The 71772-nt window shown below is 42.4% G+C and overlaps 5 protein-coding genes across 6 annotated transcripts in view; 4 read left to right on the top strand and 1 right to left on the bottom strand.

Annotated features, from left to right (window-relative positions):
• The window catches only part of slc5a5 (solute carrier family 5 member 5), a 20865-nt gene extending 12289 nt beyond the window's left edge, over positions 1–8576 (top strand). The window contains exons 10-16 of the mRNA XM_083766607.1: positions 515–627; positions 2170–2240; positions 2816–2902; positions 4290–4501; positions 5470–5567; positions 6000–6076; positions 7910–8576. Of these exons, the coding sequence (XP_083622733.1) occupies positions 515–627; positions 2170–2240; positions 2816–2902; positions 4290–4501; positions 5470–5567; positions 6000–6076; positions 7910–8041 (790 nt within the window). The 3' untranslated portion in view covers positions 8042–8576. The remainder of the gene's footprint in view (positions 1–514; positions 628–2169; positions 2241–2815; positions 2903–4289; positions 4502–5469; positions 5568–5999; positions 6077–7909) is intronic.
• A 7376-nt stretch (positions 8577–15952) lies between these two features.
• On the top strand, positions 15953–23006 carry ccdc124 (coiled-coil domain containing 124). Its single transcript, XM_083767720.1, has 5 exons — positions 15953–16024; positions 16948–17139; positions 17949–18150; positions 18950–19055; positions 20030–23006. The coding sequence occupies exons 2-5, from the start codon at positions 16981–16983 to the stop codon at positions 20232–20234; spliced, it is 672 nt and encodes a 223-aa protein (XP_083623846.1). The 5' UTR covers positions 15953–16024; positions 16948–16980; the 3' UTR covers positions 20235–23006.
• Positions 23007–28965: 5959 nt separating this feature from the next.
• On the top strand, positions 28966–36773 carry kcnn1b (potassium intermediate/small conductance calcium-activated channel, subfamily N, member 1b; the record flags this gene model as incomplete). The annotated part of the gene is made up of 10 exons (XM_083766632.1): positions 28966–29061; positions 29964–30446; positions 30794–30889; positions 31196–31332; positions 32183–32470; positions 32975–33122; positions 33431–33541; positions 33949–34076; positions 35339–35408; positions 36435–36773. 10 exons carry the CDS (start codon positions 28966–28968, stop codon positions 36771–36773), a joined length of 1896 nt encoding a protein of 631 aa, XP_083622758.1.
• A 3375-nt stretch (positions 36774–40148) lies between these two features.
• On the bottom strand, positions 40149–43059 carry LOC310859863 (glycosyltransferase family 92 protein F13G3.3-like; the record flags this gene model as incomplete). The annotated part of the gene is made up of 2 exons (XM_083766630.1): positions 40149–41038; positions 42966–43059. The coding sequence occupies 2 exons, from the start codon at positions 43057–43059 to the stop codon at positions 40149–40151; spliced, it is 984 nt and encodes a 327-aa protein (XP_083622756.1).
• Positions 43060–52057: 8998 nt separating this feature from the next.
• Positions 52058–71382, top strand: uhrf1 (ubiquitin-like with PHD and ring finger domains 1). Of its 2 annotated transcripts, none has more exons than XM_083768142.1 (17): positions 52058–52195; positions 54603–54765; positions 57287–57547; positions 57724–57872; positions 61675–61890; positions 63745–63860; positions 64142–64328; positions 64529–64652; positions 65370–65477; positions 66317–66421; positions 66835–66941; positions 67949–68111; positions 68474–68611; positions 68713–68839; positions 69029–69180; positions 69774–69872; positions 70168–71382. In XM_083768142.1, the coding sequence occupies exons 2-17, from the start codon at positions 54613–54615 to the stop codon at positions 70312–70314; spliced, it is 2352 nt and encodes a 783-aa protein (XP_083624268.1). In that variant the 5' UTR covers positions 52058–52195; positions 54603–54612; the 3' UTR covers positions 70315–71382. The 2 variants fall into 2 exon arrangements, with proteins under 2 accessions (XP_083624268.1, XP_083624269.1); XM_083768143.1 differs by having other exon boundaries at positions 52063–52195; positions 54608–54765.
• The last annotated feature ends 390 nt before the right edge of the window (positions 71383–71772 follow it).

Below are 71772 nucleotides of genomic sequence, written 5' to 3'. Positions count from 1 at the left end.
TAGATCAAAGGTCATGTCTCACCTAGACACAGGATCTGACACAAATGTCGTTCTGATGGTCAAGATTCACTATATCCCCTGAGGAAGCAGGCATGCTCTATTTGCTCAATGCTAAAACTTTCAACACCTGCGCAGGAAACTGTGTGGGGTAGAAGAGGAAAGTTACATAGTGCTGTTTAAGGTGATTGTATCCACTATACAGTATCAATCTGTATATTCCTCCTACATAGTAAAGTCCCCTGTGTTAATCTAACTCTGAAAGTGTACAAATGGACACTTTAGACGTGTTGTGAGCTTGTAGAACAGCTTATTCCGGTGTGTGACACTGTGTGTAACCAAGTACAAATCAGGAGTAAGGGTTCAATTTGGTTACGTTACGTTTTGTACGTTAAAATGTGTTCCAGATTGCAGCTTCAAAACCTAAACGTGCAAGGGGTTCCACAGGTAGAGTGATTGTTCTGTGAACTTTGAAAGCTGTGAACCTAGTTTTTTGTTTGTTTTTTTTGTTTTTCAGCACGGCATCAACAAGCATCAATGCAATGGCAGCCGTTACCATGGAGGACCTTCTGAAGCCCAACTTTCCCAACTTATCCCAGAAGCGAATGATTCTCATCTCCAAAGGACTCTGTAGGTTAACATGAGTCTTCACTAGAGCTCAGGCTCATCAACATGCTGCCACTTGTGGTAGACATTTTTGTCAATTCTTCTATTTTTCCGGATTGAAGGTTTTCTTTTTGTCTTTTTGACTTTTTTTCCCCTCCTTTTTGTTTTTCATAACAGAAATAATTAATACTGTACCATACCAATTATACCAGTAAGATGCCTGAGGGCCCTAAAGGGCAAGGCCGCGTGCACGCATCCGCCTCGGTGACAGCAGACTGCTGGGCGAGCGCTGGCACTTTGGCATGGGGGGTCAGATCAACATATGGAATGAATTCTGTACTGGCCATATATGGAGCGTGGCTTGAGTGTACAGGGTTTGATGTGGTCAGATCAACATATGGAATGTCAGAACAGGTCAGCTCCGTATATGGACATCTAAGGGTGGCAGCGGGGGCAGTGTCTTGTACTGTTATGATTAATTGATTATCTTCTTAGCCATTATTCTATTGATTAGTGTTCAGCTCAGTAGCCTTGTGGTTAGAGTGTCTGCCCTGAGACTGGGAGGTCGGGGTTCAATCCCCGGCCCGGTCATACCAAAGACCCAGTGTCTCCCTGCCTGACACTCAGCATCAAGGGTTGGATTGGGGGTAAGTCCCTGCGACATACTAGCGTCATGTCCAGGGGATGTACTTACGCCACAGAAACAGGAGATAGGCTCCTGCCTCATGGCTAGTGCCTTGCGATAGGTGCTGGGTAATTAATCACACCACCTGCCAATTGTGTGACCCAAACTTTTGTGTTTCCCTGGTCAATTGGTGATGACGTCTGCGGTAAACGTATTCGTAAAATCAGTCCAGCGATCATTCCGGCCCCCCCTCGCCCGGAGAGAAAGACGTCCGTGTGCATCTCGTGAAAAAGTGGAGATAATTGACTAAATACACGTTTTGTGCCAGAACTTTCACATGGATATAAAACTAGAGGACCATAATTCACTCCACGTCTTTGGAATTATTTAATGGGTGAGTACAAACGGAGCATTTATCACATTTAGGCCGCCAATTTACAACCTGAATAGAAGTTAAGCAGACTGTTCTATGGCTCTGTATGTGAAATACTGTATGTAACAACAAGAGCCATTCTAGGGCTAGGCCCACTACCTGAGCTGGAGTTTGTAGCTGCACTAATAAACCCGGTGGTGTGGTCTGTGGTGGTATTCACCATAGATATTACAAAAATAGATGCCTCATTGGCCGCTGCAGTTCGTTGGAGTGATGTGTGTTGAAGGAGGGGCGCAAGAATTTACACTGAGGGAGGAAGTACGGCGGAAGTGTGGAAGGCACGTTACCACTCAAGTGATTACTGGCCAATTACAGTGCATCTTTTCTGGGACTTACAGACCCGAACATGATGCACGCTCATGCTTCCGCGGGGCTTCGCAAGGAATCTCGGGAAAGTTTTGCCCTCCCTTGAGCACATACGCTCCAGGGCCGTAAAGGGCATCTACCTTTATATGTCTATTATATAGTATTCACCTCCTGACTGTTCCATGTGTCCATGTCCTTGCAGCCTTGATGTATGGTGTTTGTTGCATCACCGTGGCTGCTCTCTCCTCCTTACTGGACTGGGGCGTTCTACAGGTATTCACTATATAAGGCACAATTCTGGCAGTTATTTTAAGCAGTAAATGGTAAAGCATTGGTTCTCAAAGTGGTACCCATGGGGTAGGTAGGCTACCCATGCATTTGGCTATTCAAAAATTGCAATTTTTTTTGTTTTTTGAAAAATATCGAAAATGTCTGGAATTTCTTTTAACATGTACATCTTCTCTTCTGGGGGGTCCCTGGTAGCATTTTCAGATGGGGGTCCGTTTTGAACGTTTGAGAACCGCTGTGGTAGTTTGTTAATATACGGTAGACTACTGTATACACTCGAACATGTCAGTAAAGATAATATGCAGGCATCACTAATAGCGGCACCTTCTTTATGGTAGTTTGGATATCGTTGCAATTATCTCTCCTGGGCTGTAGATCTGTTTGCTTACTAGCCTAACATGTTCATGTTAAATAGATATCTATAAATAAATAGGAATGCCAGAAGGGTTAATGTGGTCTTGCTCTGACTTCTGAGTTGATGAGTGTGTTGATGAGATGTGTCATCATGTATGAGATAAGTGACCTAACTAGTTGACTGGTGTGTGCTTTCCTCCTCACAGGGATCTTTCACAGTAATGGGTGTTGTTAGTGGACCGCTGCTGGGAGCTTTCATCCTGGGGATGTTTGTCCCAGCTACCAACAGGCCGGTGAGTGATGTGGCTGTACTTTATCTTGCATTTTATTTCAAGCAACCTGAACCTCTTGTGACGTGTACGTGCGGTGTGCGACAGTAAAGCAGGCTGCAATCGGCTCTGTGTTATCATAACTGCAGTCCCGCGTTTCCAGAAGGCGGCATGTACCCACTTTTCTGTTCCCCTTCAGTGGAAGTGCAGTGGTTCTGTGGGTCTTTTTGGGTGGGTCCCCAGATGATCCAATAATATAAGAAGAATTAGACCCCTCTGAAGTGAGTGGTGATCTTCATATAATTGGTCCTCACTAATGTTCATGATAAAATAGCACAATTTTTTTCTCTCTCATTTTAGTCTCATATGAGGGCCATGGGCACTGGGCAGTTCATAAACCCGTCCACCAGTGACATCATCGTTAGGCAGATTTATTTTAAACAATATTTTTTTAAACAACATTTAGATTTTTATTGTCATGAGAACGATGGCTTCCATTTTTGCATTGCAACCTTTCAGGAATAGAAAGCCTGCCGTTTCTATTAGCTTGGATTCCCCATCGATGATGTCACTGGTGGACGGGTGTCAGAACTGCCTATACAGACCTCCTATGAGACACAGACTGAGTAGAAGACATTTTCATCTTGAACATTAGTGAGGACCAATTATATGAAGATAGCTTGAAAAGTAGTGGCTCTTATCATCATACATCATCATACATCATCTCATTCCGGCCAATCACAATTTGCGTCCTCACCTTCGTCTTCAATGTTTGTGCTTACACAATGTTTGTGTTTACACAAACACTCAAAACTGGCCATTCATTGTCAATGACATTACATTTTTGTGTTTGCACAAACACTCAAAGCTGGCTATTCATTATTAATGGTATTCAATGTTTGTGTTACGATAATCCCTCAAAGCTGGACATAGGAGGGGCTAGCACCCCTCAAAAAAGCGAAATAGCCTCACAATGCCTCACGCCTCATAAGCTCACAACGCCTCACATTACAAGGCACTTGTAGTCTAGATTATCTATTTTCACAATAATTACCTGTGGAACTAGTCTAACAAACAACAAAATGTAATAATGCTTCTCCTACATTCAAAGTGCTTGTCAGTGTGGGGGGTCAAATATGGGGGTTCAGGTTGAGGTTGAGGTTGAGTTTGTTGTTGTAAAACTGATGGATGGATAGACCTGACCGTCTGACCTGACCAACGGTAGATACATGTATACTGTACATACTGTACATACAGTATAGTTTTGGGTGGTCCTCCTTGATATGAAAAGATTGAGCACCACTGATAGGAATAGCAACAAGGGGGATTTAAAAGACATTTTTAGAACGAGCCTGATAGGTTCATTGATCAAACCTAGTTCATCCTTGTGTCCCTCCTGCCTGACTTCTAGGGGGTGTTTGCAGGTGTAATAGCGGGGTTCGGCATCTCGGTGTGGCTGGCCATCGGCTCTACGCTTTATCCGCCAAGTGCAGAAACCATGGGAGTCCTGCCCAGCCCCACAGCCGAGTGTCCGGATAAGAATGGCACGCTGGACAACAGCACTGCCCATGTGCACACGCGGCTGGGTGTCTATATTGAGCAGCAGGACATGGGTGTCCATGGGTGAGTCATGTACTGACTGACATGCAGTGATGGAAGACCTACTCATACTGTTTTAGTTAAGTAAAAGTAGCAATACCCTAGTGTAGAACAAGTCCAAGTTCAGTATTCAAAAATGTGTTGTGCAAAGGTATTGGCATCAAAATGTACTTTAAAGTACCAAACCTATACCACTGGCTAGTGGCTACCAGTGAAATCATTGATGGGGAATCCAAGCTAATAGAAACGGCAGGCTTCCTATTCCTGGAAAGTTAACATGCTATAATGGAAGCCATTCTCCGGTTAATAAACATTGAAATATAATAATATTTTTGTATCTTGTTTGCCTAATGTCTAATCAATCAATCAATCAACTTTATTTGTTCAGACTCAGGGTCCAATAAACAACAGACAACATAAAACACTACATACAGAGAAGAAACACCCCTAACCCATAAAAACATCATTTGTACAATAAACATTCATACCAGTGCTTCCAAAAAGCACTGGTACCTAGTGCTACTGAAGCTGGGGTTACATAGCAGCATAATTATACAGTTTTGAGACTCATTGAGCCGACTTATACATTAAGTTTCTCAGTAAGGCATGAAAAGTGTATATATAATATACGCATGGAATCATTATAGGCAACCTGCAGTTTATACATACTTGCTTTCTTAAATTTAACCCACAAGGGTGATGATGACGTCGCTGGTAGGTGGGTTTCTGAACTGTTCACAGCCTCCCTCTGAGACACAGACCTATAGATAATGCCATATTATAATGAGCATTAGTGAGGACCAATTATATGAAGATAGGTTGAACATGGGAAGTGCAAGAGTAAAAGCAACAGTTCATTGTACTGTACATTGTGCATGCCAGTTAGTACTAGTTACTGAAATAGAAAGTAATGGAAAATGATAAATGATAAATGATTGATCACAAACTGATTCATAACATAATTATGTTATGTGTTCTTTTTCCTGAACCAGGGGTGTACACAACTTCTACTCCATGTCCTACCTCTACTTTGGGGCGGTGGCGACCGGTACAGTGATACTGGTCGGGGTCGTGGTGAGCTACGCAACAGGTGAGAATATTTCTCTGATTTGTATAGCCATGTTGCACCTGGCTGCAATACAGCTGTGGCACAACATTGCAGGCAATGACATTCTTGTTCTTGTTCTTAGATCCTCCTCAAAATTGAGGACAAAATAAAAGTGAACAGTGCAGTATAAGGCTGCGACAGTCACATTTCTTAGTGATAATTCTATGAAATGCTTTTTTTAATTATGGAGAAACTTATTTTTCGTTCATATTTGCATGTATTTATCATATATCAACGTATTGATGTGGAAATAAATTGGAAGTAAATAAAATAAAAGAAATAACACCAACTTTTCTGTCAGCTAAGAACCCATCAACCTTGACTAACTGTGACAGAAATCCTTACTCTTATCAAGCCTCAGATTTCCAAATCATTTCGTTTTTTATGTTTTTATTTATGTTTTGGTAATCACAGGGGCAACAAAGAGAAACACTATCAGACCTGGGCTGTTGTGGTGGGACCTTCACGAAGCAAAACTGGACATTCAGGAGGTATATGTAATAATACTAATACGAATAATAACAATATCAAATAATATGGTACCCACTAGTTTGCACTTAGTATGTGAAATTTGTCCTCTGCATTTACCCATCCTAATTATTATGAGCAGTGGGTGGTTAAGTGCCTTGTTCAGGGATACTTCGACATAAAAAATCAGGATCAGCATTGGATCTATGTATAATTCTGCCCACTTGTGGTGGCTCTACAGAAAGAGCAGTATGCAGAAACTCAATGTGGCTCATCGATATGGCATGACACTGAGGCTTAAAAGTGCCACGATGCAGCCAAGTGTTTGTCATTGTCCGTGTACCCACCTGCTCCGCTGTGCTGCGGAAGCTCATGTACAATGTATGTATAGTAGGCCGTCTGATTCTGCAAAGAGCATGATTTATATTCTGACTAACCCTGTATTGAGTTCGGTCAGGTTTGTCTCTAAACTGTGGAAACATTTATGATTTCATGTCAGCCTTTGTATGTTATTTTTTCTGTTGCTATGCTATTAATAAAGTTTGATTGATTGATTGATTGATTGATTGATTGATTGATTGATCGATTGATCGATCAGACCCAAATATAATAGACAGTAGCACAACATCTACTGTATACAGCCTGCTACAAAATATGATCCGAGCACTGTATGGACTAAAGCACCTGGAGTTACCTAGACTCTCCATGCACAAAGAATCCTGCACGCCACCCGAATCCATATGCACTACATCACTTCCCCACAACTGCCATATTTACTGTACAAATATTACTTTTGTCAGAATCCATATGCACTACATGGCTTCCCCACAACTGCCATATTTACTGTACAAATATTACTTTTGTCAGACACACTGTTATTGTGCAACATTTCGCTGTGATGCAAATTACATCACAAATTCCCCACTCCCTGCCCCCTCCCCTTTCCACTGCACACACACACACACACACACACACACGCACGCGCACAAACACACACAAGGCACAGCAGTACAGTACAACACAGTATGCTATAGTACATTACAGTACAGTACAGTACAGTACAGTACAGTACAGTACAGTACAGTACAGTACAGTACAGTACAGTACAGTACAGTACAGTACAGTCATATACACTAGGGCACAGTACTGTACAGTATGGGAAGGCACAGTAAAGTACTGTACAGTTCGCTATAGTACAGTATGGCACAGTACAGTACGGTACGGTTCGGTACAGTATTGTACAGTACAGTACAGTACAGTACAGTACAGTATGGTCCAGTACCATACAGTATGGCACAGTTCAGTATGATACCGCACGGCACAGTATGCAACAATATAGTACAGTACAGTACAGAGGACTACAGTACAGTCTACAGAGGAGAACAGTACAGTACAGTACAGTACAGTACAGTACAGTACAGTACAGTACAGTACAGTACAGTACAGTACAGTACAGTACAGTATAGTATAGTACAGTACAGTGGAGAACAGTACAGAACAGAACAGTACAGTATTCCCGCTAGGTTTCCACATTTGCTTGGATGTAAGCAACTTATATAGGTATATAGAAACATTGCCACTTGCCATGCTTGCTTTTATACGCAAATATAAGCAAAACAAAAAATAGGGCCACTCAGCCAGGTTGCCAAGTTTGCACTTTCCAAGCAACTGGGTAGGCTATATGAAAACATCATGTGTTGCTCTTCCAAGAAAAAAAAAGAAAACAATATCGCCCTCCCGCTATTGCCTTCTTCCTATTTGCGATGCGTGGTGCTAGGATGAGCGGGCCAAAGACCCGCAAAATTCTAGTTTTATTTAATTATCACTAAAATGTGTATTTCTGTTCTGTTTCGCAGGGAGAGCTTGGGGTGGACAGTACACAGACTGTACCTCTGAAGAAGAAGCAAAAAGTCAATGCAAATGAAAAGGAATCAAAGGATTTTGAGTCAGACCTACCGGAAACCTCCAAGTTAAGACGCTTATTGTAATCTACAGCCATCGCCTGAAAATTATTCACCAAATGTCTAGTGATGGTTATAGTCTGTGGTATATATTCCTGTACCAAGAAGTAAGTGCCATTTTAGAGTGAGATCAGGTACAAATTCTTTTCTCAGTAAAGTCTTCATAAAATGGTAGAATTGGAGACGTTCTTTCACCTTTTGCCAAGGGACATACAGTCTGTAATGAAATAATTGTGGATGTTATCTCGGGGTGCCTTCGTGATCAAAGGCTCTTGAAAAAAAGGAATGCATTATGGTATGTTCGTTCGGTTCCCATATCTACACGCACACACCTGTACTTCAAGCAGGTTCGTGGGTTCGTTTTTTTCACTTGCACATGGACTGCGGGGATGCACACTACAAAACCATGACAGATCATGCCTTTTGAGGATATCTATTAACAGACTCACTTATATTCACTCACACATTCATTGTTGATGAGACTGTACTCATTATATGCATTGTTGATAGACTGTACATATGGTATCCATATACCCATGGTTGAAGGCGGACTGACACTGTAGTATACATCAGTCTCATATTCACTGTTGATTAGTCTACTATCAATTAAAGCAGATACAGCCATCGACTATATTATGCATATTCACTGGTGATAGTTGTAAGTTATACTTGATATAGAATACAGCATTTAACTCAATCAGACTATTTGCAGTTGTCTAGTGTCAGACACTAAGCACAGCTTATTATATTTAAATTGTATCTTTATTCTTATCTATCTGTATCTTCAAACACCCCAAATGGGATACTCAACCACTTAAATGTAAGCCCTATTTCCAAAATATTCCCAATAGAAACTCAAACCAGCTCAAACAACGCAACACGTTGCTTGGAGATTTCCTCTATTTTTGGTATGTTTTGTTATCTTTATTTTTGCCTATTGTTTTTTCCTCAGGATTGGGGGACAATTATTTCAGCACGTAGCACACCCAGTGCAGGACTGCAAGCTTCAACAGAACAAAACACATATATATTTGGCAGCACTCAAAACAAGTATTATTTTTAATTGTGGCGTCTTCTACCCATCCTGTGTTTTATGCTTACGGCTGTTGCTGCTATGCCTATATTTCCCCATGAGGATCAATAATGGTTCATCTTTTATTATTATTTCTGCGTTATTGTATGCAGGATGGTAGAGTGAGACTAGAAAGTGAGGACAGAGATGGGGAATTACCGGCTACAACGTGGTTATATGCCCCCATGCAGCTGGCGGATGGAGCCAATAGAGGGTATGCGCGTGACATCATCATCAAACCTGGAAGTTACACAGGAATGCCTACTGAGTGGCAAAAAACGACATCTGGCCTTGATAGCCCATGCATCCAAACAGAAAAGTCCTATCTGATTGCATTAAACAACATAAGTTGAGTTTAACAAATAATGTTAAACTCACTTTGCCTGTTGCTTTGCCCCTCGATGTGCCATTCACTTTAAGCATGCGCATACCCTCTATAGAGTACCGAATTTGACTCCTGACGTCACTCGGTTCATCCCCTGGTTCACACCATGGAAGTACTTTTTCTATGGAAAATCAGAGCCATAGAGTAAGACAGAGTTACGACATTGAGGGTGCAGAAAACAGCCTGGTCACGTGGTTCATGTACTTGCACAAGCTCATAGACTCCAATGCATTCTGTAAACTTCCGGTTGTCCCCATTCAATAGAAGTTGGAACACAGTTCTTATTTGACGGGACCCAGGTAGGATGCGTAAATTACATCAGACTTGGTGCTCTATATTACAAGTGGTTCCAAAACTGGGGGGGGGGGGATCCCCAGATAATTAGCATAATATATATTATGTTATATTATATTAATTTCTCACTCAAGAGTAAACAAACCTACATTCACTGTACCTGCACATTTAAGTTACAATTTAATGACTTAAGACCTTTTTAACACCAAATTGGCAAATGTGAAAATAGCCAATCTACAAGCTCACACGCTTGTACTTCAGCTATTTTATAACACTAAATGTAATGCCTACAGCTCATGTCAGGGGGGGTAGTTCCCAGTTCAAATAAGATAATTTTGGGGGGAGTAGTAGCCTGAAGTTTGGGAACCCTTGGAAAATAAACCATGCGTGTTGAAGTGTGTGAATTTGACTACATGACGACTACTACTACTAGCATTACTTTTCCCTATTTCCCTGGTATATGTTGCATTAAAGATATCCTTTGGTTTAAATAAAAAGATGCATGTAAGGTGGCATTTTTAAATGTTATCAATGTCCATGTTACTATAATACTCCTATAGTTATAAATTCAACAAATGAGCAAATAACTAGAAAAAGAAATACCCCAGTGTTGATCCATTTTCGTGCCATTTATTGTACACATGTCCTTTGAAGTTTCACACACACACATTACACACATTCATACTAAGTTTTACAACTCAAATGATCAACATGGCACTCAAAACTTGCAGAATGTTGTTTAGAAGATAGACAGACCGGGGTCAAAACAGGAATGAATATCTGATGTGGAATTAAATGTACATTGTCTCATGATCCCCATGTTTGCTTGAGGGCCCCTGTTGTCTGTCTGGGACTGGGCCCCCTTTGTTGGTCTTTTTTTGTTGCCTAATTTATGCTCCAGTGTACGACGGTGTCGCGCGCCCAAAATAGCCCATCTACAGGCTCACGACGCGCGTCGTGAATGAACTTGTAGATCAGCAATTTTTTTGGCTATCTTTTGAGCGTTCTGAAGGATCACCAGCAGCACCACCATCTCATCAGCGTCACCAGTCGTCCGCGGCGGCCCTGTTCGAGTCCTCCTCGCCGGCCGCCACCGCGCAGTCCAGCCGCTGGACCCCCGGCAGAGCCTGGAGGTCTCTCTCGTTGAGCTTTTCCAGGAAGGACGACAGCAGCCGCTTGTTCAGGTGGTCCGTCAGGGTCCGCTCCTGCTCGGACGCCTCCTTTTGGACGTTCGAGTCCGTCTTCTCCTCGTCCTCCTCGCCGTCGGCCGGGTCTCGCTGGTTCTGGTTATTCGGTGGAGAAAGAGGAGGATCATCACCACGAGGGGCCGACTGGCTGCGGAAAGGCAAGCCGTTGGAGTGTTCACCCTCCCCGGCGTGCCGCTCGGACAAGCTCCCGGCCTCCTCCTCGCCGCCGGTGGTGGTGGTGTCCGCCGCGTCGGATAGATTCGCTGCCTCCATTCGTGCTGCCATTAGCGTCGTCTGCAGGGCGGCATTTTGCAGTTCTTTGAGCCGTTTGCTGTGCGCGCTGGCCGGGTTGAGGCGGTCGGCCTGGGCGGCGGCTTCGGTTCCAGGATGGACGGTTTTGTCAGGCTCGCTCCCTCGCTCCATAATGCTGCTTTGACGTCATGAAGACGCGCGACTTGACTGTGAAATGCCGCCCCTTGCGGTCGCCCCTGCTACTGCAGACCAGAGCCATTGATCGAATTATGACAGAGTTATGCCCGCAGCAGCCCCCCTCCACTCCTGTCCATCAGATTTTAGTTTTCTTTCATACCCTATCTTTTTTGCCTCAATTCTTAGTCTCAGTCGGATTAATGTGAATCGGTTTATTATTTTCTGATATACTCCATGGCATGATGGTGATGGAACTTGGAGTTTGCTGGTGAAAGCCAGTGGTTCTCTTTCCAAGAGACCCATTTCTTGGAGTTTTATTGATTGATTGATTGATTTGCAGAATTACAGTACATTTCAAGCACAAACTCAATACAAAGACTGTTAACTGTGAGTGGACGACCCAATTAAGCATTACACTTGTTTACAACATAGGGTCCACCATGTTCAATTCATCAAAACATTTAGAGACGTACAAATAGACGCTTCAATATAGTCAAAGAACAGAACAGGAATTCATCATAATGGAGGTAAAAAGGGAAAATAAACATATACAGTGAGGGAAAAGGGGGGGGGGGCGGTGGGGGGATTCAGATTTTACGGGGGCCAGTTTCGAATTGCAGCCGTCCGTAGGTGCCCTTTGAGAGCGGTTTTGAAGGAGTCAAGGGATTCACATGTCTTAATGACTGTTGGTAGGGCGTTCCACATTTTGGTGGCATAGGAGCGAAACTAATTTAGTCCCTTGTTTGTGCCGAATCTGGGTTGTACATGGTTTGTTGCACTCCCTCTGGTGTTGTGGGTGTGGACTTCGTTAACATTAAGGAAGTATTTAGACAGGTCAGAAGCATGGCTGATTGATTGATTGATCTTCTATAGAGCTAGCAATTCTAAGGTATGGTATCACCATGTGGTTTGGAAACCTAACTGTAAAATACAAATCTGACATCCTTAGATTAGCCAAAATGGCAGGGAAGATCATGGGTATCATGTCTACACCTCCGATCACCCCCTAGGTCATCTTTGAGCAGGCTACCATTGGACATATGTACCATGTACTATACCCGGAGTATCGGCTAATGCCATCAGGTAGGAGGTACGAGGTCCATACGTGCAAATATAATAGGTACAAGCATTCCTTTGTCCCTCTGTCAATCACACTCCTTAACAGAGTCCTTGCAGAGGGTAGACAGGGTAGGGGTCGAAGGTTATGAGGTGATGTTCTTCCTCTTTTGCACTAGGTATGTTGGTGTGTGGTTTTCTAATGTTGTACGGGTCACTTTGTATTGTATTGTATCTGTATGCTGCAGTGCGGGTCCTGGGGTTCCAAGACAATTTTCTCCCTTGGGAGACAAAATAAAGAAACCTTGAACCTTGATTGATTGAAGTATTTATTAACAGTTTGCAGAATTACAGTACATTTCAAGCACAACTAAATACAAAAACTGTGGACTGTGGATGACACCATAAAGCATTAGGCCTACACTTGTTTATAGGGTCCACCATTTTCAATTCATCATATAATTTAGAGACATACAAATATACACTTCTAGGGCGTTCCACATTTTGGTGGCATAGGACAGGAGTGAAAATAATTTAATCCCTTGTTTGTGCCGAATCTGGGTTGCACATGGTTTGTTGCATTTGCATGCATAGTCGAAGAAACCTTGTATGAGGGCTCCTGCAAGGGTCTTCAGGGTTTTTTTGTTGACCAGTGAGGAGATCCTGTATAGGAATCTTGTTCTTTGGTTTACTTTTTTGATTACGTTGGTGCAGGCCATTTTATCACTGGAAAGATTTGCCTCCAGAATGGAACCTTCTAACCTGACTCCGCCAGATTGCGGCAGTACTGAGTTCACAAGTTCCCTCCTCCTGCCTGCATCTGGGATCTCTCAGGCAGAATCGATGAACAGCATCGGGACAAAAATCTGATATCTGCATAATAATTTTGATTCTAGTCTTGCTGGGTTATTTTTACGTTTGCGCTGTGGCACAGCTTCAATATGTCATAAGTCTCACGTTGATCGCGCCTCTAGCGGCCCCATACAGCCGCATATCGCTCAGGACAGAATTGGTCCGGAATACATTGTCTCTGCCTGAGAGATCCCAGACTCCCCCTCTGGCAGAATGCAAATGTTGTCCAGCAGGGGGAGTGGTTTCACCAGACTAGGAACCTTCAACCTAGGTAGGTAATTTTCATGTGATAATAAATTGTCACCCACTCTAATACTAGTAGGCTATGCTTCCTTGTGGAACGCCACAGCTTCACCTCCACCATCTGTTCTCTCACCTCCAGGTAGGATTGCATCCAACTCACTGATGTGCTATCAAAACCAATTACTTTTAGCTTGTTAACCAGTATGGAGTGGTTCACAGTGTCAAAAGCCTTTGGGAGGTCCAGCTTGACCATGCCGCAGTATTTGCCAGCATCCACCACCTCGTGTTTGATGTGGTGGCTCAAATCGAGGAGGGAGCTGTGGCGTCCCACAAGGAAGCATACTAGGGCCTTTACTGTTCCTGATATATGTTAACGACATGACATCAGCTTGTGACTGCAACTTGTTCCTGTTCGCAGATGACGCAAAAGACCCTCAGCTCTGAACTCGGTAGAATCTGCACCTGGCTCGCTGATAACAAACCATCCTTACACCTGGGAAAAACTGAATCCATTCTCTTCGGATCAAATAGTAATCTCAGCAAGGCAGATGGCTTCTTGGTTAGAGTGGGTGACAATATTATCACACGAAAAGATGAAATTACCTACCTAGGTTCCATCCTGGAGGCCAATCTTTCCGGTGATAAAATGGCCACCAACGTAATCAAAAAAGTCAATCAAAGAACAAGATTCCTTTACAGAATCTCCTCACTGGTCAACAAAAACACCTTGAAGACCTTAACAGGAGCCCTCGTACAAGGTTTCTTTGACTATGCATCCACCTCTTGGTACCACAGCACCTCAAAGGCCCTTAAAACAAGGCTCCAGACCTCCCAAAACAAACTGGTCATGCTCTTACTTGGCCTCACCCCCCGAACCCACCTCACCCCTGCCCATTCTGACAGGCTGGGATGGCTTAGGGTCGATGACAGAGTAGGCTACAGCATCTTGCAATGGGTCTGGTCCACAAGATTCGATACACCACCAAGATACCCATGTACCTGTCTAAATACTTCCTTAATGTAAACGAAGTCCACACCCACAACACCAGAGGGAGTGCAACAAACGATGTACAACCCATATTCGGCACAAACAAGGGACTAAATTATGTTCGCTCCTATGCCACCAAAATGTGGAACGCCCTACCAACAGTTATTACAAGTAAGACGCGCAAACGCGTGAAGCGAACGCAGCTCGTGTGTGTGTGTGTGTGTGTGTGTGTGTGTGTGTGTGTGCTACAGCTGCGCCCTGTGTGTGTGTGTGTGTGTGTGTGTGTGTGTGTGTGTGTGTGTGTGTGTGTGTGTGTGTGTGTGTGTGTGTGTGTGCTACAGCTGCGCCCTCTGGTGGCGGGCCGGTGGTGTAACAGCGTGACACACACACACACAGACATTCAGCCCTTGCTGTCATAGTAAGTGGCTCACTGCGTTCGCAAAGACATGTGAATCCCTTGACTCCTTCCTACGGATGGCTGCAATTCGAAACTGGCCTCTGTAAAATCTGAATCCCCCCCACCGCCCTTTCCCCTCACTGTATATGTATCTTTTCCCTTTTTGCTTCCTATATGATGAATTCCTGTTCTGTTCTTTAACTACATAGAAGTGTCTATTTGTATGTCTCTAAATGTTTTGATGAATTGAACAATGTGGACCCTGTTGTAAACAAGTGTAATGCTTAATTGGGTCGTCTACTCACAGTTAAAGGTATATTCAGTGATTTCACTTAATTCAAATATCACTTATTTTTTTGTTTTGTTGTGATAATCCTCCCTACTATAGAGTGTGCTGGCCATATAAGGAGTTCCTCCCTGTCCCCAGTTAACCCCTGGGGGTCAAAAAACCTTAGGTTTCGTTTTTGACTCTCTATCCTGATTGGACGAAAGGCTGGGTCCCACAGCCAAAAACGAAACCTAAGGTTTTTTGAGTGAAATCACTGAATATACCTTTAACAGTCTTTGTATTGAGTTTGTGCTTGAAATGTACTGTAATTCTACAAACTGTTAATACATATTTCAATCAATCAATCCATCAAGCATGTGTCAGTGGAGTGGGATGTTCTGAAGCCAGATTGGAATTCGTACATTAATTTTGATTGGTGATTTAATTTGATGATTGGAGTGAGAAATTTGGAGGGAATATTGTAATGGCAGTGGCGTGGGTAAGTACCTTAAGTAGGCTACTTTAATACCTCCTCAGTTGTTACCATTGTCAGTTTAAAATCATCTTGTGGGAGGGAAATTTGTTAACCAGCGTTGTTGCAATGTTTGTAAAGAAGAATGAATGGAATAGAATGGAATATAATGAAGGAAGGGGGGGGAAACGCAAGATATTTACTCGAGTCGCGACCCATAAAACCTCTACCCAAAATTGGTCGCAACCCTACGTTTTGGAAACACTGCTGCTGATAGAACGTCATCAGAGTGCGTCGCAGTCTCAAAGAGGGGAGGAGGCTGGAGGTGGCAAATGCCTCTTCGAAACAACAATATTTTGTCATTTAGGTATGACTATTGTTTCCTTTCTCATTGACTTAAATATTTATTTTCTTCAAAACTATTTCTCATAACTATTATCCCATAATTCAGTCAGGGCGAAGTTGAAATATCAGACGACGAGTCTATTTGAGAATAAAATAATAGACAACAACGTTGTTATGTAGCTAACAGGCTAATGCCAACTAGCATGTTAGCTGGTTTGCTATACATTGCAAAGAGAGAATGAATGAGTTGTACCTCAAGAACCTGATCATGTGTGTATCTGTGTGTGCATCCTAATAGACGCAACACTATTTATTTAATGCGTGTATTTATTAGTTCCATACGTAACTCTTTGCATATCTGTCATCATGTGGCTCCATACGGATTCAGGATAGGTGGGACATAATGGGCACCTCAATGTAAAAATTGCTATTTTGTCCAAAATGTCAAACTAATAATAATGGAAAAATATATGTATTGGAAAAATCTTGAGTAATGTAAACTTGTAAAGTACATGATGCGAACATGCACGGTACATCATTATCAGACTTAATTTTATCTTTCAACTTCTTGATCAAAATGACTGGTTATGCAGGTTTTGTAGAAATTGTAGAAATATTAAACCTTAATTGTCAAATGTTTAAGTGTGTTCTAATTTGTTTGCAACACCTAAAAGCCAAACAGAATTGTAATTTAGATTTGTTGTTGATTTAAATGATATGTTATTAGCAATTATTTGCGTGACAATTAACCACTGTAAACCCCAGCATCCTTTGCTATTTTCAGCGAAAGCTTTCACCAAAATAACAGAAAACGGAAAAGACGCTAGTCTAGTGTACCCCCCGGGGGACTCTGGTCAACCACATAGGGTTTCAAGTGGTTAATCGTCTTATTAAAATATCACGCTCGTTCGTGACACATTGGTCCCTGTCCGTTGTTCTTCTTAGCTGAAAAAAACGTGGCCCTAGAGGAGAGGAGGAATGCCCAAGAAGTTCCAGGGGGAGAACTCCAAGGCGGTCACAGCCAAAGCCCGCAAGGCGGAGGCCAAGGCTGTGGCCGACGCCAAGAAGAAGCAGGAGCTGGAGGATGCTACGTGGCAGGAGAACGACAAGCATGTCCTGAAGAAGGAGCAGAGGAAGGTATATATGATGATGAACCAGTGCTGCTGCTTCTCTAAACATTTTCACAACAAAGGACCCCAAACATGTGTAGATATTATTTGGCAGAGGCCGTCTTTTACCCATTCTGACCTGAGATCAGATTCTAAAAATGTCTTCTACATCCTTACAGTTTTCTGAAAAAGCTATGTTTCTGTCAGTCGTTCTTCGATTTTTCAAAAATAGCAGATCTACAGTACAAGTACAAGCTTGTAGCGCGCCACTCGGTGGTGCGCTATGAGCTTGTAGATCTGCTATTTTTCAATAGCTAAAGCATAACATAATGCACCAACACCAAAAGGGGTCCCCGCCCAAAATGGGTTAAAGATGTTTAAAAAATACAAGCTTGTGGCACGAAGTCACATGCCGTGAGCTTGTATATCTGCTATTTTTGAATTGCCAAAATACAGTATATGGATACATTAATTTACTTAATATTGTGATGTTAATATTAATAAAATGTTGCCGTTGAATGGGAGGAGTAGGACGGAGATGCTACGCCCTCCAGGTGGGAGCTCCTCACTTGCAGTTGAGCCAGTAGGGTACTACAGCAGTCGCAACACAGACATCTGTGAGGGTGTTAATTGGCATAACAACTAAATTGGGAGGAAAGCTAAATAATAATAATTATTATTGACCGCTTTTTTCCCCTGAGCCAACCAGTCACTGTTAAATCAACTCCACACTGGGTTGTAAATGTGGAAACATTGTGTGCATTGCTGCTTTTTTTTAAGCCTATCCAGAGAACATTGTAAAAAAAGAAAAGATAAACCATACTTGCTCCCTTCTAGGATGACAAAGAGAAGAAGAGGCTAGAAGCTTTGGAGAGGAAGAAGGAGAACCAGAGACTCCTGGACGAGGAGAGTGCGGCGCTCAGGGCCAGACCCGTCAAGGAGATCGCTCTTGGTCCTGGTAAAGTGACTCGGGCACAGATCGAGGAGACTCTGCGTAGCGAGCAGCAGGACACGTCGACGACAGAGGACAAACCGAAAGGTAAAGAAAGCTTCTGCTAATCCACTGATTTTCAAGCTTTTTTATTTATTTTATTTTTATTTTCCATTTCAAGGACCCCCAGTTTGATATCGTTGCTGTCGGGCAGAGACCTCAAATCTTACCTTTTTTAATTTAAAATTCACGCCCTACTTGATCATACTACACAAGCATCAAGTAGCATGTTCAATCTTCCAGAAAGTCCTAATTATCTCAGATATTTCATGAAATGATCTATTCTTTCGCTGCACTAGCGAAAGAGAGACACTCGCTGCAGTGGCTCAGGGGTAAAGTGGCCGGTAGAACAGCCGGATGGGAACCGTGAGGTTCCCAATTCGATCCCGGGCTCCCCCAGAGTTAACACCCCAACCCCAAGATCCTGTGTTAGACGCCCCCCCGCTGTCCAGTCGCTGGTCGCGTTAGATTTATTCATGCCTCCCGTTCGATCGCCGTAAGAGTGTTTAGGCTACATTTAGCTGCTCCAGCCACATCCAGTATAACTTCCGGTCCGTTGGTAAAAGTACTCTGTTGCTATAAATCGCTTGGGCGCTATGATTTAATGGATTAAATAACCCTGGGCAATCGGAGTGTTAATGTCAAAGTGTCCTTGAGCAAGAAGCTGAAACCCTATTGCTCCTTGAGCAAGACGCTGAAACCCGATGTGCAGGTTGTTGCCTTGCATGGTTTCCTCTGCCATCGGTGTGTGAATGTAATTATGTAACGTGCTTTGGATAAAAGCGCTATATAAATGCACCATTTACCACCGGTTGGTCATGGTGCTTGTTTTTCTTTTGTTCCACAGAGCCAAGCCACCTGGACACTCCTCTGGAAGAGAATATCAACCGGGTTGTCCCCGACGAGGGCACAATGGAGGCCAGAACGATAGAGGATGCCATCTCTGTCCTCAGGTAACTGTCACTGTCCACTTTGTGCACAGAAGCATCCGCTAAGGTTTGAGCATAGCTATTGGCCCGATTTCCACTGCAATGGCCATTAGGGAGTGTTTTCTGCACATCATGCCATAATGTCATATGAAAAGATGCTGATCACACCCATCACCGGCTAACGGCAATTTATGAGGTAGATCTTCTTTGCAGGAGTAAAATATTTTAGTTTGTTTATTTTTCTATCAAAAAGCAGAATGAGCACGTCAGTTTTAGAAATATTGGGTAATTTGGTGGCGTATTATTTACGCAACATATTGTAGCTTAATATGTACTTGCGATAGAGATTGTTGCAACGCTAAACGGATAATTGTTATCTTGCGTTGAATAGAACATGGGATGAAGGCTTTTACAGCCAAAACGCGTAGGTCATTATTTTTAATGCTCTTTGCCATGCCTCTTAAATAAAGGCTTTTTTACTTGAGTGTAGCAGAGTGCCTTTGACCTCTTTTTGTTTTAACTTTTCTCAGATAATTGTTATCTGTTTGGAAAACATAGAAAGATAACGGCTAGTCATTGCAATGCAATGTGAGGTGCGAATATATAGCCAACACCAACTTGGGACTCCTGAATTGTTCCCCTCCACATGCTCCTATCTAGCATGAGTCTTTACAGTGTTGTTAGCTAAGTAAGTAAAGCTGTCATGCCACAGTGCATCCACGTAGGCGGTGAACTTCTTGCCTCTCCTGTATTTTATCTGGGCTGGCTCCCAGCCTCCCACCATTTCAGTTTGCTAGCCACTCGTTCCAGATGCCTGACGCAGTGCCCTGCCACCCTCACATCATACTTCTCTCTCTGACTTTGTCAGGGTCCCCATAGAGGACCACACAGTTCTCGAACTGATAAAGAGTATTGATAAAGTACCGGACCAATAATCACTATTTAATAAGTAGTAGTGTAGTAACTTTCCTAATGATAAAACCCATCCCTCGCTCCAGCACGGGTCCTGAAGACCTTGACCGACACCCGGAGCGCAGGATGAAAGCGGCGTACAATGCCTGGGAGGAGGTCAACATGCCCCGCATCAAGATGGAGAACCCGGGGATGCGGCTGTCTCAGCTCAAGCAGATGCTCAAGAAAGAATGGGTGAAATCCCCAGAGAACCCCCTCAACCAGCGTTTTGCCAACTACAACTCCAAGTGAACAAGCACCCCTCACACACCCCCACCCCACCCGAGCAGCTCCATTTCAGATAACAATACGGTCTACCTGTATGCACATTTTGGGGCCTTATCATGGAAATCGCTACGTTAACAACCTCACGCTAATATAAACGTGTTGCTCGTGAGGGCCCTCACACGCCGCCCCACTCAGAGAGGAGGAAAGTCTCAGAGTTTTGAACTTGAACTTGTGTTTGATAAGATTCAAGGTTTAGTGAGCAACCCTCCCTCCTCCCTCACACAGCTGGGTTCAGGACCCCTGTTGACTTGATGATTTGTGTTTGCAGGCCCCTGCGATGAAGAATCCCAGTTTCATTTATATATGGTTTATTTGGGGCCCTTAAGGGGAGGTGTGGAGCCAGTTTTGGTTTTGAGATTAAAGTAATTTATTGAAGTTCACAACCCCACTATTGGCATCATGTTCTTTTTCTTTTCTTTTCTCTTTTCTTTTTGTTTTACATACAGGTATATATGTTTTAATATTTTGAAGAGGGAGACAATGAGACATTAAGGCATTCGCAATTTACATTTATAGATAATAGGCTCTGTGCACAAGTGTAGTACCTGCTGGTTTCCAGAAGGTGGCATAGACGTTTCTTCAGTCTCATAGCCTTTCATTTGTGTCTCTGATTCAGAGCTACTCACAACAAGCACAATTATAAAACACACAGAATCTCGTAATCAGGATATGAGAGCGGATTCAATGTATATTAACAATTTTGGAAGCGTGCTAGATTTGGAGATTTGAGAGAGATTAGAAATAGGATTCGTAAACATATTAAATATTGAAATTACGCTGTCTATAGACCACGTGTCTCTCCATAGCAGAAATCCTGTTGCATTCCTATGCCTTCCTTTGCACTTGAGTGTACAACATCATTCACAGTGAGAACATGCCGTCAATGAGCATGACCTAGAGAGAATAATGTCCAAGAAAGAAACCAGCACCGGTGGCTACCAGATAACAAAAAAAGAACAAACACAGTTCAGGGTACATTATTTGTACTTGTTCGAAACACTTTGATTAAAGTGAACTCAAAATGCCATTTTGCTATTGTTTTTATTATTGTAGTTGATTATACAAACCTTGTAAAAATTTATAATAATAAAAATAAAATCTGATCCCCCCCCGGCCCCCAAATGTAACGGATTTCATGACGCGCTGTGAGAGCTTGCCGATCTGCTATTTTCTGCAAAAGCTTTCCCCGCGATACGGATGCTGGGTTTAAGTGGTTAATTAAAGGTGCTGTAAGTGATATTTCTTGGCTAAAACAAAAACATTTCTTTAAAACTCTAAATTGTGATAGTAATCATTGCTTTATATAGTTTATAGAGTGTTTGTTCAGTAATCAGGGTCATCCTGTCTCCAATCCTGTCTCTCCAGCTATTTAGTAAACAGAAAACAAATGTTCACATGGGACACCAATTATTTGTAATCAGGACAAAGAATCAGTTTCTTCAAGCTTCAATTTCATAGTGTTCTAGTTCCAATTCTTTCCCTGCTCATTTATTTGTTTCATCACTCCAATTTCACTTGTTTATGCTGTACCATCCCCATGTGAGTTCTCTCTCCTGATTGGATGACATTGACCTGAAACTGCAGTCTGTTTACTAAAAAGCTGGACCGAACAAACACACACTATAACATTATATTAGTAGTATCAGAACAGCTATAACACTTTAACAAATACATATAAACAAGCATCTTTAACCCATTTAGGCCTGACGTCAAAATTTAAAGCATCTTGACAGTTTTCTGAAAACCTTATGTTTCTATGTCAGTGGTGCTCAAACAAATTCATGTCAAGGACCCCAAATGTATATGACATTGGCCGCCGACCCCCATCTGAAAATATGTTGTTCCAGGGACCCTCCCAGTAGCAAAGATTTGAGTTAAAAACTTGCTCTGTAACAATATATATTCAAAGATTTCAGGCACATTTTCACGATTTTTCAAAAATAGACCTACAAGTTCTGAGCTTGTAGATCTGCTATTTTTCAACAGTTAAAGCATGCTTAAAACACCAAAAGGGGTTCCAGCCACAAAATGGTTTAATATCACTCAGGGTGGGAAGTCTTCAGATCAAATGTAAATTGTCCTGGCTCTACCTGCATATTTGCCAAACCACCATTTTGAGTTCCTTAAACCTAAAGGTCTAGGACAGGTGTCTTCAACAGTTGGACTGAAAAACCTTGAAGGTGGAGTAGTAAATGTGCAACGTGGCTGTCAGATTTGTAGATTTACCAGCAGCCTCTCTTAACTGTTTGAAAAAATAATTATAGTTTCCCATCCCAGGTACCCACATTGTGATGTGATTAGTCACATTTTAGAATCATGCTACATTTAACAACTTTAAAACCCTGATGGCGCCCCAAGCTCACTGAGATACGCCATGAGCTTATTGTTACAGATTGGCTATTTTCAAAACGATTGCCAATTTGTTATTCTCTTGTGAGGTTTTTTTATTTACAATTTTTGCATTTATTTTTTAAATAGGGCTAAAGTGTTTAAGGTTGATGATGGCTTTTTGAGTTGGGTTGCAGCCTTGCATTTATTTGCGGCAATTTTAATTAATTATTATCCAACTGTGTGTGTGTGTGACTTGGAGGACAGTAGGCGCTGGTCCATAACTCTGCTTTTTGGGATGGATTGAATTGCATAGGTAGATATTAAACCATATCAACTGACAGAACATGAGAACAACCAATGAAAAAGCAGAAACGATCAATAAACCATCTGTGAATTCACTGCTTATCAAGCAAAATGACTCCGGTTATTGTTTGTTTAAGTGCCTATCCCTACCCTTTCCCAAAAAGCTACTATTTTATATCTCGATACTGTTGTGCGACAAAGTATAAAATGGAGATTAATCAAACAAAAACTTTTTTAAGTACAGCACTGCAATAAATATAGTATACCAAATGAAAGAAACACAAAAGAAAGCCCAAACACTTTCCATTGTGGTCCATTACATTCAACACTCAAACAACTAGACAAACGGCAATAAGATATAAAAACCTATCCAGTTAATATTACAATTCATGCCATGGTAGAAACTGTGGCCCGTTTTAAATAGTAACATGGGGTAATTTCAGCATCCCTACTCTGTAGGTTTGATTCAGCACCGTCATGGATGTGGCCGTAACTTTGATCTTAACAATGGTTTAAAAACTGAAATCATTGTCTTAAAGCAGCGGTTCCCAAACCTTTTTGGCCATGCACCCCTGTTAGTGCCCAAACGAGCTGACGCACCCCCCTCCCCCCCCCCCCCACATGGAAATATAAATTGAATAAGCTATAAACAGATATATATATATATATATTTCCTATTTATCCACATATATGCACATATATGAACCTGAATATGGTATATATATGCAGCATAGGCCATATTCTGTATATACTTGCCCTATATGGGCGTAATATGTTAATATATTTAAAATAAAACTATAGCACCACCATTAGCCTTTTCATGTCGCGCACCACCTAGAAGGCGCTCGCGCACCACAGTTTGGGAACCACTGTCTTAAAGGGTGACCAGATTTCAAGCTGCGTTTCCCGAGTCCCGACAAATATCTAATATCTGTCCCGGTTTTTCAACATTCACTACAAAATTGTTCCGGTTTTCACCAGAATGAAAATAATAGTTTTCAGTGACGTTCTAACCCATGCTCACCAATCAGAAAACATGAATGAACAAAATAATGCATGGTGTGTCTGAATCCAACATTGAGGCTGATGGTTGTCAGTCATTGCGTGTACACTATGTAACACGTATGTTGCGTACTACTGCATATGTATGCTGGCGTGCATGAATGGGCACGCTCGTGCACGACAAACGTGCACATCCATTTAAGGGTCCCGGTTTGAGGGGCTGAATGTATGGTCATTGGTCAACCACCCAATGAATATATTCAGCACCTATGCAAGTGATATATACCGCATTGGTACTGCCTCCACTGATCGAAGTGCTATTAATTTAAGTCTTTGCACTGAATTAATGCATTCAGGCCAGGGGCTCAGATGTTGTGTAAAAATAAACCGGTCACTTATATGCTGCCGGTGTGGTGTTGTGTCGGAGCAGATGAGAGGGTCCGTGGGGTCCTTTGAACTACAAGAGCATCAATGACAAGTTCCTCCAACCTCTTTAACGTTGAGAGAGAGACCTCTACCCCCCTCTCTCACCAGCCCACCACCAATCACCATCCTCTTCTATCTACAGAGCTCTCTCTTTCTCTTTCAGACCATGTGTCTGATCTCTCTCGTCAGTAATCAGGTCCGCTGTCACATCCTGTTTTTTTACACCAGTGGGTGAAGATTTACTTTTGTAAAAGTAGCAATACCACAATTATAAAAATACTCTTGTTACAAGTAAAATACCTCAAAGTCCAAATTTGACCTGAGTAAACAAGAGCTTGTACATTGGCTATTTTCAAATAGACAAGAGCTTGTAGATCGGCTATTTTCAAATGGACAAGAGCTTGTAGATCAGCTATTTTCAAATAGACAAGAGCTTGTAGATCGGCTATTTTCAAATAGACAAATTGTAAAATAGGGATTCATTGGTTATTGGGCATGTACAACTTCCTGGTCTCAACTGCGCATGTTTTTTTCCTTCCAGGGAGCAACATGGTGTCCACCGTACGGTCTTCGCTTCTCGTCCTCTTTAGATAGTCCTTGGACCACATCAAGGAAGCTCTGAGAAGGAACAGAAGTGGTCACGTGACTGGGCTGCACCATGACACTTTCATGGACACTTTCATGGGAGCCAAACTCACACCGGAAGTGCAATGAATACATGGCAGTGAATGGAGCCGGCTGGACCAGCTCATAACAAATATTATTTATGAACAATTGAGACCTTTTGTAAAGTAATCACTTCTGGAAAATAACAGAAGACATGTAACACATTATTGTCTGCTGTGTTGCTATTCGATGTGTACACTGTGTAATTTTTATAGAGGTATGGTATCTAAAGAGCACAAAGTACCTTTCTGAACACACCAAGTATCGTGAGATTTCCCACCGTTTCCTCAGTTTCTTGTCTGGAAGCCAACTCTCACGATACTTCGGAGCCAGAAACGATACCTGCTGCTGTTTAGATCCTCAGATAAAATTCTATACTGTGCACTCTGTGCACATCGAAAAGTAAGTGATTAGAAAACAACCTGTGATATGTCTTATTTTCCAGAAGTGATTACTTTACAAAAGGTCTCAATTGTTCATTAATAATGTCTTTTATGAGCTGGTCCAGCCGGCTCCATTCACTGCCATGTATTCATTGCACTTCCGGTGTGAGTTTGGCTCCCATGAAAGCGTGAATTCCGTTTCTGTCCGAGCATAGGCATGGTAACACCCCGCCTGCCTGTGATTGGCCTATCGACACTGTCCTCCGATTTCACCACGGAGTAACCTGCATCTCGGAGGACAGTCAAGACGGGCAGTGTCAGTAGACCAATCACAGGCAGGCGGGCGTTACCATGCCTCAGCCATGCCTATGCTCGGACACAAACGGAATTCACGCCTTCTCAAAGCTTCCTTGGACTACATGTTGTCTCAGTAAGACTGCCCTTCCCAGTGCACCAAAGCATTGTGGGAATTGTAGTCCAGGTGATGTCGATGACATCAGAGACACTGGGCTCACTACTAAAATCGATAATATCTAAAACTACATTACACACATAAAGACCCCCAGGAAAGTGTTCTAAATCTTCTAAACGTCATAACATATTTTTTTGCAAAAAGGGTGAAGTTTCCCTTTAACAAAAACGATGTCCACCTTTAAAGGCTGCCGCCCGGTTGGCTGGCAGCAACTGCCCCTTTTCTTTCTTCGTCAGTCTTTGAATTCTAATCACACAGCAGCTCTGCTCCTCCTCTAAATGCAGGGGTGGGCCAGAGGGGGGCCAAGCCCCCCCCCATCACCCCCAGCACCACAGTCTCCTTTCAACATTTTTAATCCACTTCTCTGACTGACAACACTTCCTGTTTTTTTAAGAGAATAAAGAAAAGGTAAGAACATTGTAGCTACATTAATTCATTTTTGTGTTGTTGTTTTGAAATATTGTGATGATGATGATGATGATGATGATGATGATGAGAATTAGCCTAGTAAAAAAAGACCTCATAAGTCATAAGAATGTCTATTGTGAAGTGTAGTATTATATATTTCTAAGATTTTATGGGAGGGGTTTTATGCCTTTTATTTAATGATGTGCAGTATAGGACTGATAGGACGGGAGAGAGATGGTATGTTGGTGGATTGGGTTTCGAACCCTCGACACCCTGTCAGGCTCCATTTGCAGCCTAGGTGCCTGGACCTCTACGCCAACGGCCCGGGCCTAAACTGTAATATTTGACAATTTAAACTTAATTTAAACATTGACTGGGATCCCGCAGGGCTCATATCCTTTCCCCCTCCACAACAAATCTCTTCACCAGAGAAATAGCCGATGTGAGCTTGTAGATCTGCTAATTCATTTTCAGAATGTTCTTCTGCTTTGGCAGAATGTTGAGGGTGTTCAAGAACAACATTTAGTGACATCACTCAACAAACGAGCAGCAGCTCAGTACCTGGAACTAATAATTATGTCCATAATTGAGTAATCTGCCAATGATTTTGTTTTTTTATTATTTCAGACCATATACATTTGGGTCAAAAGAATCATGGAAAATACAAATTATAACCTAAAAACACAACTTCTAATTTGATATTTTATAGATTTGCATTGACATTATTGTGTCAGCACATTTTACATGATACATCATGTGAATGCTAATCAAACATTTTCTGCTGATCACACCTATGTATTAAGTGTTGCTGTATAGAGCATAGTAATACATTATTGACGGTGGCTAATTAGACATATTTTAGAAATACACCTCTTCAAAAAATAAGACTACCGGTAGTATTCATTATTACAGTAACAGCAATTACTGCAGTTATTTCTACAGGAAATAAACGGAACATTTGGGTCTATGAAATGAGCTCCTAAATGAAAATGAGAATTACAAAATCATAACTGCATAATAATCTTTTGGATTAAATCCTTTTAGGTGAAATGGATCCTCCATAGTTTTGGCATCATTTCCATTTCTCAGGTATGTATTTTTTTCTCTTTATCTGAAATGGACATCATATATAGTAGCAGTGAACATACTCTGGCTGCCATCAGTATTCCACAGCATCAGGGGGTCATCTGACCTGAGATCAGATTCATACGAGGTTTCCGCCGGACACACACTGGTCCTGATGAACCCATTCTGACCTGAGATCAGATTCTAAAAATGTCAGTCGCTCGTCGATTTTTCAAAAATAGCAGACCTACAAGCTCGTATCGCGCCACTCGGTGGCGCGATATGAGCTTGTAGATCTGCTATTTTTAAATAGCTAAAGCATAACATGATGCTGACACCAAAATGGGTGCCCGTTCAGAATGGGTTAATGACAGGACAAAAACACGCTCGCCCTGTTTCTTTACGCCAGTGGTGGAAAGTAACTTTTACTACTGTACTTAAGTACAATTTTGAGGTATTTGTACTTTACTTGAGTATTTCCAATTTCCAATACTTCTACTCTACTACATCTCAGAGACAAAATTTGTACTTTTACTTCACTACAATTTATTTGAAAACTTTAGTTACTAGTTACTTTGGAGATTGTAATTTTGATTAGATTAACCACTTCAACCCTATACATTTCGGCCATTTGAAAATAGCCGATCTACAAGCTCACAATGCGATCTGCTATTTTCAATAGATTTTGTACACATTTTTAACTTGTGAAATGACACATTCTGCACAATGAGTACTTTTACTTTTAGTACTTCACGTACATTTTGATGCTGATATTTTTGTACTTTTACATTTTACATTTTCAATTCCGTACTTTTACTTGTAACGAAGTAGTTCCAAATTGCAGTGGTACTTTTACTTAAGTAAAACAATTGAGCACTTTTTCCACCACTGCTTTACGCCAACCTCACACCGACTGCTCAGTGGGGCAGTCGCCGGTTCTTGTACTTTTTTTTATACTGAGGATGAGGTTAAAAATAACTTAATAAGTTTATGTTTAAGTTTGAGGTTAAGGTTTAGGAATACCAGGTAGACCGTTCTACCGCTGTGATACACTCAGTGATAAATCAACATTGAGATTTTACTGTCATGTGTTAACTGGTTTTAATTTCACACAAAAAGACAATACATGTGTGTGCAATATGTGCATGCTTCCACAGATATGTGATAGAAATTTAAATGTACAGTTAATCTCCAATACAAAATAGCAATTATGCATGCAATGCTTAAAGGTGAATCTGATATCGGGTACTGTATATGAAACTAGTCAAACTACATTTACATCACCTCAATTTTCTGATTCAGAAACTGCTTCCATTATGCAGAACAGTGTGTAACTTTCCTCTTCTACTTGAATCCGGTTCCTGCACACAATTGTTTACATTTCTTTTACCATTGAGCTCATTTGTGGCAGATCCTGTATCTAGGTGATCCAATCTAAATGTCTCAATAGAAGAGCAGGGAGACAAAATACAACCACCCCAATTGTATAAGTTGTATTCAAGTTGTATTGCATTAGCAGACTTTACCATACAATATAAGCTTGGACAAAATTTCAATTTGTTCATAAAAACAAAGTTACAGTACATAGTGAGGCTTTAAAACATTGTCTGTGTGTTAATTGCAGCTCTTCGGTGCCACCATGAGGCTGATCCTCGTCAAACCAACCAATGCCACGCGGCGTATCGACTCGGCAGGTGACGTCAGCCACGACGGGGACGACCACCGCTACAACCCAGTAGGTGCCTCTCCTGAGTCTCCTCCCACAAAACCCCCTGAGGCCATGAGCGTTATCGATACCCCGGAACCTCCCTGGAACCCTCCTCTCCCCGGCAAGAACTTAACCTTTGTTTCATCGCGTCGCGTCTACGGGGAGAAACAACAGAATATCATCTAAGCCCTCGTCACTGAAAAGCTGCAGCACGACCTCATCGCAGCTGAGCGCTCAAGACTTGCTTCTGCTTCATAGCCAGGTTAACACTAACAGCAGTCTAGGAGGTTTGCCACCAGCAGAGTGGTATGGGAGCGTTTTGGGACACGGCAGATGTGATTGTCCCGCCCTAGGCTGCCTCCACAACTCTGAGCCCTCTAGTTTCCAGACACGGTCGACCACACAGGCCACGTTCCCAGACCGTGTCTCCAGCTTTCCCTGGAGATGCGATCTTTCATCCGCTCTCATTGGTGGATTTTCTGGTTTCCACATGGAGACCATGAGGTTTCATATCTGGGTGGTGACTTCTGGAAACAATATAATATGATTCCTGATGATGACGGGGTGTGGTTGGGGGGGGGATCTTTGTGTCATAGGGACCCTATTCTTTGGGGGAACATTGGCCAAAAACAGCAGATCTACAAGCTTTCATTGTGAACTTGGAGATCGGCTATTTTCGGCAAAGACGTATGGTGTACTGTACAGGGAAAAAAGAGCAGACCAAGTACCGAGACAAAGGTCATATTTACAAGGTATTGAGGGTTTAATGATGTCTGAAAAACACACCTTTAACATGAATATGAGTGCTTCATCTCTCTCTCAGCTAAAAGGGGTCCTTGGCCTGAAAAACCTTAAAGACCACTGGTTTAGATTATATGTTATGTGTCAACTCCTCGCTGACCTATGATGTTGTTGACCTTCTTTGACAGACGAAGGAGGCCAACCCCAGTGGATCCAAACCGCTCATCTCCAGGTGCACTCCGCCGTCGTCGTCGGGCACTGTAGAAAACAGCGACATTATCGTCAACGACGTGCCGAACGGGGACGCGGCGAGAGCGCCGAGCAGCCACGACGACACCACCTTAAGGGCCAGTCTTTCGGAGCTCAATTCGGACCGGCCCTCCTCTCTGCAGCTGCTCCACAGTGCCATCCTGGAGGATGTCATCTCCAGAGCCATCCGAGAGGACGGCTCCAGCAGCAACAAGGCCAACGGTGCCAGCGCCTCCAGGGAGGAGGAAGCCAGCAGCAATGCTCCGCAGAGGAAGACCAAAGACATCAGCTACAGGCTGGCCCTGCGCAGAGCTCTGTACATGAAGCGCAAGCGGCTGAGCGACTACGCCTTGGTCTGCGGCATGTTCGGTATCGTCGTCATGGTAATCGAGACGGAACTGTCGAGGGGGGTTTACACTAAGGTAACGATGTTTAGATTTTTCAGTGGTTCTCAAGCTTTTTGAGAGGTTTTGAGGTTTTTGCCAGCGACCTCCACAGAAGAGAATATTTCTGTAAAGAAACACTTTCAATATCGTTTAAAACATTTCAAAAATAGTAGATGTCCAAGCTGCGCTGCGAGCTTGGACATCTACTACGACGTGCACAAAGTGATGCACTGTGAGCTTGTAGATCTGCTGTTTTTGAATAGCCAACATATAAATTGATAAAGTGGTTAAATTGATCGTGATTCTATATTGTGAGCTGTGTACACACATTTGTCTTCAGTCACACTCGTGGAGTGTTACAACAGTATGTCCATCATTTACAGGAATCGGTGTGTTCGCTCGTAATGAAGTGTCTCATGTCTGGCTCTACGGCCGTCCTGCTGGGGCTCGTTGTCATGTACCAGGCCAGAGAGATACAGGTACTCACAAACAAATTCACCTATGTTTATACTTTGAGAAATATTTAACTTTCAATTTTATAACGAAAGTCAATGGGGCTCAGATTGGGCTGAAGCTTTGCCCACGGTTTGAATCATACGGGTGTAAATAGGCCACCAACACCCATTTGATATGTTTCGTTTCTCTGGGACTCCAATTTAACTCGGGGGTTTACAGAGTCACGGACTCATGAGGGTCCATTTTGTTCCTAATCCTGACTATCAAAAAGTGAACACATGTATAGGTTTCTGCCCCAACGGAAAGGATATTGTTCCTCTATTCCGCAGCTCTTCATGGTGGACAACGGGGCTGATGACTGGAGGATAGCCATGACCTACGAGCGTATCCTGGCAGTGTCGCTGGAGTTACTGGTCTGTGCTATCCATCCCGTCCCGGGTTGGTACGAGTTCCCCTGGACCACCCAGTAGGAAGATTTATTTATATGTTCAAAATTATATCAATTATTACATGATTTAATCGCATCTATAAATGCACCACGTCTCTGTCTGTGTGTACTGTCGTAATCCACGTAACTCGAGAACCGTTCGCCCCACCGACTTCAAATTCGACACACACGTTCCACACCCCCACAGGAAGGTGCTGTGTCCGGTGTCGAGTCGGTTGGACCCACGGTTGTCCAGAACCGCCCCAAAAAGGCCTCTGCCCGGGCTCTGGACAGAGCTGGCCTGTTCTGACATCACAACTCTCCATATTTGTGCATCACAGAACTCCTTATATAGGAATAAAGGGACACAGAGAAACATACAGAAATCTCCATATATGGGCATAAAAGGGATCACAGTCAGATGAATGGAACAGGTAGTTCTGCATTTCCGGTTGTCCAGAACCAGCACAAGAGCCTCATTTGGCATGCCTGACAAAGAACTCCATATATGGGCATATACGGGCACCACTCTAGTTTAAGATAATCACAATTATTTTGTAATAATTGTCATAATCAATCGTTTCCATGTTGAAAGATGGAAATGTTCAAGAAAATTTGATTCTCCTACATACATATAAGCAGAAATAGCTGTATATTAATAATAATAATATGCCATTTATAATATATAAAATTAATACATTTTAAGTAATTTCTATGTATATTTCAGTTATTTGATACATCTTCCCTGTGCAACTTTTGATTATTTATGAAGCATACAAGGCAAACAGAAATATTTTATTCATGTTATGTTCCAACGTTCAATGCCATATAAACACAATTAAATCGTTCAATCACAATCCTAAACTTAAACTTGCAATGGTTGACACAGCCCTACGGCCCGGCTGACCCCCTCCGACACGCCTTTGGACTCAGACATGGACCTGGTGCTGTCCGTGCCCATGTTCCTGCGCCTGTACCTGATAGGCCGCGTCATGCTGCTCCACAGCAAGCTGTTCACGGACACGTCGTCCCGCAGCATCGGGGCGCTCAACAAGATCAGCTTCGACACGCGCTTCGTCATGAAGACCGTGATGACCATCTGCCCCGGCACCGTGCTGCTGGGCTTCAGCGTGTCCTGCTGGGTCATCGCCGCCTGGACCGTGCGCGCCTGCGACAGGTACGAGACCAGGTTCTTCTTTCTTATGACGTTGGATTATTGGTGACTATAACAGCTAGTTGACTACATCTACATCTATCTATCTATCTATCTATCTATCTATCTATCTATCTATCTATCTATCTATCTATCTATCTATCTATCTATCTATCTATCTATCTATCTATCTATCTATCTATCTATCTATCTATCTATATATCTACCTATCTACCTACTTACCTACCTACCTACCTACCTACCTACCTACTTACTTACCTACTTTTACTTACTTACGTGTTTAGTACTTACTTAATTGGGTCACAGGGCTAACAGAGAAGACTTCTCCTTCCTGGGCCACACTGTACCTGGGGGTCCTGAGGCATTCCAAGGGCAGCACAAATGAAAGATTCACATTAAAGTGCTGATTAAACAGGAGAACAGTAGCCTATAATGGGTAATTAAGTTGAATGCAGTGGTGGTGAGAGTCAGAATCCTAATGATATGGCCTCCATGTATCATCAACAGGTACCATGACGCTCAGGATGTGCCCAGCACCAACACGTTTCTGGGTGCCATGTGGCTCATCTCCATCACCTTCCTGTCCATCGGCTACGGAGACATGGTCCCTTACACCTACTGCGGAAAAGGTGTTTGCCTCCTGACTGGAATCATGGTGAGACTGCAAACTATGAGTATACTTGACAGGCATTCATGAACGTCATGGGATCACAAGAACATTGAGAAACAGTGCTAATTATTTCGGTTCAATAAAGTTTTCCTCCTTTTAACATCAAGTGTGCCCGGATCTCCGCTTTGTTCTATAGTGCCAATTATTTCTCATCAGTCACGCACCAGTGTGTATATTGTCCGTATGTTACTACACAATGCCACCTTAACTAAGACAACCCATCTTTGTCCATGATGTCTTGTATACATGTTTATTCTACCAATTGGGATTCAGATTTGTGATGTCATTTTCAGGGGGCGGGCTGCACAGCCTTGGTGGTGGCCGTGGTGGCCAGGAAGTCAGAGCTCACCAGGGCCGAGAAGCACGTCCACAACTTCATGATGGACACTCAGCTGTATAAAAAGGTCAATCAGTCATTATGGTGCACCCCAGGGGTTCTCAAAGTGGGGTCCAGGAACACCCAGGGGCCGTTTGGAGGGGGACCATGGATATTCAAACATGTTTGGTGTCATTTTAACGTCCACTTTTGTGAGCACCCCAGACAGTTTTTTAAGTTGCTTGATTCAGTATTTAGATATTTAATATCCATTTTGAACAGACATGTGCCCCTTAAGTTCCTAATACAAACCCAGTGTAACTTCAGACTTCTAACCATGTTAGATTCACTGAAAACACCCTTTGTTATTGACGTATGGTGACTGATATTGTCCTTCTAATGCGTGAAAAGAACTTGTTCTTTCAATGACTATAACCTTCTATTATTTCATGAAACCCTCCACTCTGAGCAGCGTGAATGTTTCTGTCCCCTCAGGTGAAGAACACAGCAGCCAATGTGCTCAGAGAGACGTGGCTCATCTACAAAAACACCAGGCTGGTCAGCAAGGTGGACCACGGCACTGTCCGCAACCACCAGCGCAAGTTCCTGCAGGCCATCCACCAGTAAGTGGCAGTGCATGGAGTGATAAAACAGGATTCTCTCAATGGCTAAGTTTACATGAGCAGTTAAATCCCCTTTTCATTCCGAATAGAAGTTCAATCCTATTTAACGTTGTTATGTAAACACCTACAAAAACTTACATCCGAATGAAAACGCTCGATGCGATCTAAAAACCATTCCGATGTCACTGGCCGGATTACTCCGATGTTCAATGTGATTGAAAGAAAATTGGACTCATGTATACACTGCTTCGGATGTAAATTAATTCTGGTCTTTCTGAGCATGCTCATTTCTATTGCGCTCCAACTCCAAGGCGCTCATAAGCCTCATATCCAAGGCGCGCCGAGGAGTTTGCACATAGAGCGCGTTATTTCGTGCATTTTGTGTGTGTGTGTGTGTGTGTGTGTGTGTGTTCAACGGTCTCTCTCTCTCTCTCTCTCTCTCTCTCTCTCTCTCTCTCAAAAATAACGAGCGACCTGATACAATAATAATCAGTGTGTTGCGTGCCCTGGCCGTGCTGTAGATAATAAAGTAGGCTACACTTAAAAACGAGATGATCACCTTCCCAGCGGAGAAGGGGAGGCAGCAGGTGGGGAAAAAAAAGACGGTAAACATAATATGTCCGTCCCTATCCAAGCAGCAGCCTCAAAACTACTGCGCAATGAAATGATGGGATTTCAAAGTGTCGTCTTTCGTCTGAAAGTCACAATGAATGAACTGCCTATATTTTATGTGTCCAACATATGGCGTAGTTTCACGTGAATTAACATGTATCATGTCTTCTATCACTTCTCCATATAAACACTCATTCGGAATGACCATTTCCCATGTAAACTCGCTGCAAAAAACATTACATCGGATGTATTTTATTCGGAAGTATTTATTCGGAATGATCACCCTTCATGTAAACGTAGCCAATGTTGGGAAGAAACCTCTCGTCGCCAAAAGTAGCTTGTCGGGAACAGCTATACTTTTGCTATTTTTTAATTTGAATCCCGAAAAGTAACAGTTTTTGGACATAATGAGGTTTCCACCCGACAGACAGGGACGGCTCCAGGGGGGGGGGTACTTTAGCCCTTCTGGAGCCCGTCGCTGCCAACAGAGATGATTTAATAGAAGAGTACTGTTTCGTTGTGAAGATTTAGATTCTGACTTCAAAGTCAGTGCAAAGCTCTCTGGTCCCAGAATAGCTGCTATAGGAACAGCTGCTTCACATCACTTCCACCCTATATGGTCATAAATGTACTGTAACATTTTCTCCCAGACTACGAAGAGTTAAAATGGAGCAGAGGAAACTAACTGACCAGGCGAACACTGTTGCTGACCTTGCAAAGGTTTGTATTCTTTTTTAATATCGTTGCTGTCAGGCAGCAAATTCTTATCTCGATATTTTAACCTTTTATTTTGCAAAACGCAGCGCACACTGACATGTTTGGAGATTGTCGATCTGCTACTTTTTCCTATATATATATATATATATATATATATATATAAAAATCTATGTATTTTTATTGAGATTCTGAGAATTCATATCCGTTCAATCGCAATACACAATGCTTATAGAACCTTTTTCCTATATTTTTTAAACCTGAGGTTTCCACCCTACAGAGACGATATGATATGTTATATTATATTTCCAGTAGTTACATTAGAGCTCTAGCGTCGCTATTCCAGGCGAATAGTTGAACATTTGGCCATCATAAGGTGAAAATAGCTGATCTACAAGCCTCAATGTGTGGCTTTGTGGCATGTTTGAGCTTGTAGATCGGCTATTTTCAGCGAAGTAACTTGGTGTAGGGGGGAAAAGGGAGAGGGCCAAATAGACCCTATAGGTAAAAGTACCACAGCATGCTGCAAACACAGATACCACACACTTAGCCAATTAAACCAGCTCTAGACTTTGGTGAGCACTTTTTTACCAAATCCTTTTTGCTGAAAAGTGATCATCAAGCTCACAATGCATCAGGTTGCGAGTCTGCGGGTAGTTGTCTCCAGGCATTTGCTTTGCAAGATGTTCACCCCCAGAATAGGGATTGATTTGAACCACTTTAACCATAATTTATACTTTGGCTATTCAAAAATATCAGATATACAAGCTCATATAGCGTGTCACTTCGTGAAATCTTCAGAAAAATATCGAAAATATTTGGAAAATGATGAATCAGTTTGACTTTTACATCGTCTAAATCGTTTATAGGGGTCCCTGGCAGAAAACATTTTCAGATGGGAGTCCGCTGCCAAATACATCATTTGGGGGTCCTTTATGCACGAAAAGGTTTGAGAACCACTGTGCTGCTGCCTGCTATAGGGTTCATCATGTGGTGAACAGATGTTTGTATTTTCCACTCGCATTTCATCAGACCCAGAACATGATGTATGATCTGGTGTCGGAGCTCCAGCGGCGAAGCGAGGCGCTGGACGGGAGGATCTTGTCTCTGGAGAGCAAGCTGGACTCGGTCCTGGCGGGCGTGCAGTCTCTGCCTGCCGTGCTGTCGCAGGCCGTCACCACACAGCAGCAGGACTTCCTGGATGACTTGGCCTGTCGTGTCCATTTCCTGACAGCCTCGCTGGGCTCAGAGTTGATGTGCTCGTCAGGCCCTGAGAGACAGCAGCTGGGTTCAACCACCTCTGCCCCGGACGCGTCCTACGACCATACTAGGTCCAGCACAGTTCGATTTAATTTCAAACCTTTGTCCTAGTAACCTTTGTGCGTGTATTGTAAATCCTTAAAGCATGACTTCACCCATTTTAAATGTCTTAATTGAATCGGTCCTCATTAATGCTCATGGTAAAATTCTACCATATATTAGGACCAATTATATGAAGATATGGTTGAAAATGGCTGAAGTGGTCCCTTCAGGCCAGTCCACACCAATGCAACTACTTGCAACCATGATCCCCAAATGGCACCGGTCTGCAAATAGTTAGTCCAGATGGCTGCATGCATTTTCATGCAACTGGTTATAAGTTGCGACTAGTTGCATTGGTGTGTAGACTGGCCTTAAAGGATGTTCAAGGTTGTTCTTTTATTCTGGTACACAAACTTGCACACAAACTATATGATATGTCCATCCATCTTCTACCACCTATCCGTAGTCGGGTCGTGGAGGTAACAGTTTCAGCAGAGGACCCCAGACTTCACCCTACTACAGTACAGTAGTACACACCCTTTCCCGGGGCCATATTAGCTAAATCTAACTGGGGGATCCTGAGGTGTTCCAAGGCCAGCGTGGAGATAATCCCCCCCATCTGGTCGTCGGTCTGCCACGTGGCCTCTTCTTGAGTGTTCCTGGAAAACCTGGCTGAGGACTGAGGATGGCCCATGCAGGACCACCTCAACTGGCTCCTTCTCTCTACTGTAACCCATTTAGACCTATTCTACACGATTCAAGATTCCACAAATGCCTTCTAAATCAGTTGTATGTTAATATGTTGCTTGTTATACATATACTAAAATGGCACAGATGCTTTCCCGGATTGAATGGGCTTTAAAAAAAATTAACTAGTTTATTCCTAATAAAGTTGTTAATTAAGCGGAAGGCAGAAGGACCTATGGCCCCTGTTTGTTTTTTTTCTTCTTCTTCCTCTTCTTCTTCAATGCAAAATACATCATCTAGATATCTGTACCATTTAAGGATTTTCTGACAAAAAGGATTATTTTCAGGATTAAAAACAAAGTTGTACTAAAAAAAAAAACATGTATAGATTGGCATAATCTGGTGCAAAAGTGGAGCCCATGGATGTGCCCTTTAGCTGTAGATAGAAGTCCCCAATAATGAGACATTTAAAAAAGTCTTTATTTAAAGACCCTTTTAAGCGTCGTACGAAGCCAACTCGAGTCGTGACAAATCATGACGAAAACACAATATTTTGGACCAAACAAATAATTACAAAGAAGAAAAACAACAAAGAAAGTGTTGTAACCTGCCGTTTTTTTCTACTTTCTAATTCTTTGTTTGGCCCAAAACATTGTGTTTATTGTCATGATTTGTCAAGACAAGAATTGGCTTTGTCCGCGGCGTAAACGTCTTTAAATAAATACTTTCTGAAAAGTCTATGAGGAAAATGAACGGGGATTTATTTTCCAGGTCTCTCGAAGGGACGGGACTGCGACGCTCTATACGCTTATCTCAGGCACTTGACCTTTTGCATGCACACTCTCAGTAGACCAAAGAAGAACCATTTCAACGGCCAGGTAAACATTACCGGAGCATCAGGAACAGGTCCCATAACTTCCATGGTAAAAATAAAGCGATAAAAAAATTATCGCTGAGAAACTGATAATCGAAGCGTCTCAGCAGTGTTGGGGAAGTTACTTTGAAAGCGTAGCTTGTAAAGCTACAAGTAGCTCACCATGGCAGTAGCTTGATCAAGCTACATAGCTACCCCTGGAGAAATGTAGCTTGTAAAGCTACAGCTACATAGGAAAAAGTAGCTCAGCTACTTTTTATTTTTCAGCGTTAAATTGAGAATGTACATGAGGTGTATATGAAACAAAATATAATATCCTACAAAAAAGTCACATGCCACGATGCCAGCTGAAATATGCCTCTCAACTGAGTTTTATTTAAAAAAAATCACACCTGTGTGAACAGAGTGGTGCAACTCCCCTCTCCCCCCCCCCCCCCTCCTCTCTCTCTCTCTTTCTCTCTCTCTGCTCTGTCAGATTTATTATGGATATCAATGAACCTAGACAGTCAGTAGTTGGATTTGCGTCCAGCAGGTGGCAGCCATGTCACATACTTCTCTCTTTCCAATTTCAGGCATGCGCACACCACTCGTGCTCATGACGGATACATACATGATACATGATACATACGGACATTCCTGATTGTAGGAGTGGTTGCACCACTCAAAAATAAAAAAAGACTTACAGAGACTTACACAAATAAAAGAGGATCTGTTGAGGATACTGTGTGTTACATTTGATCTGTAAAAAAAAAAGAGACCCTTGTATAATGAGATAACTACACCTACATATTAACTAAACAACTGTTACATGATGACATTTGATCGTCAACATTTGAAGACCCCTGTTCTAGACAGATTTTCCCCCATTAAAGAAAGGATAAAACAAACAAATTGTTGAGAATGTTATTAAAACGGGCATAGTCTTTACAGTCACACAAATAAAAGAGGATCTGTTGAGGATACTGTGTGTTTACATGGCATTTGATCGTCAATGTTAACACATCTTAACTGTAAAAAAAAAAGAGACCCTTGTATAATGAGATAACTACATCTATACACATTAACTAAACAACTGTTACATGATGACATTTGATCGTCAAAAAACTGAAGACCCCTGTTCTAGACAGATTTTTCCCCGTTAAAGAAAAAATAAAACAAACAAATTGTTGAAAATTTTTATTAAAACGGGCAGTCTTTACAGTCTCACAGAGTGAAAAAAAAAAGTACCAGTATCATATTTTGTTTTCTTTTAAATGTCCTGTTAATTTCACACACTGCTTTGCTATTGATGCATTTGACCCATTGAAACTGGAAAGCATCTGGTCATTTAAGATTTGAGCTTTATAGCTACCGGTAATTATATAGGATTTAGAACAGGGGTTCTCAAAAATAACAGATATACAAGCTCGCAGCGCCCTATTGAATCTCCTAATTACACCAACATTGTTCATGTGAAGCAGTTTGTTTATTTGATCTATTTATCAACTAAAATGAGTTTAAATTAGTTAAAGTATTAGGCCACATGATTTGAACCACTGCGCCTGTGACTTGAATCTGTAACTTAACTTAACTATATATATATAAAAATAAAAAAAGGTCTCTTGATAGCCACACCTATACATAAATCTTAACTTAACACAACCTAAGCTGTAAAACTGTAACTTAACTGTAAAAGAAAGTTGGGCCTATATTTTTTTATATGCCAGGGCAGAACCGCTTGTTGACGCGACACATGAGCAGTCTCTCAAAGTTCTTATCGGATAATACCACAAGCTACAGCAAAATGTAGCTAAGCTACGTAGCTCAGCTACATGTAGCTTAATACTCCCCAACACTGCGTCTCAGTGTGTGCAGCTGTGTCCATGCTCCATTGCTACATCATCTCAATGCTGTTCTCTCAGCATCCCTATTCTCCCCAGGGCCTTGTCCACACTGGGGATCAGCTTGTCATGAAACCCCCACAGCCTGGTGTCGACGCGCATGTGCTCTTTGGACACACACTCCAGCTTGTAACGGGGTGGTATGGTGTGTGTGATCAAGCAACCCCGGAGATGCATAACCAAACCCATGTCTGGAGGGACCACGAATGTCTCTCCGAAGTTCTTCAGCACTCTGTGCACTGATGTCTGCTGCACCATTCTTGGCTGAACTATCATCTTGTATGCCCCGGCTTCTCTGTTCGTTTCATATAATCTATAGATGTTCTCCAGAATATTTATTCCTGGCACCCCTTCCCACTGGGGCAGGTGGAACTTTGCGCTGGGGTCCACATGGTCAGTTGGAAATAAGTGCATCTCAAAGAGGAACACCCCCACGGTCGGGTTCTGCTGTTGGAGCTGGCTCACCAGGGAGACTAGGCTGTTTTGACCATACGGTACAATAATCTCATCTATGTCATGCAACAGGACATAGCGCGAGCGGTCCATGTATCTGTAGATACATTCGTTGAGTGTGGTCAGCTGGCCATAGTAGTGCAGGTCCCCCGGTCCATGCACGCGATACAGCCATCCCTTCGACGGTTTGAGGTGCTTGTCCACGGGCCAGGGAACCACCTCTACGAAGCCCTCCTGGCTGTAACTGTGCAGCAAGCGGTCGAGATCTGGACCGCAGCTGGTGTTGTAGACCACCACCCTGTTCACGCCCAGCAGCCGGTACATCTCCAGGGTCTGTGTGTACTGAAGGACGTTGTTGTAGTCCCCGTACAAGGTGGGGATGCACACTGTGAGGTTGAACTGGGGCTCTATCGCCTCTGTCCCGCCGCTCTCCTGGTTACCTATGGTGGTGGACAGGAGCAAAGTACATTTACCGTACTTAAGTATGTAAATTATCATAGTATTTACTTGAGTTTTTGGATACTTCGCTACATTACATTTCAACTTAGATTAATATTGTACTTTTATTTTTATTTTTTTTGCGGCTTTCACCTTTATTTTATATTTTTTATAGAGGGACAGACAGTGTAGGCTGACAGGAAATGGGGGAGTGACATGCAGTAAAGGCCGTCGGGATTGGGAGTTGAGCCCGCGGCACACTGCCAGACTCGGGCTACCGGCCAACGTGCCTGGACCGCTGAGCCACGGCCCAGGCCATTAATATTGTACTTTTTTTTCTTTCTTTTTTTTTAAGATATTTTTTTGCGGCCTACGCCTTTTATTGTTTATTTTTATTTTTATGAAGGGACAGACAGTAGGCTGACAGGAAACGGGAGAGAGATGGGGGAAGACATGCAGTAAAGGCCGTGTCGGGCTCGGGAGTCGAACCCGCGGCACACTGCGACTGGATTACCAGTCGGGTGCCCAGACGGTTACGCCACCGCCTGGGTAATATTGTACTTTTAACTCCACTACATTTCTAGGATTAGAAAAGGTAGGCTACACTACATGCTTAGATTCATTAACCATTTAAGCATCATTTTTAAATAAGTGTAAATAGCATATCTGCTCAAGCTCAACATGTCACAATTCGACACATTGTGACTGTGAGCATGTAAACGGTGCATTTATGTAGCACCTTTATCCAAAGGGCTTTACAATGTGCATTGCATTCACCCAATGATAGCAAGGAAAGCAAGGAAACCATTCAAGGCATCAACCTGCTCATCAGGAGCAGTTTGGGGTTCAGTGTCTCGCTCAAGGACACTTCGACAGTAACTCTGGGGGAGCCTATAGCCGATTTCACAGAGGGGTGCCCTGGGCGCGGCCATTACTGAGGTGTAATCCATGGAGCAGGTGCTGCTCCGTAGGCCAGGTGTAGCTAATCATAGTACACCTGCGCTTAATAGTACACCTCAGTAATGGCCACACCCAGGCAAGCCTCTGTGAATAGGAACCTTATGTTCCCCAAGTGTCCGAGTCCTGACTCCTGAGCCACTGCCACCCCAGATCGTGGCTGTAAACAAGGCTAAAAAAAGGCCTTTATGCCTTTTAAGTGTCGCTGTGAGCTTGGATGACTGACAGCCCAGAATGTGTTAACACCTTTTGTGCTAAAGGCGTTTCCACATGTCCTCTCAATAGAAAACGTGGGGTGATAAGGACGTGTGGAGACGTAATCCACTTTTTGACAGCTCCCGTTGCTAGGCAAAGCCTTGTTCAGCACTCCTGGACATGTTTTGCGCAAGCACGCAGCCATTCGCTTCCTTGTTCACGGGCCGACAAAATTGTCTATTATCTCTGAATCTACGTAGCTCTCCATGGTTTCGATCAGAACGTCAATGTTCTGTCCTAATTTCTGACTTCATCATGCATCTCGTTTGGAATATAAACGCTTCTAAAGAGATATCAGACAAGGTAGGGCAAGGTAGTAATGGAAGAATTTCCCTCCCGGTTTTGGGAGGTTTTCAGAGTAAAATCTGCCCATCTGCTTGGTACTCTAGTGCCTTTAGTGTGACAAACTCTGGCAGCATCATGTTAAATCATACTTTAAGTTGAGTAATACCTTACCTACAGGGAGAAAGATCTGCCACTGTGCTTCCATGCTATCTGAATGAGTCAACAGGGTAACATGGGTCGCTTTGCATCCGGCAGGGATCGAACACATGACGTCCATAGTCTCAAAAGGAAAACCGAAACCATGCATGCCTGCGTGTTCTACAAAGCTAGCCGGAGTGCTGCGATTGGAAAGGTTGCCGCTGCAGCAGAAAACACAGTGAAGGATCATTATGGAATCTCTCTTGAATATACCAATGATGCGCAAATCCCAACCTTTCACCCTGCGGTCCATGTAGGCAGAAACCAGCAGGTGCTTGGTGTTATTCAGAGGGGTGATGCTCTGGGTAGAGGTACGGCAGGGGCACATGTCTTTCTTTGGATTCAGATTCGGGACGAATATGTACATGAGGATGCCGGCAGTAAACAAGAGGAGGATGAACCACAGTTTTTTTTTATTCATTTTGCCTGTAGAAATCATTCCAAACTCAAGACTTGTATGATGTGACGTTTCTTCTTGTCCCGACACAGTTGTTAAAGGCTTTGCAGTTCTGACTTAAAAATATCTTCTCAGTGCCGTCCTCCCAGAAGATATTTTGACCTGAGGATTCAGAAATTGGAAAATATCAAACTCATGTCAGTGGATCTGTTTAGAACTTCTATAAACATTTAGGCTGCTATGAGGCCGAATAGGACATAAACATTTGTCCAAAACTCACACAAATTGGTATACAAATATCTCTGGAGTGTTTTGTTGCAAGGAGTTGCGACTTGTTGCAAGGATAAATTGCAACTAGTCGCAACTCCTTGCAACAACAGAACTATTCTGGGTTTTGTTTTAATAGTCATACTAAGGGCCGATTCATACTCCTATTTTACCGCTGTTTTGGCGCTGTAGTGCCGAAATGATTTCGGCTCGTCAGAATTTTCAATAGCACCGAAGAGCCGACTTTAGGACGGTATCCACCCCCCCCCCCCGAACCTCAAATTACGTCAAATTGTAGGCTCTACAGCGCCGAACCGACTTTTATTCGGCTCTAAAATAGGAGTATGAATCGGCCCTAATACTACACAGATTAATATACATTTACAAATAGCCTATATCTTTATATATTTTTTTAAATTTATTATCAGTTATCAGTCTTGAGAAGCAGGATGTTATCAATATCGGTTAACAAAAGTAATGGTGATAGGCCATGGTGGTCTGCTGGCCCTGCAATATGAGTAATTTTACTTTTAGTACTTTAAGTACATTTTGATGTACTTAAGTAGTTCTAAAGTAGTTTTAAATTGCAGTATTGGTACTTTTAAGTAAAACAATTGAGTATGCCTATCCGTTGGCCAGGTATAGTAGTGACTCATCACAATCAAAATGGTGCACCCCCCAAATTTGCATATCAAAGTTGCGAGGTTTGCATGCAAACCACATGGCAGTATCATCTAGATTCTAGATGCAGACAAAACCTAGATGTTCTAGATGGGGAGTCCCCTTTGCGTCACGCCATGAAAACAAAAGACAACTCCATACTTTCTAGTTGATAGAAGAAAGCCTTGTTTGAGCAACTCTTTCTTTTCCAGTAATTTCATGAAGACATCAAAGAAAAATCAAAGAAATTACATATTTTCCAAATGTCTACGAAATAGTGAAAATATCCGATATAAGCTCACAATGTGGCACATTTTCAGTAGTTTAGGTCCCAGATAAACTTAGAATTTCTCTTTTGGGAGCTAAGAGGTTTGGGAACCACTGCTATAGACCCTTGGTCTAACCTCGCCTCACCAGCCTGGTCTCTGTTACAAAAGTGCCGTGTGAACCGGTCTGGAGCGGATGATATCGTTTGTAAATGAGTCTGTTTGATGAGGGCTAGGTCCACAGAAAAATCACATACCAAAAACCTCATTTGTTGCCAAAAACATATTTTCTCAAAAAGGTTTCCAAAAATAATGTTCAAAATAATTTCTCAGGAAAAATATTTCACACAAAAAATAAATCCCAAAATGAAAATAACAAACTTACATTGTATGCTTCAATTCAAGCACCCAGTCTGGACATTACAAGTCCTAACACTATAGGGCAGAGCTTCCCGCATGGTGCCCCTTCTCTCTCCATTCCTCACAATGGACTCACTGACTACCTCCATTCAAACCCAGGCCTCTGACTAGTGGCCCAAACCATCTGTCTAGAGACAGGTTTCCCCAAAGTATTCACTTGCAAATTTTGTGAACATGTAACACAGAAAACATTTCCCAACCTTTACAGTAGCCTTGTCAATCCTAAAGTAATTAACAACCCAGGTTTTAAACAACCCGTCTCTTTGCAATCATATTAAATATTATGCATTGCCAGACACATACATGCACCCCTGAATCCTCCACCTATAAAACGAGCAGGGGATTCAGTGGTGACTCTTTTGTGAAACTTTGACCAGGAAATGACCAGCAAAGTAAGCATTTAGCAACCGTCATGCAAATTTCCACATGCAAGCTTTGGCATGAATATCAGCACCATGCCCTCTTCACCAGTTTCCTGTTCCCGTTTTTGGTGAGTGCTCCCCCAGAATAGGGATGCTGGGGTTTAAGTGATTAAACGCAGAGTATAACAATTATTGTCAATCTGTCCTATAATGGAAACGGATATTCCTTCAAGTTTCAAGTCAGTCATGCCACACTTTAACAAATAATAAAATAGATGTAGTATGGATACTGCTATAGAATCCTAAAGTTTTTATTTGGCCCCTCTAGCTTAACCCTTGCACTACACTCACAACTTGGTTCCCTCTCCACTAATGTCACTCCTGCAGCCCGTAACCTGGGGGTGATTTTTGATTCAGACCTCTCTTTCAAAAAACAGGTAACAACAGTCGTCCAATCCAGCTGTTACTTCCAGTTAAGGAACATAGCCAAAATCAAGTCATTCCTCTCAGCCCCGGACCTCAAAACTGTTATTCACGCCCTCATATCATCACGTCTCGATTACTGCAATATTCCATCTACTCTGGCCATCCGAAGACAATTACATCCCATCTACAATTAATGCAGAACTCTGCTGCTCGACTACTGACTAATACAAAGAAACGGGACCATATAACACCAATACTTGCAGACAGGGCCGGCTGTAGCCTGGCCCACTAGGGTTAGGACGAATATACATCTATACACATCCCGCACGCACTGCATAGCATAATAATCCCCAGAAATGCATAGAAAACTATGCTATCATCTCAGATTATCTATCTATCTATCTATCTATCTATCTATCTATCTATCTATCTATCTATCTATCTATCTATCTATCTATCTATCTATCTATCTATCTATCTATCTATCTATCTATCTATCTATCTATCTATCTATCTATCTATCTATCTATCTATCTATCTACCTGATAGAAATTTATCTACCATATGACTAGAATGCAAGGACTGTATAGGACTGTATTAATAATATTAAACAATAGCTTAGGATCGATAGCTTGAGAGCTAGAGAGAGCTCCGGAGCACCGGAACTGAATAAATACTTTAGAAAGTAATCTAAGTACCATAAATACTCTTTACCAGAATAGAAGCAGAGGGCTTGTAACTTTACAGAAATGGTTATAAAAACCTTTTAGGCTATAATGAGTAAAAGTCAGAGTATAACAGAGTTAACAAAATACCTTAGAATGAATTTGACAGACACAAGAAAGAGAACTCAGACAAGCAGAACTTAGAGGGAGGTTCAATCAAATATATTCACCATTGTCTCGGGAGAGAAGAAGACATGCCATCCGGACAGCGTTTCACAACGATCTCTGCCCATGTTCAAATTGAACAGGGTTGATATAGCATACCGTAATCAATACACCGAAAAATGTGTTGAACAACAAGGTTAAAAAACATATTTGTTCACAAATGGACAGATAATGCAAGACGTCACGAATATTGCACACAGGAACTATCTCACGGGGCAGAGATAGTCCTGATATGAATATCAGTTAGTGGGACCGGGGGACAGGGCATGACGTCATTGAGTGCAGTTTACCAGTCTGTTAGAGAGAAATCTAACTTTCAAAGGCAAAAACACAGAGGCTGGGTGTTATGGCCAACGGAAACAAAACAATTCTTATCTACCAACGCTGGCTAGGGCTAAAGTATTACTATCGAGACTCAGAACCATACTATTTTAAAGTCAGTGGGACAACCGGACATCAAATGTCAGTCACAGGGCAATTAGATTAAAAGGTCAAAAGGTCAAAAGAGCATTCACCCACAAACTAGACCAAATATATCTATCACTATCTATCTATCTATCTATCTATCTATCTATCTATCTATCTATCTATCTATCTATCTATCTATCTATCTATCTATCTATCTATCTATCTATCTATCTATCTATCTATCTATCTATCTATCTATCTATCTTCTCCTTCTTTGACCAATAGTAACCCAATTTCCATCCAAATTTTAATCCAGAATTGATCAATGTCACCATGGGCCACATACTGTACAAAACAAAAATAAAATGAACAAAAAACGAACATTCAAAAGGGCACATTGCTGTCCAGAGGGCAAAAGGGCAGGTGCTCTAGCACCACCCAGTGTCTTATGTGCACGCCACTTCCTGTCGGTTAACAGCACTTATGGCAAACAGTGTTCAGATGGGTTCAATTTCTCTAAAAATGCTGCCCACCCAATCAGAACTGATAAATGGTACTGATATTTTGTGGTATGTTTTATATTGGCTACAAATAAATATTCTCCATAACTTTTGATTTTGACACACACACACACACACACACACACACACACACACACACACACACACACACACACACACACACACTCCATAATCTTTGATTGGGTGGGCAGGACGCACGTTTGGGTGGGCTATGCCCCACCTTAGAACCGGCCTTGCTTGCAGATCTTCACTGGCTGCCGATGAGCGCCAGATGTCAGGGCTTAAAGTTCTCAGTCCTGGGGACTGATTCCAGCCCTGAGGATTTCATAGGGGTCATTTAATGAGATCAGTGCAGATTTGCAAAAAAACATTTTCAGTCTTGGGATTTTTTTGGACTTTGGGCTGGCCCCTATTTACATCCGTGAGATGCTGTCCCTCCCTAAATACGGGCGCACCCTTGGCTTAGTGCCTCGGGCACCCAGACTGTGGAACGCACTGGCACTGCCAGTGCACATAAGTTTAGCACCATCCGTCCCCCTATTTAAGTCATGTCTGAAAACCCACCTTTACACAGAGGCAGCACTTTGGAACTATGTTTTGAAAAGCGCTATACAAATAAAGTTCATATCATATCACATATATCATATCATATCATATCATATCATATCATATCATATCATATCATATCATATCATATCATATCATAACAATCTAGATGAAAATTAAAATGTGTTGGCGCCCTCTGGCCAAGTGATCCAGGTGCATGCCACATAGGCTTTGGCCTGACAGTGCGTCGCATGTTCGAGTCCTGTTCATGACGACCTTTGCTGCATGTCTCTCCCCTTCTCTCTCTCCCTATTTCCAATCCATCTTCAATTAATACTATCAATAAAAGGCAGAAAAGCCAAAAACAAATCTTTTAAAAAAAACAAAAAAACATGGTTTCCTGTTATCCTACATGCTATATATCATTGTGTGGGACAATTGTACACAAAAATGCTTACCTTATTACTTAGGGGAGAACGGGTATAAGATGAGCCAGCGGGTAAGTTGAACCACCCCCTTTATCTAGAAAACTGTAATGCACCTTTCTTTCTTTCAGAACGACGTCTTTTTAATGTTGCTGATATCTGAGGTGGGTGGGTCTTTCAGTAGCTTCATAGAAGGTAGCTTTGTTTCCCTGCCCACATCCCTGTTGTTTTCTACAGGCAGGTGATGTCTTTTCTTACAGGGCTCTGTGGATTCATTTACCCAATTCCCTTGTTGAAGTTGGTTATTTATGCTATTATGAATGTGAATTGTGATTCCAGATACCACACAGGTGTTCTGTTTAGTAGATGAGTAATAGAGAAAAATCCCATACACCTACAATGATCTTTTTTTGCTATGATAATATATTAAAGAATAGTACCTCAATATATTTTGTATAGTATTTTTATGGAATATTTTACATTTGGGTGTTCTAGAGTTAATCAAAGTTTGGTATCAAAATGAAATCAATCGTCATCAGTCATTCAGGTGAGGTGAGGTGAGGTGATCAAATCTATTTGAACTGTGTAGTTAATAATTACCCATTACCGGCTAGTGCTGGTGCTGGAGGCGCATATTGCAGGTAACAATAAAACACACCCTTTAGACTTGCATGTTAAACACTAGTGCATCTCATCTTCTTCTGTGTATCATCAGATGGCCAACTCAGTGTCATACAGCCATGCCCTTGTCTCCGGTCCTAAGTCAGCTTCCGGTCCTAAGTCAGCTTCTTCAGCTTCATATTCTCATAGATGACTTGAAGCGTCCCACGCCACAGCGCAGACGGTTCAGTGAGGTCCATAGATGGCGTGTCAGGTCTTCCCCTTTTACTCCACATTTTACATCAACATTTTTGAGAGCAATGTTTAGCTGGGCCTGAGCCGTGGCTCAGCGGTTCAGGCATCCTTGGCCGGTAGCCCAAGTCTGGCAGTGTGCCGAGGGCTCGACTCCTGATCCCGATGGCCTTCACTGCATGTCACCCCCCCCCCCCCCCCCCCATCTCTCTCCCCATTTCCTGTCTGTCCCTCTATAAAAATCACACCCGTGCACGTGAACTGAGTGGTGCAACTCCCCTCTCCCCCACCCCTCCTCTCCTCTCTCTCTCATTAGCAGGCAACAGTGGAGTACTAATACTATCTCTCTCTCTCTATTTCTGGCACAACAGCGCCCCTACTGGTACTCATAGTCATACTAGTGCGCATGGCCACATAGGTTAATGTCACATAGGTGAACACATAGGTAGGTGAACACGGACATTGCTGTTCTTTGGAGTGGTTGCACCACTCAAAAATATAAAATAAAGGCGAAAGCCACAAAAAAATTTAAAATGGCTTTTATTGCAGATGATTAAAGTACAATGTCCTTTTGATAATTATGCTTTTATATTGTTTATGCAGTATATATTAAACTGTCCAACAGCAACATAGTTCCCTAAAAGATTGTCCGTGCCAACTTCATTCCATTCACTGTATTAAAAGTGACCCTTGCTTCAATGCCGTCCTTATATATATTATATACACACACACACACACACACACACACACACACACACACACACACACACACACACACACACACACACACACACACACACACACACACACACACACACACACACACACACACACACACACACACACACACACACACACACACACACACACACACATCTTAACCTTAGCTCAGAATATGGAAGAGGTTTCTGCCCAACAGCGACGATATAATATTTGTCCACAGGGTGGAGTTAGACTGCATGTAAAAAGTTATGGCTTTGTAGTGGCCTACTAGCCTTAATCCACAACTGCTACTTTATTCTAGGGCTGCAACTATGGATGCAAAGACATTTCAACATTTGTTTTTGTATCATCAATTAGTCTGTTTAACCACTTATGAGGTATATTTTAAACTTTGTCACGCTGAAATAGTTGCTGTAGGCCTACAAGCTCACAACCTGTCATGATTCAGTGCCTTGTGAGCTTGTAGATCTGCTATATTTTAACCATTTTTCAAAATGTACATTTATCGATGAAATCGATCAGTTAGATGAACTGTTGCACTCATACTTTCTTCGACCAGCTATAGATACATTTATTAATCTTTTGTCACTGGCCTAAATTAGTCCTCGAACAGAAATAAAACAGTATACTGCTCTGGATTCCTGGGAACTGACTCTGAGGGCCTTCTGACCTAAAATAGCAGTTGAATATGTCAGTGGTTCTCACAGTGGAGTCTGCAGACCCCAATAGGGTCCTTCATACGGGATGAGTCAGTAAAATGTGTGAACATAGAATCTTTTACCACTAATACTAGTATTTACACCTTATTTACTTTGTATATTCAGAAATAGCCAAGCTTGCAGCATGACACATGGTGATGGTGGACCATCTTGTAAACTAGTGTAGTTGTTTTTGTATTGAGTTGTAGGCTACTTGAAATGTATAGGCTACTGTAATTCTGCAAACTATTAATATATACTTCAATAAATCAATCAAACACGCTGTGTAAAAATATCATTAATAATAATAATAACAAAAGACAAATATTTCAATGAAATTGAATAATTGTTTTGATTAATTGTTTTACACAAATCTTCTCTTCTTTTCAGATTGGGGGTTCTGCAGCCATAGACATGTATCAATTTGGGGGTCCTTCACATTCATGATTGAGAACCATGCACAGACAGGACCACAATGGACAATTTGTGTTATCATTTTATCAATCATTGTACTACACACACACACACACACACACACACACACACACACACACACACACACACACAGTCTCTCGCACACGCACACACACACGCGCACGCACGCACATTTTCATTATCAGATCCTGCAATGTTTCACGTGAGTCAGAGCTGACGTTGGTTTACCCAGGCCGCCAAACAAATTCTCCCGCCAAACTGAGGTCACTTTAAAGCAGCACAACATTAATCAGCAAAGTTAAGCAAGAGGACAGTCACATCTATAAACAGTTGAGCAGTGCCAGTCTCAAATATAATCTGTCATGGAAACATGTATTTGTATCACAATTCATAACGCTTTCAGAGTATAGACTGATTAGACTCTCGTCTGTCGTCTCATAACAACAGTAAAATACGTTTTGATTGTTTACCAAGATATCTCTGGGCTAGTTCATTTACTGTGGTATAGTACATTTAGTGACCCGGCGAATTATGTGACTCTACGGGGCGCTGTTTTGCTTTACTGTGCACACGAAAAGGTTGATGTTGGCGTAATTAAATAAAACTCACCTTTAATCTAGAATACCAACTATTTGGGTAGTTAATTTCCACTCCCAAGTCCCAATGACATTTCCGAAATCGAAGAAACACTGCAACATGAATAGGAGTTGTTAGCCTCGGCCTTAGTCACAGAATACGATAGGTCACCGATTTCGGCATAACGTCTTCGGCATAACGCGTGTAGTGTAAGTAACCTCGTATTTACATAATCTCGCGCCAGATTCTCGGAAGTGAACCGTGCCCACACGAGAGCAGCGTTTTCGCGCGCTGAGGCTAAGCTCCGGTCACATCCGTGACGGACGGCGATCCGGGCCAATCAGCGGCGGCGAGCGCGTCCAAAGCGGCCAATCGCGAGCCGGACTCTTTTTTCAGCGGGCGGGGAAACAAAAACTATTGAAGAATCAAGCCCTGTTTAGCCCTCATTGATTCACTCTGCAGACACACACAGAAAGACACGGCGCTTCGTTTACTAACAAACACACCCGAATAAGTTTGTTTTCGCTCCAACCGGCGGGGTTTCTGCTACCTAAAAACGCCAATTTCTCGTTTGCATTCGGAGGAGAAACAGGTAAAGTAATAGTTTTTGTTCGCGTGACAACTTTTTAAAAACACTAGAGTACAACTGACGTTAGCATTGCTGGGCTAACTTGGCAAAGTACTCGCCTCGTTTCTTTTGGGGGAGTTTCCTGCTCAGACTATTAAATGTTTAATAATAATAACAACGTGAGTTGTTAGTTTTGACCCCCATGGTTCTCCTCTGCTCTGAATGAAGGAAGAAGGGGGTGTTTCGCGACCGTTTGCGCCTCCTTTCCCAAGTTTTGATGACAATGAAATGACCTGGGCTTTTGTAGCTCTTTACTTTAGTCACACTACTACAGCGTCGCTTTGTGAACTTCAAATGACGCTCAGACGTTGTGTTTTCAACCGAAAGCCGTCACGTCGACACTGGTTTCCGTTGAAACCCCCGTCGTCGCCCCCGCGTTAAGCTTGTAAACCTAGATATACACTTCGTTGTAGGACGGTGTCGCTCACTGAGAATAAATCTTATCTGCAACAACAAGCCACTTGGATGCTGCCTGAGTCGGGATGTTTTCGGGCGGGTATTATACGCCGTGGTACGGCGGTGTCGCTTGCTGGAGGGGGGGAAAGGACAATAACACAGATGTACAAGCGTCACCCTGCTGTGGCCTGTGGTGTGTGTTCTTCTGGTCTGATACGTAACCACGTTGCTGTCAATGTCGTGTGGATGTGTGTGTTGAACTTTATCTGCTGGCTGTCTGTCAACATTTTTTGGGTTTGTTTATTTCATGATGCAAAAACGTAAACACTGTTTTCCACAATAATGGGTGAACTAATGAATGCGTGCGTGGGGGATTCTTTTATGTTTTCTTCTTAACGCGTGTAAGCAAATGGGGCATTGTTTGCAAAATGCTAATCATTAAACTTGACAAACACGACGATGCCTCTTTGAAAAGAAAAGTAACTCGTCTCGGAGTACTCGAGTGAGTTTTTGAAGTCTGAAAATATAAGTGGATTTTACTCTTTATTTAACTGTAAATCGGTGCATCCTCGTCCCAGCCGAGACAGTCTACTCAGCTGAGAGGATCCAAGTATAATTTTAGTCCATACTATGGACTGAAATTAAGCCAAAGAAATAAATGAGAAATTGTGATCATGTGTGACATTGTTCGTCCTCAGAGCCTCATGTATAGTGTATGTCCCATGCGCTGCAGGCAGCATGTTTTATTGTCAGATATTGAAAGCCACATTGTTTGATAGAAGCTCCCTCCTCCCGCCCGGATGTGCTGCCTTGCTTTAAAAGGAGCTGTGGGAGGGGCTTAGACAGCCCAGTTTCCCGCACTGTATTTTAATGGGCTTGTGTTCCTCCCTGCTGCTGATAAGGCTGCTGCCACAACACTCAATAACAAACTGCACCAGTTGTTCTCAAAGTGGGGACCCCCATGGGTCTTTGGCTGACGGGGGGGCTCCAGAGCGGGGAGGGGGCCCTCCGCAAAATAAATGAGTTACTACTACAGCATTGGAATCTGTTTTTACCATTTTAAGCCTGTTACTACTTCAGACGTTTGGAAAATAGCTGATCTACAAGCCTGCTGCCCACGGCGTGTCATGATGAGACATGCTGTAAGCTTGTAGGTCAGCCATTTTCAATGTTTATTTTTTTAAATATTAGTCTCCCTGCCACTAAATGTTTTCAGAAGGGAGGCCCGTGGCCAAATGCACATCCTTGTGGTCTTGTTTCCATTCGGGTTCTATGTATTCAATTCCTAAGCATAATAAAAACAAGATTCAATATCATCGCAAAACATAAAACCATGTAGAGAGTAGGAGAGAAGAGAAAAAGTTCATAAGTCTGCCCGTCCTCCACTCTGACAACTCAATTCGAGAGTACCCGTACACTATCATTCTGATTAGTCCTCTGATGTTTTCCTCCAAGCTCACACATCAGTTTGGTGTGAGCTTGTAGATCAGCAAAAATGTAGATTTTTGCTCTTCGGCATACAGTGATATATACAGGGCGGCCGGGGCACAAGTGGGTTAAGAAAACAGTATTTCGTCTGTGGGGTGGAAACCTCATTATGTCCAAAAATAGCTAAAGTATGCTTTTGTGTGACACTGCAGTGTGATCATGTAGGGCAGGGGTTCTCAACGCTTTTGGCTGTGGAGCCCCGGAAATGCTTTGGCCATGTCTCTTCGCTTTATTTTATTTGCTTATTGCCTTTATCGATCACAGTAGGTTGGCCGGGGGGAGACACGCAGCAAAGGTCGTCGGGATCGGGACTCGAACGTGTTGACATATTTATCAGCCTAGGTGCCTGCCCCGCTAGGCCGGGCCCGAGATAAGAGTTTTTTTGCCCGGCAACAACAGCGTCCGCAGCAATCTGTTGTGTACCACTGAAGTGTGTGATGTGATAATGATGGGGCGATGGTTTAACGGTCTGGCTCTCGTTACACAGGGCAGCTGCAATGTGGATTCAAGTGCGGACAATGGACGGCAGTCAGACCCACCGGATCGACTCTCTGTCCAAACTCACCAAGGTGGACGAGCTACGCCTCAAGATCTTTGAGCTGTTCAAGGTGGAACCAGAGTTACAGAGGCTCTTCTACCGTGGCAAACAGGTGAGCGTGTGTGTGTGTGTGTGCGCAGGGGCAAGTAGTAGAAACAAAGATTGTTAATACGACGATAACCGGTCCCGGTTGGAGCCACTAGGGGCAAAATGGTACACAAATCCCAATGGTCTCCTAAGTGGGCGTGGTTTGCTTCTACCCGACAGATTTGTATTTCAGCCTACTGCTGCACAAAGCAGCATTTTGGCATTGTGACATCGTCAATCAAACTTTTCTTTTTTATTGAAAAGCATTTATTTTTTAATGTTAATGTCAATGGCACTTGTGTCACTGATATGGAGAACAGATGGCAAAATGTCATGATTCCCAAATCGGACCAACCAATAATGGAAAATTATATTCTTGAGCATTGGAACACGTCATTTAATTTTAATGTCCACTTCACGCAGATACAGGAAGTAAACCGGAGATTGCGTGTCTTGCTTTTTCTGTCTTCGGTCTGATATTTGGCACATGTCATAGCCAGGTCACATTAGGGCAGGTCAAATGTTTGTTTTATTGATTCTTCCCCATTGCTGCTTTAAAAAAAAAAAAATTGTATCTTTCTGGAAACAAAACCATGGAGCCTGCCGAAAAATTCTGATGGCCATTAACAGAAAATATATCGAAGCCACTGTTTAGGACCAACAACTGTCTTGCTCATGTAGGTTTATTGAATAATCGAGAAGCAGGCTTTTTTGTGACGTTGGACACAAAATAATTTGTAATTTTAAATCCACTAAATTGATTAGTCTGATTAAACCACTAACTCTAAGCATACTCTATATCTAAGCTCAGAATTTGGTTTTGATGTATTTTTTTTTTAATTTATCCATTATGCATGTACAATGGGGGAAATAAGTATTGGACACGTCAACTTTTTTCTCAGTATGTGTATTTCCAAAGATGCAATTGATACGACATTTCTACCAGACATTGGTATTAACTCAAGTAATCCACACATGAAAAGAAATCACAACATTTAAGTCCATAAATAATAATTATGTGGAATTAAGTGCAATAACACAGGAAAAAAGTATTGAACACGCTAACTGAAATTAATTTAATACTTAGTGGAGAAGCCTTTGTTTGTAATGACGGCTTCAAGACGCTTCTTGTATGTAGTAACTAATCGCCCACACTGCTCAGGTGTGATTTTGGCCCATTCCTCCACACAGATTGTCTTTAAATCTCGAAGATTTGTTGGTGCTCTCTGTTGAACCCTTTTCTTTAGTTCTTTCCACAAATTTTCAATGGGGTTTAAGTCAGGTGACTGACTGGGCCATTCTAACACCTTGATTTTCTTCCTCTGAAACCATTTGAGAGTCTCCTTTGCTTTGTGCTTTGGATCGTTGTCCTGCTGGAAGGTCCAGCCACGTCTCATCTTCATCATCCTGGTGGATGGCAGGAGATTCATCTCAAGAATTTCCCGATACATGGCTCCATTCATTGTTCCTTCAATTACATGAAGTCTGCCAGTACCTCGAGATGAGAAACAACCCCATGCCATGATGTTTCCACCTCCAAACTTCACTGTTGGTATAGTGTTATTGGGGTGATGCGCAGTGCCATTTCTCCTCCAAACATGGTGTGTAGTATGACAGCCAAAAAGTTCAATTTTGGTCTCGTCTGACCAGACAACATTCTCCCAGTATTCAGTAGGCTTGTCCAAATGCTGTTTAGCAAACTTTAAACGAGCTTCGACATGCCTTTTCCTGAGAAATGGGGTCTTGCGTGCTGAGCGTCCATAGAGGCCATTGCGGTGGAGTGCATTGCCTATTGTTTTCTCTGTAACACTTGTACCTGCTGCCTCCAAGTCTTTCTGGAGACCTTTCCTAGTGGTCCTTGGCTCTTTGAGTACTCTTCTGACCATCCTTCTCACTCCCTGGTCAGAAATTTTGCGAGGAGCACCTGTACGCGGCCTGTTGATGGTGAAGTGATGCTTCTTCCACTTGCGGATAATGGCCCCAACAGTGCTTACTGGAACATTCAGATGTTTTGAAATACGTCTGTAACCAGTTCCATTCTGATGCTGAGCAACAATCATGTTGCGAATGTCTTGAGAGAGCTCTTTGCTTTTACCCATCATGAGATGTTTCTTGTGTGACTGCTTGATAACAAAACAGCTGTTTTTTATAGCCAATCAATTTGCACTAGCCCAGCTGATGTTGGTTTGCACAGATAGGAGGTAGACATACAAATTACATAGGAAAGGAATGTCAAGGCACCATATGAAATCACTAAGTATACTGTTTTTCCTTGGTGTGTTCAATACTTATTTCCCATGCTATTGCACTTTATACCACATAAAAATATGTATGGACTTTATTTTTGTAATTTCTTTACATGTGTGGATTTCCTGAGTTAATACCAATGTGTGGTAAAAAAATCATGTGAATAGCATCATTGGAAATGAAGTGAATGAAAAAAAGTTGATGTGTTCAATACTTATTTCCCCCATTGTATATCGTGTCATCTCTCCTATACTTGTTCTCAGTTCATTCCTGATGATATTCCTCGTCTGTTCTCTCAGATGGAGGATGGTCACACCATGTTTGACTACAGCGTAGGACTTAACGATATTGTGCAGCTACTGGTCAGGCAGCCTGCTGTTGATGTCAAAAATAAGGAAAAAGAGGCAGAGCTCTCTGACTCTGACTCGGGCTGCGGCTCCGCCCAGAGCGAGTCCGACAAGAACTCCACCCACGGCGGCGAGGCAGAGAGTCAGGCAGCTGGGACCTCCGCCCAGGCCGAAGCCCCAGAGCTTGTTGATCCAGGGTTTGGATTATACAAGGTGAGGTTCCTGGGATGTTGGATGATTTGAATTGGCCTTGCATGGTTATAAATTATTCTCCCCACTTTATTTTTTATTTTTTTCATTCTGCTGCTGACGCACAAGCCCAAACTTATGAGAACACTTGTAGCATGAGGTGAAAACTTAAAACTTGTATTTTCCCTTCCCCCGTTTAGATTAATGAGTTTGTGGATGCCAGAGACTTGAACATGGGTGCGTGGTTCGAGGCGCAGATCGTCAATGTTACCAAGGCCCCTGCAACGCCTACAGAGGAGGAGGGTGTTGTGGAAAAAGAGGAAATACACTACCATGTCAAATATGAAGAGTAAGAACATTCCCTGTGACCGCCTGGTGCCTCCCACTATCTGAAATCCTAATCATGACCGTATTGGCCTCTTTATTGCTTATAATGTTCAGATCCACATTAGTCCTCATCACAGTGCAGGCTATTCTTCCTGCGGCCCAAACATTCACACTTCACAAGCCTGTGGTCTTGATGTACTTGAATCCCAGTAGTTAGGCCTAACAAAAAAAAACTTTGGTTTCCGGTTGCCGACCGACTCTATTAAATATGCGCGACTCATATTATTTTATTGGCATTTGGTGAAAAAAAAAAAAAAAAAGAAGCTCAGAATGCGACCGAGTAAGACCCAAAAGGTCTTTATTAAAATTAAAATTATCTTTGATGAGACCATTGGGACGCGCGAAGTCAAAAGAAAGTTTTCTTTCGTCTAAAATATCACGTGCGCAAATGTTTTGGAATGCGTCATCGCGAGGAGACGCACAACCCAACACAACACAACAGTGACAACATACAGCATGGACCTGTGCACGGTGTCTGTGACTGTCCACTGCCCGTGCAAAGCACCGCCACAGATCATACGATTGAGTACAAAAACATTTGAAGACATAATTAAGGAGGTGAAACCGTGCCGGTGTCGGTTTAAGTCCGCAGAAGGGAGACACGACCGAGCGGATAAATGGACTATCATCTCAGCCGACATACTCTCCCCCCCCACCCTGGAGCCTCTAGGCGCCCAGGCTGGGTGCGTGCTGGGCATGTTTGACTTTCGGTATCTAGCCCTGAGATGCGAGGAGGATCTGCCCCGTCAGAACGTTAGCTAACGTTAGCTTAGCCCCATATATAGACAAAAACATAGCTAACGTTAGCCCCATATGTGCCCTCTCCCTACGCTCATTCTGTAGCTCCGAGCTACAGAATGAGCGTAGGGAGAGGGCATATGGGGCTAACGTTAGCTATGTTTTTGTCTTTTAATAACTAGCACTATAGCTAGCTATGTTGATGCCAGCAACACGTTCTAACCTTTTTAACTAAATAAAATAGGGGGCTTGCAAATGTAGTATTAGACCTGCCATGATTCCACAGTTCAAATGAACTGAGTTGCAGGCAGGAGGAGGCAACTGTGCATTTCATTACTGTCAGAGCCTTCTAGTTACTGTAAGACAGTACAATTTACAATTTAGGCATTTATCAGACGCTCTTAATCCAGAGCGATTTACATTAAGCAAGAACAAAAAGCATGGGAATACATCACATAAAAATAATTTATCATGAAACATGCGTATTAAGTATTCAACCAGTGTGTGGACATTCTATTCAAAGTTTTCAAATGTTTAGCTGTAGGCATGTAGTGTTATGTGTACTTGAACCATTCATTATTTAAAAGATGGTATTTCAGGCAAATATTTAAGTTATTAAAAAAGAAGCCTATCCATCATTGCCGTAGGAAGAAAAAAGTTAAAAAAAATCCTTTCTACCCATCCTTCCCACGAAAAAATAAAAAAATAAAAAAAAATAAAATCCTTGCTACCCATCTTTCCCACGAAAAATAAAATAAAAAAATAAAATAAAATAAATTCCCTACCTACTCAGCCCAAAAATGACAGCCAATCGGAAACCAAAGTTTTTTTTTTTTAGGCCTTATACTTTATTGACCCATTTTGATAAAATCATCCTCTCACTATAGAGTGCGCATGCATGCAGTGAGGGTAAATCGAGTGGCAAATCTGAGTTTAACATTGTTTAATGCAATCGGACAACTTTTCTGTTTGTATGTATGGGCTGTCAAGGCCAGAAAGTAGTTTTTTCCACTCGGTAAGCGTTCCTGACTTCCTGCATAACTTCCGGGTATGATGATGTGACGTCTAGGGCTGACCTTCGAGTACGTTTTTGATGATCGACGCTTGGATATAAATTTGTTTCGATTGTCGACGCTTCGAAACGCAACGGGGGGGGGGGGGGAGGGGTGGGGGTGCGATGCGAGGTGCGCACCTTAAACAATAGCGGAGAGAAAGGCATGCTTGGATTGGTCTCATTTATTTAAAACGATAAGCATTGAATCAACAACTGTTGCAGCCTTCATGAAAGCAGTGACGCACAAATAATTAGGCTTAATAAAACATCCGACCGTAACAAGTCAACTGCCTAACACAGGCATTACCTCTCAAAAAAAAAAAAAAATAGCCTATAATCCAGAAAATGTAGGGATTTAGCTTCTCTTCCGATTGAAACTCGTGTGAAAACACGTGTGAAAACACACATGTGAAAACACCAAAAAAAAGCACCAGTCCTGGAGCTCCAGGCGCGCTAATTTGCGCCGCGGTCTACGCCGCTCTCAGACCCTTCCGACGAGGCTCTTTCTTGGGGTAGAAAAGTGTGGATGACCGCGGCTCAAATTGGCGCGCCTGGAAGTCCCTCGGAGCCTAGGAGGTCAGGGGCTTTTTCCCCTGTCCCATGCGTGAAATTTCGCCAATTTCTTGTCACATAGTTGACTTGCGGCATGACTGCAGGCTGCTGTGTTGACTTCCTTCCTTGTTGTTACCACCACGAGTGAGGGGGAGAGGGGAGGAGGCGTTGCGGTGCTGCGAGGCGCGAGCATGGCTCGCGGACCAAATGGGGCCGTCTCGCGGACCAAAAGCGGACACTTTTTTTTAATGACTTCGATTCAAACATTTTAAATCGATTCCCGTGCGTATCGATTGAACATCGATTAATCGATTTTTTTGGGTCAGCCCTAGTGACGTCACATGCCCTCTATTGGGAGTGGACATCCACTGCTCCCATGGTCCAGGTTTAAGGCCACAGCCTTGGTAGGAGTATGTGTACACTGAGAGAACATGAATGAAGCTAAACTTTTGATCGTGACCCTAGACTACAGTTTAACCTCAATAGCCAGATCACAGCTCCGAGTGGAGAAATGTTGTTTTTGTCTCAGCCGTTTGCTGTTGTTTTCTGCCCTCCTACAAAGGCGCACTTGCATTGGTTTGCTTGCTTGTGCGTAAGAACTGGAGGAACATTGAGTTGAATGATGACATTTTTAACTCCCTGTTTCAGCAGCGAGTACTTCAGCATTCATACACAATTGATACACCTGACTGCAAACATTTCAGCGGGGGTTTGTGTTGGTCCGTTTGTTGCATGTGTCTGGATCACTTTGTGACTTTCTCATGGATTAAAGCTCTGGGTAACTACCACCGTTTACATGAATTCGGATTCCATAGACTAGGCTAGCATTTGGCTTTTTTCTATAGAATGATTTACAAAAATGGGTTCATGCGAAGTGCCAAACAGGGAGGCATTGGTACCCTTAGTCTTTAGTACGACCCGGCTGGGGGATTGATATGTTGATGCATGTATGAGTTACTGACAAGTAAGACGCGCAAACGCGGGAAGCGAACGCAGCTCGTAAATGGCAATAACAATTAGAATAAATTACATACTTTTTTAAGGTTTTCTTTTTAAACTTCACTTTTTTGTGTTTTTTTATAAGATTTTATTTTTAAGTTAAGTTTTTTTTAAGTTTAAGTGTTTTTAAAGTTTTTTTTTTAAGTTAAGTTTCTTTGTGTTTTTTTTAAAGTTTTTAAGATTTTATTTTGAAGTTAAGTTTTTTCTTTTTCATTATAAGTTAAGTTTTGTTTTTAAGTTAAGTTGTGTGTGTGTGTGCGTGTGTGTGTTTTGTGTGATACAGCTGCGCCCTCTGGTGGCGGGCGGGTGGTGTAACAGCGGGACACACACACACACACACACAGACATTCAGCCCTTGCTGTCATAGTTAGTGCTCACTGCGTTCGCAAATACTGAGGGTCTGTTTGTTTTCTACCCGTAGCTACTCAGAGAATGGGGTTGTGCCGCTGTCGTCAAAGGATGTACGGCCTCGTGCCCGCACCGTCTACCAGTGGCATCAGCTTGATAAAGGCATGGTGGTGATGGTGAACTACAACCCTGACGATCCCAAGGAGCGTGGCTACTGGTACGACGCCGAGATCCAGAGGAAGAGAGAGACGCGAACCATACATGAGATCTACGCCAAGATCCTGCTGGGGTGAGAACTCTAGATTGAGGTGTAGACATTGCTGGAATATGAACTATACTTTTTTTTTTAGTTTTATCTATGCATCCAGCGGTGCAATCGTGGGATTGGCTGGGGGCACGGTTCGAGCCTCACTGCATTCGGGAAGAAGCTGTTTCACGTCCTACTCGTACTAACCTCTTACGGGCTCCGATTTCTGTTGACTGCTCAGTGCTCCAAGCACAAGTCCAACACTAAAGTGTTGTGCAGTGTCGTGCTGACATGTCTGGGAGAGGTGGGGCAGAACAAATCTGAATCTGTTCATGAACCTTAAAGGACCTATAACATAAAATTCAACTTTTTCAATTTCTTTTGGGTTTCTGGGGCTCCCATGTGTGTTTTCTATCCCCACAAATAACCAATTTTGAACAATCAGGCTTTCATGTCATATGGGTGTTTTAATGGAAATTGCTCTCAGGAACAGCTCGACTGATTTTGGCCTCATCGTGATGTCATCAATGTCACCCTACTTTGTATAATTCCTCCTCTTCTTCAGTCTTCAGTTCCAAATTTGCATTTCCACTTGTTTACAATGTTCACCATTGTTGATTTTCCAAGCTGGCATGGAATGGAAACAAGCCTGGTTTTATCTAGCATCAGTATTATAATGACTCAAATATTAAATAATCTGCATATCAGCACCCCCACCACCTCAGGACATTGTGGTACTGCAGCTAAAACTGCTTTCAAAGTCCAGAAAGAAATGACAAGGCCTGGTTATATCAGAGTGGTGATTGAGGCTCAAACCATTAGAAATAACTTTGAGGGACATAGACAATATGATTATGAAATATTAAAAGCAGTTTTAAAATGCATGTTATTTGCCCTTTAACACACAGACAAGTTTATTGATTTAGTCTTTGCCTGCCGAACCAGAGTTGGTTTTATTGAGACATTGTGACACGTCACACGTTTGTATCATGTGACCGGAAAAAGTCTCACTTGCCTATGGGGGCCGCTGGGTAATCTCCCCCCCATGGAATGCTATGGACAATGGCTGCATGCTATGGGCGGCTGTGTTCTTTTTTGAGCTGCTCTATTACGGAGCTACTGTATGTATGTCCCTATGTATGTGTACACGACGGGTCCCCCGTACGACGGGTCCCCGTAAGTCTCGCCGGAACCGGGCAGCCACCCTTGGGCGCGTTCCTTGGGGTCTGGATGTTGCGGGGACCCGCACACGGTAACTTATGTAATTTCTCAACCGTTTCGGACACGGGCGGCTTTCCGGAACAGGGCCGGCCCCCTGGGTGTGTTCCTGGGGGTCTGGATGTTGCGGGGACCCGCACACTGTACAGTTGCAACGGTCACTTCACACAGGATTAATTTCCGACATTAGGACATTCGATTGCGCTATTATTCAGGCATCTGTGGGTGAAATGGAACGACGTACATTATTGGGTGATTCTTCAAAGATTTGTGAAAAACGTCAGTCAAAGGGGGATTAAGATTAATAACGAAGTCAGGTTGTTAATATTGATGGTTAAACCAACAGCCTCTAAACTACTGTGGTCATTGGTTTAATCTGTGGCACATTACCATCTGTGATTTTTTTTTTTTTAAGTCATTCTGTACTGAAAGAAACCTAAAAATAGCAAAGATTTGAGTAAAAGATCTACAAGCTCAGTGTGTGCTGCACTGAGCTTGTATATCTTCTATTTATTTAATAGTCTTAGAATTTGCCAAATACCTCCTGGATTAAGTGATTCCCCCACTGTTCTTGTTGGTATTCTGTCCCACCACATATGTGGCATTTGTCGTTGATGCTGGTGATTCTCTGAACGACTGCAAGATCATCTGACCCTGATTCTATTGTATTTGTTGTAGTGATGCTGGTGATTCTCTGAACGACTGCAAGATCATGTTTCTGACGGAGATGTACAAAATAGAAGAGCCTGGCACTGCGGATGGCTCTGCAGACGGCTCCGAGAGTCCAATGAAACGTAAGCCTATATATCGTAACAATATGATACTTTATTTAAAGGCCAGTCCACACCAATGCAACTAATTGCAACCATTATCCCCTATAGCAGTTGAAAGGAGTACATTAGTGTGGTCTGGCATTAAAACTGTTTTGTTGCGACTAGTTGCATTGGTGGTCTGGCCTTTAAAGCAATGCTTAATGAGAAGCATCCTTGTGTAAGTGGTTCTGATGGCTGATTTCTTGTGCTGTATATTCTGTATATGACCTGTATAAATGTTGTCCCCCCCCTCCCGCTTCCAGGATCTAACGGACCCGAGTGCAAGCACTGTAAGGACAACCCCACTAAGGACTGTCGCTGGTGTAACTGCCACGCGTGCGGCATCAAGCAGGACCCTGACAAACAGCTTCTGTGTGACGAATGCGACATGGCCTTCCACATTTACTGCCTAGACCCCCCTCTCACCTCCATACCCAACGATGACGACTGGTGAGTTGAGGACTGATTTGAACCCTAGCATCGCCATTCTGATGTGAACACATCACACACAAAAATTAGGCATTGTGTTAATTCCACGGAAATGAGGAGTTGGTCAATATCGGGATGTCTGCATGAAAGTAAATGTCTGACATCCCTACTCGGGATTCCGACTAATCATTTGACTATGGACAAATGTTGGGTTGTTGCAGGTATTGTCCTGGTTGCCGTAACGATTCTAGTGAGGTGGTACGGGCTGGAGAGATGCTGAAAAATAGCAAGAAGAAGTCAAAGATGGCGTCTGCCAACTCCACCACCACAAGAGACTGGGGAAAGGTGAGTGGTTTGTCGCCATACTGAATGATGAGAATTCTCAATTATGTTTTATTTATTATTCACCACGGTATTCTGCCTAGGAGTGGTTATGTCTGAACAAGACAACCAATTTGGGCATTTCATTATATACCACAATATTCAAAAATAAATTACATTGCCGCTCTTCAAGCTCACAGCGTGTCATCGTGAGCCACGTCGTGAGCTTGTAGATTCACTGTCTTTATTTTCATGCAACACTATGTCGTCTGTCGTGTGGAAACCTCATATTTCCTAAACTTTTACTTTTTAATTCAAATCTAGCAAACGCGATCTTCAATTCAAATCTAGCAAACACGATCTACAAACGTGTGGATCTGCTACATATGACACTTATGATCAAGTAGGGCAGTAACTTACAAAAAATCACACCTGTGTGAAGTGAGGGTGCCCTTATCGTACATCATCCATTCATTTTCAAAGGGATGTAGGACAAAAATTGTCGATTTGCTCGTCCACATATGACATAAATTTTCCATTCATTGTCAATGGGAATTTAATGTTTGTGTAACATTAGCTGAATATAGGAGGGGCTGGCGCTCCTCAAAAAACACACAGTAAAAGAAAAAGGGAAAAAAGTCAAGGGGTTTCTGCCTGACGGCATCCATATTGGTGTGATAAAAAGCAACTAACTCTGTGTGTGTGTGTGTGTGTGTGTGTGTGTGTGTCCTCTCTCTCCAGGGCATGGCATGTGTTGGCCGTACCAAGCAGTGCACCATCGTCCCGTCCAACCACTATGGCCCGGTCCCTGGAGTCCCTGTGGGCTCTCAGTGGAAGTTCAGAGTGCAGGTCAGCGCTTAAATTGCTTTTTAATGTATTTGTTTGACAGAATAGAATGTTTTCAGTAGTTTATTTATTCTGAACTTTTTTCTGTTGATGGTAAGGAAGCAGGTTTCAAGATAAATATTCAAAAGCAACAGAACTTTTGCAAAACAGTTTGCAAAAGGTACAGTTATGCAATAATGCTTAAAAGGATAATGCAAGCCATGACTGGCTTGTTTCCAAAGTCGTACGATTATTCATACACGTTACTGCAGTGAAATTTGTTCTCTGCATTTGACCCATCTCTTGGAGCGGTGTGCCACAGCGTGCACCGCGCTCAGGAATCATTAGCTGATTTGACCCCCAATCTAACCCTTTGGGTCCCATTTTTACAGTCTTTGGTATGACCCGGCTGGGGATCGAACCCCTGACCTCCCAGTTTCAGGGTGGACAATCTAACCACAAGGCCACTGTCCGGTCCATTATGGTTCTGTCTATTCAAGACAATACAATACAAGAGCTCATCAATACTAGGAGCAGTATATTTACAGAAAAACATTGGGGGTAATTTATTTTGGCAAGCTAGAAGACTTTCCAGGTCCAGTTGAAATTAGCAGTCAGGTGCTCTTTCATGGTGGTTTTGAAGGAGGACAGGGAGTCACACTTTTCGATGGCTATTGTTAGGCCATTCCACATTTTGCTGGCATATTGGTAGAATTAATTAATTCCCATATTTGTGCTGAATCTGGGGAGAATGGTACTTTTTTTTAAAGTAGTCAACCCGGTCCCTTGAGGTTGGGTATGGTGATTTGATGGCTGTCATTTGGTGACATGGACCGTGTGTGTGTGTGTGTGTGTGTGTGTAGGTGAGTGAATCTGGCGCGCACAGACCACACGTGGCAGGAATCCATGGAAGAAGCACAGATGGCGCCTTCTCTCTGGTCCTGGCAGGAGGATATGAGGATGATACGGTACGTCCTACACACTTACGCATCTGAAGTGGTTGGATGGAGGTGGTCCACTGAGCAAGTTAGACCCTGGTCCTGGTGTCAGGTAGGACACCTACTGACTGAAAGGCAGTACTGCATGAAGACTGTCTTGGAACTATACATCTGGGACCCCTGGAATTTATCTCAGAATCCCTATTCTGGGGTAAAAAAAAGATTCGTTTGAGAGGGAAAAGGAAACTGAGCAAGCATACATATAGGGTCATTTAAGTATATACTTTTAGTATGTATTTTATTTTACTTTTATATTTATCTACTAGTATATTATCTTTAAACAAAGTTTGAGAGCTACTGATTTATAAGAATTTGTAGAATCGGCCCAAAGTCTTAATGGGTTAACTAAGCTCTGTCAGTAATATTGCCAACTGTGTTTTTAGGATGCCGGTAATGAGTTCACATACACTGGATCAGGGGGACGAGATCTGTCCGGGAACAAGAGGACAGCCGAACAGTCATGTGATCAGAAACTCACCAACATGAACAGGTCTGTTGACCACTTGAACCCTAGCCGTACCTATTCTGGGACAAACATTCTGAATTAAACTGTAGATTTTAAATTGCAAACTGATGTATGTGCTTTGTGAGCTTGTAGATCGTCTGATCTTTGTTTTGATATTTAGTGTAGAGACGAGTAAAGGATATTTGGTGTAAACTGAAAACGGGAACTAGTGTAGACCTCAGTGTTTCTAGCTCTGTGCATAACTGTAGTCCCGGGTTTCCAGAATTTCCATTTCCGAAATTTAGTTTTTTTTTCTTTGCTCGGCAGCAGAGATATTTTAAGTTTTAACCACAACACATGATGGTGCCATGCTATGTGTCTGGTTCACATCGGCTGCAGAGCCCATCAAATGAAGATATGCCATCTTCTTTTTGGCCACTTATATATCCATTAATATGCTGGCTATTAAAAAGTTGATCTAAAAGTTCACAGGGCCTCACTTTATTTGCCATTTTGAAAGTGAACAAATTTCCTCTGGGGAAAATGAAGGCCCATGGCATCCTATTAGAAGAACATGATGGGGCCATGATTATTATTTTTCATTATTAATACCGGTATATAGTTTTTTATTTGCAATTGAAATATCGCTTGAATCAAATCCAATATTGATTTGATTTATGGACTTCAGTTTGTAGATGGGAAGATGATGATTGTGCAATGTTTATTCAAAAGGGCTGAACTGAATATACAGGGAATTACAATGTTGACTTTTGTGCCAGAGGTTTTGCCTTGGGTAAATTCAACTTGGCTTTCAGGTGTCTGCTCATGATTGATTGTTAATACAATGTTGAAGCCACCCCTGTCTGCTCAGTCTTGAGCAGATCATAATTGGTGTGACACTTTACAAAGACGGAAATTAATAATATGAAAAATGAGTTTGTCAGACTGTAGAGCTTGAGTAAATGAAATGTAGTGCGTACACAGTCCTTGTCTGTTGTGCTTTGAATATGCTTTACATGCGAGTATCTCACCGCGGTCTTCTCTCTTGACAGGGCGCTGGCAATCAACTGCAACGCCTCGGCGAACGATAAAGATGGAGCTGAGGCCAAGAACTGGAAAGGAGGGAAGCCGGTCAGGGTGATTCGCAGCTCCAAGGGCCGCAAACACAGCAAATACAGCCCAGAGGAAGGAAACCGATATGATGGCATCTACAAGGTATATATATATGTAATGCATTTGAACCAGTAGTCAAAACAAGTTTTCATTTTATAATTAATTTCTTAGAATTTGTAAATGGCGTCTTTTTTGTCTTTTGGATTTGACACGGATCAAATTTGATAAGCTTTCTACGGAATATATAATTTTACCTAATCTCTGTGCAAGGGCTTCCAAACGTTTCAAGCTGTGATCCCCCCCCCCCTGTATACACTTATACAGTATGTTTGCTTGTTTACTGTTGAGTGAGAAAACAATGTTGCACATGAAGCTCATAATCTGGAGACTTCCCCCAAAATCATCTGGGGACCCCTGTTTGGGAACCACTGTCTCTGTGAACACCTGCATTGTTTGACTGCCAGGTGGTGAAGTACTGGCCAGAGAAGGGCAAGTCTGGCTTCCTGGTGTGGCGTTATCTCCTGAAACGCGATGACGATGAACCGGCACCGTGGACCAGAGATGGCAAGGAGCGCATCAAGAAACTGGGTCTCACCATGCAGGTAGAGAGACAACAGACTATCCAGCGGCCTTCGTCAGTGTGATAGCCGAAAGTAATGTTCAGTATAGGATTTAACTTTATTCCATGACTTCATCTTTCCAGTATCCCGAGGGTTACCTGGAGGCCCAGGCAGCCAAGGAGAAAGAGAAGGAGAACAAGAACGAATCAGAGGAGGAAGAGGAGAAGACACCCACTAAGGGGAAGAGGAAGAGGGCATCCAAGGGCCGTGGTGAGTTCTCAACAAGCACTGAGCTGTTATTTAGACAGATGCCAGGTTCATTGGTTGACCTGGTGTCCTATAGTTTCATTGTATGTATAGTTTTAATGTTCATATATTGATATTATAATGTTGAGACTGATCGGTTCTTGGTTTATCTATAATCCTCGTGTTTTCCTTGCTTACTGTAAATTCGTTCAGACTCGGCCAAGTCGTCTCCAGTGAAGGGAACTCCTAAGAAGATGAAGGTTGAAGTTTACAAGCTGACCAAGGAACAGAAGGGCTTTATCGGAGAGGATGAAGGCAATAGGAAGCTGTGGGATGAAGCAATGACCGCGCTGTCATTAGGACCGGTAATGATCACCTATTTACTGCAAGACTTAGCTGATGGGGATCGATGCCAGGTTGAAAGGGTTTAGGATGAAGCAGTGCAGAGAGAGACTAAAGTTTTTTCTAAAGACGTGCAACACGGGTGTGGATGAGGAATCCAGTCGGGGCTGTTGTACTAAAGTTAGCTCTCCACCAAACGGATTACGATTGCCACAATCAATTGATTTTGGTTGGAAGGTGTGGAAAAAGTAGATGAATGCGCTGAGTGAGAGCCGCCACTGACAGCTGAATGGAACAACAAGACCGCTGCTATCCGCCGGTAGCTCGGCCAGCTTTAGATGCTTCCCTACAACCTGAAGTGTACCCACCGCCCAATCAACAGCATATTAACAGGCGCTAAATGTTACTACATTTACCGACGTTGGGGGGACCTTTACTCTGCTACAAGTAATGCTTAATGGAATCCTTGAATTTGGCCTTAGCTTAGATGAACATTCTGAACAAAATCCAGCCACTAACTAACCAAATTATTCCGCTGCTTGTTGCTCTTCAGGTGACAACCTGGTTTCTGACACTATTGACCGGTTTAGAGACTAATGATTAATCCTATGTGCAGAAATTCGTGAACAAGGTTGAAGAGATGTTCCTGTGCATCTGCTGCCAAGAGGTGGTCTTCCAGCCCATCACCACAGAATGCCAACACAATGTCTGCAGGGTAAGTTAAGCTCCACTACTGCCTCACTTGCACTTGCTTGTGATTACTCATTATTTGACTTGTAAATCTCAGAACTTGCAGACCGATAGTAGATTTGACGCCTAACCAGATCTTTTTTAGGGATGGTTCTGTCAAATGAAACTATATTTTAAAACCCTTAAGACCTGAGGCTGATTCTACAAATGCCAGATTTGGTTGTTTTTTTAATTCCAAAATGACAGATGTACAAGCTTGAAGTGTTTGAAGTGATGTAGACTATCGTATACTAAAAGATCCAACTGTGTGTTTATTCCAGGAGTGCCTTAAGAGGTCATTTAATGCAGAGGTATACACCTGCCCAGCCTGCAGGTATGACTTGGGCAAGACTTACTCCATGGCCATAAACAAACCCCTGCAAGCCATCTTAAATCAGTTTTTCCCCGGTTACAGCAGCGGACGATGATTTTTTAGTTGTTGTACCCAGCCAGCCCTCTCAACGAGGGACACTCAATGAACTGAATTCAGAATGTTCAGTAACAACAAAGAATCAGTTTCTCTTAATATATTTTTGTATGATTTCTTTTTTTTGTTTGTCGAGTTTATATGCCACCCCTTGTTCACTTTAGAGCCGATTTTGCCATGGAGCATAGTTTGTTATTGAAAATGCTTTTGTACATTTTAACTGTCCTCCTGTTGCAATTTCCGAAGCAATTTAATCCCACTTGTTCTTAAATATTGTGTTCTATTTCATTTACAAATGCAAATGTAGTCATACTATACAATGAAGGTTACTGGTGACCAAATCCCTCCATTTCTTTAGTTTGTATTTTTTTGGGGGGTAAAACCCAACACGCCTTAAAATTACATTTCTGCAGTACACAGGGTGATAAATTTAGAATGTGGAATGCCCCTGCCATTAGTGTATCCTACAGTGACACTGTCGTTGTCAATGATGCATTTCTGTATGGATACATTGATCTGAAAGTGTCAGCATTACATTTTCATGCTCCGTTTTGGCATTGGTTAAGATGCATTTTATATGCCGTTATATAATGTTTCATATCTCGATTGTTAATTTTGTATACAACTCTGCAGTTTTTTTCCACGATTGTTTTGTTTTTCTCTCCAACTAAAGTCCTCTGTAACAAGAACTGCCACCTAGGTGATCTCTGATGCCACATATGGGGGGGAAATGCAACTGCAGACAAGTATTTTTAATAATTGAGACTAGACGAAGCATCCGATTGTACAATACTTAATAGGAGTAGTTCACCCCCAAAAACATTACTTAATTTCTATCAATCACACACCACATGAAGCATCAAATTCATGGAGATTTTGTCATTTTTTGGGTGAAGTACTCCTTAAGTTTCTGTCATCAGGGAGGGGTGTATTCAGTAAAATGTTTTTGACTCATTCATCCTTTGATAATTTGTTTGACTGTGGGCTCTAATGTTTTATGATGTTTTATGTTTTTTAGAATATTGATATTGTTTTTATGGTTCATTAAATTCTAGGATATACGATCCTGTTGCTGCCTCCTGTACCATTAGTTGGAACACTTGTTTATTTTTGTTGTCTAATCCCCCCTTTTTTTTTACACACACACACACACACACACACACACACACACACAGGCCTTTAACACTTAACTGCTGTATAAGCAAATGGATTTTGATATAAGCAAAACCCGAGGGTAATGTAGAAGTCCCTTATATTTAGCTGTGTAGATCTTGTCCCTTCACAGGCAAATATATTTGAATATTGGAAAATTTGTACTTGTTTTAATGTGTATAATACTTCTGTTCATCATACATTATTGCTATCGTTTGGTTTCTGGTCTTTTGGGCTTTTACGTTATCTGTCACACATGTCTAACCTCAGTAACTGGTGTGCATATGTAAGCTACACACAAACCTCA

The sequence above is a fragment of the Protomyctophum parallelum genome (genome assembly GCF_964188405.1).
Source record: "Protomyctophum parallelum genome assembly, chromosome: 6".
In the NCBI taxonomy this organism is placed as follows: domain Eukaryota; kingdom Metazoa; phylum Chordata; class Actinopteri; order Myctophiformes; family Myctophidae; genus Protomyctophum; species Protomyctophum parallelum.
Note: the sequence above shows the minus strand (reverse complement) of the source record. Positions and strands in the feature narration are given on the sequence as shown.

What these genes read in the sequence shown, in the direction of transcription:
- ccdc124 (XM_083767720.1), top strand. Translation starts at nt 16,981, where the DNA reads ATGCCCAAGAAGTTCCAGGGGGAGAACTCCAAGGCGGTCACAGCCAAA. An exon ending in TGAAGAAGGAGCAGAGGAAG is followed by an intron (nt 17,140 to 17,948) that starts GTATATATGATG and finishes GCTCCCTTCTAG; the next exon opens with GATGACAAAGAGAAGAAGAG. An exon ending in GATGCCATCTCTGTCCTCAG is followed by an intron (nt 19,056 to 20,029) that starts GTAACTGTCACT and finishes CCCTCGCTCCAG; the next exon opens with CACGGGTCCTGAAGACCTTG.
- uhrf1 (XM_083768142.1), top strand. Translation starts at nt 54,613, where the DNA reads ATGTGGATTCAAGTGCGGACAATGGACGGCAGTCAGACCCACCGGATC. An exon ending in TCTTCTACCGTGGCAAACAG is followed by an intron (nt 54,766 to 57,286) that starts GTGAGCGTGTGT and finishes CTGTTCTCTCAG; the next exon opens with ATGGAGGATGGTCACACCAT. An exon ending in AACTGGGTCTCACCATGCAG is followed by an intron (nt 68,612 to 68,712) that starts GTAGAGAGACAA and finishes TCATCTTTCCAG; the next exon opens with TATCCCGAGGGTTACCTGGA.